At 38.7% G+C, this 71,666-nt stretch overlaps 5 protein-coding genes across 13 annotated transcripts in view; 1 reads left to right on the top strand and 4 right to left on the bottom strand.

Annotated features, from left to right (window-relative positions):
* Window positions 1-6,526: 6,526 nt before the first annotated feature.
* Window positions 6,527-8,688, bottom strand: slc25a10a (solute carrier family 25 member 10a). Its single transcript, XM_051717603.1, has 7 exons — window positions 8,655-8,688; window positions 8,077-8,221; window positions 7,773-7,894; window positions 7,644-7,692; window positions 7,129-7,170; window positions 6,980-7,023; window positions 6,527-6,591 (listed from the first exon to the last, which is right to left on the bottom strand). The coding sequence occupies exons 1-7, from the start codon at window positions 8,686-8,688 to the stop codon at window positions 6,527-6,529; spliced, it is 501 nt and encodes a 166-aa protein (XP_051573563.1).
* Window positions 8,689-10,725: 2,037 nt separating this feature from the next.
* On the bottom strand, window positions 10,726-16,173 carry mrpl12 (mitochondrial ribosomal protein L12). The gene is made up of 5 exons (XM_051716506.1): window positions 15,940-16,173; window positions 13,831-14,011; window positions 11,531-11,608; window positions 11,314-11,451; window positions 10,726-11,199 (listed from the first exon to the last, which is right to left on the bottom strand). Exons 1-5 carry the CDS (start codon window positions 15,996-15,998, stop codon window positions 11,083-11,085), a joined length of 573 nt encoding a protein of 190 aa, XP_051572466.1. The 5' UTR covers window positions 15,999-16,173; the 3' UTR covers window positions 10,726-11,082.
* Window positions 16,174-18,542: 2,369 nt separating this feature from the next.
* On the top strand, window positions 18,543-21,244 carry zgc:103625 (methyltransferase-like 26 B). 2 transcript variants are annotated; one of them, XM_051716508.1, is made up of 6 exons: window positions 18,808-19,007; window positions 19,140-19,302; window positions 20,512-20,571; window positions 20,691-20,758; window positions 20,919-20,997; window positions 21,120-21,244. In XM_051716508.1, the coding sequence occupies exons 1-6, from the start codon at window positions 18,808-18,810 to the stop codon at window positions 21,237-21,239; spliced, it is 690 nt and encodes a 229-aa protein (XP_051572468.1). In that variant the 3' UTR covers window positions 21,240-21,244. The 2 variants fall into 2 exon arrangements, with proteins under 2 accessions (XP_051572467.1, XP_051572468.1); XM_051716507.1 differs by adding an exon at window positions 18,543-18,632 and having other exon boundaries at window positions 18,827-19,007; window positions 20,691-21,244.
* A 140-nt stretch (window positions 21,245-21,384) lies between these two features.
* On the bottom strand, window positions 21,385-57,818 carry hgs (hepatocyte growth factor-regulated tyrosine kinase substrate). 8 transcript variants are annotated; one of them, XM_051716468.1, is made up of 21 exons: window positions 57,677-57,818; window positions 53,496-53,580; window positions 53,257-53,332; window positions 47,946-48,038; window positions 47,048-47,171; window positions 44,856-44,908; window positions 44,700-44,768; window positions 44,489-44,613; window positions 41,127-41,211; window positions 37,489-37,587; window positions 37,291-37,386; window positions 37,157-37,195; window positions 36,595-36,756; window positions 36,271-36,481; window positions 31,850-32,022; window positions 31,632-31,772; window positions 27,580-27,766; window positions 25,475-25,608; window positions 25,283-25,378; window positions 24,428-24,514; window positions 21,385-23,776 (listed from the first exon to the last, which is right to left on the bottom strand). In XM_051716468.1, exons 1-21 carry the CDS (start codon window positions 57,711-57,713, stop codon window positions 23,681-23,683), a joined length of 2,268 nt encoding a protein of 755 aa, XP_051572428.1. In that variant the 5' UTR covers window positions 57,714-57,818; the 3' UTR covers window positions 21,385-23,680. The 8 variants fall into 8 exon arrangements, with proteins under 8 accessions (XP_051572428.1, XP_051572427.1, XP_051572426.1 ...); XM_051716467.1 differs by having other exon boundaries at window positions 36,271-36,484; XM_051716466.1 differs by having other exon boundaries at window positions 41,109-41,211.
* A 12,232-nt stretch (window positions 57,819-70,050) lies between these two features.
* Window positions 70,051-71,666, bottom strand: part of cldnk (claudin k) — a 5,787-nt gene continuing 4,171 nt past the window's right edge. The window contains exon 2 of the mRNA XM_051717259.1: window positions 70,051-71,100. Coding sequence (XP_051573219.1) covers window positions 70,286-70,936 — 651 coding nt within the window. The 5' untranslated portion in view covers window positions 70,937-71,100 and the 3' untranslated portion in view covers window positions 70,051-70,285. The remainder of the gene's footprint in view (window positions 71,101-71,666) is intronic.

Genomic DNA, 71,666 nt, shown 5'->3' on the forward strand with positions numbered 1-71,666 from the left:
CTACTCATTTCGAAATTTGTCATGTTGATGAATACATTAACAATGACCACCTATATTTACACATCAGTGATGCCTACTCAGTGTTCAGCTAGTGGTCCTGCCCAGTCACATTGAAATTATAGATACAATTATTCCTAAGCAACAAAAGAATGTATATAGCTAATCATAAAAGTAAGATGTGGGGAAAGTCCACTAAACGTTTTTGCCAACTAGGACACGACAGCAAACCTGAGTTTATTTCACATGGTAAATCACATTTACAAATAAGTCTTAAAGGAACGGTAGCAAAAACAGCTGTTTAATTCTAAGGGTCATGGGTGGAAAATTGAAAACTAAATTATGACCTAAACAAAAAAATTTATGAACTAAATTATGTTCCCTTTCAAACTTGGTATCTTCGACACTACGTTAGTGGCTGAGGCTGTGGGAGCTCATACCAGGGGCGGTGACCTTGAAACCCTACACCGTGACCCCAATTTGATTGGCTGGTGACGCTTGGTGCTCAGTCCTTTGCATGTGTCATTGTGGGCATATAAGCTGGAGTCCAGTGCCACACTGTCATAATTATCCTCTTTCAGGGTCGCGTAGACATCTCTCGCAGCTCTGGCACCCTAAACTAACGCTTCACATTTTTAATGTGCACCTGGTCACTGTGAGTGCATGAAACGCATGACGCTTGGCATTAGCAGCTCATTTTCTTTGTGAAAGCCACTCCTCTCCTCTCCCGATTGCTCCTCTGCGGCTCCCAAGGGACCTTATGAGTGAGATGGGAGAGGATGGATTATAGAGCGCAGAGGGTTTTTGCAAGCTGAAGCATTGCGTGTGTCCTTTTTAAGCGGTTCACCTGTTCAGTACAGGTGCTGTATATAGCCTGTGCTGAGCCCTTGCTGACACAGCATTCACTGAGACTGATAAATAAGGGGGATACTATATTGCTGGTTCATTAGTGAGATGTGCTCAGGTGAGGCACTTACCATATTTTCCTTTGAGGGTAGGAAACGGGACTAGATGTTCGCCTTTGAGCTTCGCCGCCAGTTCACATTATAACTCCCTGTTCAGTGAGAGTTCAGTTCTCTGGTGCAGCTGCCTTTGCAGTGCTTGTTAAAAGCGCCATGCCACAAATTGGCACTCTAGCCACCAAGATCTCTGCCCAGGAAACTGGCAGGTCTATGGGCGGCCTTATGTCAGTGGAATGACACCCCTGGCTAAAAATTGTCAGGAATTCACTTCTTGCTTTCCCCAATGTTGTGAGCCAGAAACGAAGTGTGACATCTCCCTTGAAACACAGGACAGTTTAGCTTTGTTTTTACTGTTGTTAACAATTGCCATGTCATAGCACGGAGATTTAAGGTGCCTCCATATCGCCTAAGCAGCCCTTTCGGTTTCCGCTCTATTGCGAACAGGAAACAAATTACTCTTGTTGAAGACAAGAAGACTGCCATGTCACAACACGAACTTAACACCTCGATGCAAGGCATGCATGCTGAAGACACCCTTTGGAGCGGTTTATTCCTCATTCCCAGGACAGAGCTCTCGTGTTTCCTGCTGTTGTATGCTGGCAAAGAGAACACTATTGCAGTCTTTGCTGTTGGCGGTGTGCTAGAAGTCTGCAAAGCCCCAGCACGACTGACAGACCTCATAGTGGCTGCATGAGGCGCAAAAATGTTTACAAAGTGAGCAATAATCAAACTTAACTGACTCGGTTGCGCTGAGTGACTGCCCCCAATGGAGGGTGGCGTTCAGCCGCTGGTGGCCACACACGACTCCCTGGATCCTCCCGGAGTCTCCAGCTGGAAACTGAGCACAGTCGAACACAGCTTCGTGTTTCAGTTTGCAAAGTGACTGTCTCAAAACATCAGTGTTCTTTCCTCCACCATATGGTGCGGAACATGCCAATTTGTTAATGCTTCCTCCCCTTAGATGTGATAGAAAATAGCAGGCATGTGAGGCACAGAATGGCTTCTACAGCCACTAATTTTCTGGTCGCCAAGTAGGACGGTGGGCTGTGGCCCATACAGGAATTGAGGCACTTGAAATAGACACTTATAAGTCTCATGTCCATCTGCTGGACTGAATTGTGTCAAGTGATTTGAAAGACTCATATGTGCAGATAACCCCTTGGGTTGACCCTGGCCCCTCACGCATATACGAAATGTGTCAATGTGGTGCTCGCTCCACTGAGGCTGTGTGGTGGCCGTGTTATCTTGATGATTGGTTGCTACTAGCTCAACTGGAGGTACAAGCATGCAAGCAAAGAGACCAGTTGTTCATGCATTGGGACCTCAAGGTCAACTGGACACAGAGTGTGTTGGTGCCCAATCAACAAGTTTCCTTCTTAGGAATGAAAGTCAACTCGGTAAACATGTCGGCACCTAACCGGTGAACACATTTACTCCATTCTGAGTAAATGCGGGGAGCCCTTTGTGACAGATGTCTGGCCTTTAGCATCTGGACAGGGGCACAGTCTGTGTGGCACATAAATTGCTGGGAACTGCTGGCAGTCCTCTTGGTTCCGAAAGCCTTTTGATCAGACGTGCAAGGGTCTCACGTTCTGATTCATTCAGAAAGTTGTGCCGTATATAAAACGCAGAGGAGGAGGAGTACGGTCATGACCAATGCTGAACCTAGCAAGCTGAATTCTCCTTTGGAGTGAGTCATGTCTACTATCGATACATGCAATGCTTGTCCCCGGCCACCTAAACAGCAGAGCAGATTTACTCTCACGTCAGGATAGGGGGGATGGAGACTCCACCCTCAGTCAGTTCAGAGGATTGGGATGTATTCAGGGAAGCTAAGCTGGAACTGTTTGTCTCCTTGGAGATTATGCATTGTTGCCTCTGGTACTCCATGACAGAATCTTCACTAGGCTTTGACACCTTAGCTCACAGATGGCCAGAGAAATGCAAATATGTGTTTCCCCTTGTCCACTTACTAAATTTTGCAAGATACGGTAAAACAAGGAAACAGTGATACTCGTTGCACTGAAATGGCCCAACAGCCACTGGTTCCCAGAGGTGGTAGAGCTGTTAGATGCTCCGCCCTGGGAAATTCCTTTGAGGATGGATCTCGCAAGCACGAGGTAAGCTGGAGACTGCATTTCTGGCCTCTGACCGGGGCTCGTCTGCTAGGCACCATACTACAGGCCAGGGCCCCATCAACAAGGTGGCTGTATGCCTTAAAATTAGACTTTCTCCAGATTGGTGTTCCTCCCGTGATGAGGACCCAATGCATTGCCCTGTGCAGACGATACTCTTTTTTTTTCTACAAGAGCATTTGGATGCAAGACTCACTCCATCCACACTCAAGGTTAACGTCGCTGCCATAGTGGCCACTCGTGACCTAACCCTAAAGCCTTGTCAGTAGGCAAACACATTTTTGCGTGGTGCGAGACGGTTGAGACCCTATTGCCCTGCTACTGTCTCTGTCTGGAACTTAGCACTGTAGTTCAACTAGAAGACATATGTCTGTCTGCAGGTTGGACAATCCCTAACATCTTTTACAGATTTTATAAACTGCATACTGTATATCTTCCCTCTCTTCGCAGATTTTCACAGAAGAAGAGAGTTGATTATCTAATGATCACTGACCAGCTGGTTAGTGTTGTTGTACTGGGTGTTAGATTAAAACAAATATATTTTCTCTCTATTCCCACTAGTGGGAATGAGAGCATATGAGCAACGTTTTACTACCCTGTTTGCTAGTGTCATTGTACCAAAGCCTTTAGCCAGGCAACCGCCCAGCTCCCCTCCTTTCCCACTAAGTGAGAAGATGTGTTGAGACACTGAACCACTAACTCGTTTGGCTAGTGTCTCTGTCTTAGCATCAAACCATATGGTTTATTGTTCATCCACTTTTCTTCCTATTCTTCAATATGAAGGGGTGGTTACATTAATGCTTTTTTACTACCCTGTTGGCTAGTGGGCATTGCCCTATCAGTAGCACAGTATTATGGTATATGGCCCCCACAGCATCAGCTACTGATGCAGCGTCGAAGTTACAGATTACTGTTACTTAGTGGCGATTTCTCAGGGCCAGCAAAGCCTTCTCTGCTGGTGTAACATGCCTAATAAATAAATATTTTTCATCCTTTCATTCTCATTGACCTTTTTGCCTATGTATTTTCAAATCGCTTTCCACTCCTATTTCATCTACAAATGAATAGCAAAAAACAAAAAGTTTATCCAATTAGAATTTATTTCTCGATGCTTACAAGCAAAGTGTGACAACTGTTTCACAAATTGCATGCCTGAAGCCATGCGTCTTAGCCGAAGCAGCACGTGAGTCTGAGCTCCACCCCGTCAGGCCTTCAAAATTTCCACAGAATCCCACAACACTGCAGTGAATAGGCATCTAAAGTCAGATTGTCAGATTTATCAGCCAATCAGATTGACTTATTTGTTCTTGATGGGTGTAATCTTTAGGATATGTCCCAGTCCAGGCCTTCTAGCGGGCCTTGAGTGACACAATCACGCTTTAAGTGATGTGTGTAATTTGAAAGCGAAGAGCACGAGATCTTGCTGACAAGTCAGCTGTCACTGCCACATCACCATTGAGAAAGAGATTCTTATGGATTTAAAAACCCGAGATGTTCTGCATGATCGTGCGATTGATTAATTAAACAGGAAAGCAGGACTGATTTTCACTTCAAGCAAATTTGTAAGTGCTTTTTACATTGTTATAGCAACATCAGGAGTTTTCTAAGTGTAAATTAGGCTGCTTGAGCATTCAGTGTTGGTTCAAGTTTTGAAAAATAACCGTGTACCCTGACAAAACTATTTATTGCAAGCAAAATTTAAATCACAAATATTATTAGAGATTTTCTTGGTATTAGACCTCCTTGGTTCTGGCTTTCGTGTGTGGACGTGTTTTTAAAATGTCAATTTGTATTATTAGTTGGCTGCGACGTAATGTATAATAGGCATACGGTGTCTTATTTATTGTGAAACTGCGTTTTCTTAATGGCATGAATCGCACTGAAAGCCTAGACTTAAAATGCACAGGCCGCGGCTGCAATACAAATGACAGATTACTGATATAACCTTGGTTCCCTGAAAGCAGGGAACGAGGCGCTTCGTAGCTGTGCTGCACCACTGATTTTTTGCTGTTAAGGGACCTATATGCGTTCTCATTCCTTCAATTGGAAAATCCTGATGGTGTTGAGCTGGGCTCCTTTTATGAACGCATGCATAGTGCGGAACACCAAGTGGAACGCCAAGCGTCACCAGCCAATCAAACTGGCTTCAAGGTCATGTCCCTGGGAGGAGCTCCCACAGCATCAGCTACTGACGCAGCATCTCATTTTCTCCTTTCAGGGAACCAAAGTTTCATTATTAAGCGAGATGTTTTAGTGCAAGAAACCATGATTAACTTTATAAATAAAATAACGATGACCCCTTTATATTTATGAAATTCTCTCATCATTTACTCACCCTCATGCCTTCCCAAACTCATATGACTTTCTTTCTTCTGTGGAAGAATGTATGAGGTGTTTTTGTCCATATAATGCAAGTCAATGGGGTCCAAACTAAAATAAAGGGTGTGTAAGGTAATACATACTGTATGACTTGAGTGGTTTAATCCATGTCTACTGAAGCGATTCAATCGCTTTGGATTAGACATAGACCAAAAGTCCTTATTCACTATAAATCTTAACATCCGCAGTCTCCTTGGCATGTACATGAGAAAACACTTCATAAATTCTTCAAAATGTCTTTTTTTGCATGAGAGTGAATAAATATGAGAGAATTCATTTTTGGGTGAATTATTCCTATATGTTAGATTATAATAACTCACGGCAATGAGGCTGGCACACCAGTACCCAGAACCAGCTGCTTGGCCTGATCATAACTAGAGAGCTAGAAAGAATTGCAAAACACTATTTAGGAACTGAGAGTACACTAGTGATTATATGGGAATTATTATAATCCATTATAAGTTAAAAATGATTATTCTCATTCTCAGACAGCCCAACCACTGACCGTCTGAAGTATGCTGCTCAAAAAATGGTCAAGCACCATTTAAAATCATCAATTTCAAACTTGGCTGGCTTACACTCAGTTGTTGACAGTTGGGGTGCACAGGTTGATACAATGAGCATTCTGAGGAGGAACTAAGTTTGCCAGTTTAGTGGCATCAAATCTTTGAAAGATATTAAGAGTTTAAGTAAACTAAATATCCACATGCAGAACTGTATTATTATTTTGGTATTGTACTTACTTATCACTATTTCCAAAGTTGACACACATTTCTGCAAATTTTGTAATGTTTTCTGAACAACAGATTGTGAACCGACACTGTGCAATTAAAAGAATGTTTTCATACCAGTCTATTAATGTTATTCTAATAACTTTTTCAGATAAGCCCACCCCTAAATTGCACATAAAAACAAAAAGAAGTGTGACTGATCGCTTTGAGTTTCAGTCAGTCTCTTCCTGTGGAAGTGGGTGGTTCCTGGCCAGAATAAGCTGCATCGTGGACCAGACTTAATGCTGAAAGCCAAAAGTCTGGATATGCAAAATTAGAAAAGTTATGCAGCTATATTATCTGCCCCTCTACTAAATGCCATCGAAGCTCCAGAGAATAGCTTCCTAACTGAAAAAAGACAACAAGTCATGAGGCGGGATCTTACAAACAGTGTTCGATGAATAATTCAAATGACCCCAGCCCTTGTCTGTTCTCTCTTTTCTGATGGATGAGTAAGTAGCACAGTCCTAAAATCATTGCATACTTCTAAATGGAAGTTCTAAAGTTTTAAGTTGCAGACTTTGGAAAGCATACTTTTCAGGCACCAAAATTTTGCTGCAATTCACTCCATACCATATATGATGACGGAGCACAATATATTTTCAGACAGTACATTCATCAAGTTTCCCCTAGTCTCAGTCCAAAATATATATCTTACTTCTTTCGTATGAGTGAAGTTATTTAAAAAAATGAAAAAAAGAAAGAAAGAAAAAGAAAAACATTTGCTTATTCGTACCTTCTTTCCAGACACGGAACAATCTATCAAGAGCATGCGTATAGCTGCCAGAAATACAACATGTTGTCATGACAGATTATATATTGTTTGATAGATTAGAATTTTGTTTTGGTGTAGACAGTCTATAATTTATAATCTTTCAGACTCACTTTCTCCTAAACGCTGGTGGAAACTTAACATCATTCTGCATTCTGTAAAGGGGTAAAAATATATAAATACACAAAACAATCATTACCTCACAGTATTGCAGTGATTTTAATTAGCATCCTAAAGACAGCATCATAAGATTAGTTTCACAATGCCTCCATCGCATGTCTTTCGGGTATGAGTTTGAGACAGAGAGGTTGTAATAATGTCTCTTATTTAAAATATATTATACATATATATATATATATATATATATATATATATATATATATATATATACACACACACACACACATATATACATACACATACATATATACACACACAAATACAGCCATGTCATAATTATTCAACCCCTATTATAAGTAGCTGTTTTTAAGTATGTAAGACTACAAATGAATTGTTTTGAATCATAAGCCTTATGCCTTAACTCTATGATGACACTTTTTAAGTTTGAAAGTTTATTGCCGTAAAGCAAGTTTGATGGATCAACATACATTGTATAAATCCCACTTACCTGACATTAACCATGTCTGCTGGTGTCCCAACAAACCCACCAGTAAGACCTACAGATAAAGAAAAGATGCCAAGGAGAGTAACTCTTTAGTTCATTATATGTTTGAGAAGCAACGATTACAAGAGTCACTTTCAGCTCCAAAAGTAACCAGTAAGATCTTCTGGTAGAAGGGCATGGGCCCCTGGTTTCGACTTGATATCTTGTCTCTCACAGTTTCATAAATGGGAAAATGGGTCATTGAGTATGTCATCGGGAAAACAGCCAACATGGCACCACAGTACTGTTAAATATATCTGTGCCATTTGAACCTTTCTTGATGGAATATTGTGGATACAATGAGTTCAGAAGTATACACGTACTCAAATCAAAAACACGATCACAGACACAATGTAGTTTTCTGTAGAATGGCATAGCTCTGGTCCAGACACTAACTTGCCTGCAGAGGGAGGCAATGAGCCCACTGTATAGTGCTAACGCACCATCACTGCGCACCACCTGCATGGCCATTCTGGTAATTCTCATCCTCACCTCCTGCTGGGTTTGCAGATGAACAAGAGAAGTACTCAAGTTTTCCTTGACTAAAGCACCCCAGAATTAAAATCAAAGCAAGTTTGCTAGTCAACTAAACTCCTTTCCTCGATTTTTAACCCTTTTAAGCATACTTGTATCTAAACTAATTAAAGACTTTAATATTAAAGTGAACTGAAATCCATGCAAAGGGATTGTGAGCTCATCCAAATACCCAAAACTGCACAGGTCTTCTAGTGTAGGCCTAGAGCAAGGGTCGGGAACCTATGGCTCGTGAGCCACAAGTGGCTCTTTGTTAAAAAATCAAGTGGCTCGCCGGGTGTCTCACCATTCACCAACACATGTTGTTTAAAACTTTCTAGAGATAATTTTCCAACAGAAAGTGTGGGTGCGATTGCAAAGCATGAAGTTAATGACACTGTGCATCTCCTTCTCATGGACTGCACCAGATTTGCCAGTTCTTGCTGCGAGATGTTACCCCACCCTTCCACCAAGGTACTTGCAAGTTCCCAGACATTTCTGGGGGGAATGACCCTAGCCCTCACCCTCCAATCCAACAGGTCCCAGACGTGCTCAATGGGATTGAGATCCGGGCTCTTCGCTGGCCATGGCAGAACACTGACATTCCTGTCTTGCAGGAAATCACACAGAACGAGCAGTGTGGCTGGTGGCATTGTCATGCTGGAGGGTCATGTCAGGATGAGCCTGCAGGAAGGGTACCACATGACGGAGGAGGATGTCTTCCCTGTAACGCACAGCATTGAGCTTGTTGTCATTGCAGGCAATCTCCATCCGATGATGCTGTGACACATTGCCACAGACCGTGATGGACCCTCCACCTCCAAATCGATCCCGTTCCAGAGTACAGGCCACGGTGTAACGCTCATTCCTTCGACGATAAATGCGAGTCCGACAATCACCCCAGGTGAGACAAAACCGCCACTGGTCAGTGAAGAGCACTTTTTGCCAGTCCTGTCTGGTCCAGCGAAGGTGGGTTTGTGCCCATAGGTGACATTGTTGCCGGTAATGTCTGGTAAGGACCTGCCTTACAACAGGCCTACCAGCCCTCAGTCCAGCCTTTCTCAGCCTATTGCGGACAGTCTGAGCACTGATGGAGGGATTGTGCGTTCCTGGTTTAACTCGGGCATTTGTTGTTGCCATCCTGTACTTGTCCCACAGGTGTGATATTCAGATGTACCAATCCTGTGCAGGTGTTGTTACACGTGGTCTGCCACTGCGAGGACAATCAGCTGTCCTTCCTGTCTCCCTGTAGAGCTGTCTTAGGCGTCTCACAGTACGGATATTGTAATTTATTGCCCTGGCCACATCTGCAGTCCTCATGCCTCCATGCAGCATGCCTAAGGCACATTTACACAGATGAGCAGGGACCCTGGTGTTTTTCAGAGTCAGTAGAAAGGTCTCTTTAGTGTCCTAAGTTTTTATAACTGTGACCTTAATTGCCTACCGTCTGTAAGCTGTTAGTGTCTTAATGACCGTTCCACAGGTGCATGTTCATTAATTGTTTATGGTTCATTGAACAATCATGGAAAACATTGTTTAAACCCTTTACAATAAAGATCTGTAAAGTTATTTGGATTTTGACAAAATTATCTTTAAAATACAGTGTCCTGAAAAAGGGATGTTTCTTTTTTTTTTGCTGAGTATATGTAGAGGGTCAAATTTTGTGAGTTTCTATTTAAAGAACAAGAATGCAGGGGGATTGCCTTTTAAAGGGATAGTTCACCCAAAAATGAAAATTCTCTCATCATTTACTTACCCTCGTGACTTACTTTGGTTCTGCTGAACACAAAGATTTTTAGGATACCTCATCTCTGTAGATATAATGCAAGTGAATGGGGACCAAAACTTCAAAGCGGCATCTAATCGGTTTTGAGTGTGAACAGACCAAAATGTAACTCCTTTTTCACTGTACATCTCGTCATTGCAATCTCTAGGCACGATCATGATTTCAAGTTTGATTACACTTCCTAGTGCTTGAAGCATGCGCAGAATGGAAGATTGTGCAAGAAAGTGCAATCGAGATTGAAATCATAATCGCCAAGGAGACTGCTGATGTCAAGGTTTATTGTGAAAAATAAGTTACATTTTGGTCTCTTCTCACCCTAAACGATTGGATTGCTTCAGAGGACCTTAATTAAACCACTGGAGTCTTATGGATTAATTTTATGCTGCTTTTATGTACTTTTTGGAGCTTCAAAGTTTTGTTCACCTTTCATTTGTATTGTATGAACCTATAGAGCTGTGATATTCTTCTAGAAATCTTTGTGTTCCGCTGAAGAAATTCATACACATCTGGGATGACATGAGGGTGAGCGTGTTGTTCCAAACCCACTTGAGGTAAACCACTCCAAACTCTTAATTGTATTAAGTGTGTTTCAGCTGTTTTCTACATAACAGCAAACACTGGTAAAAACACGACTCATTTCACATTCTTAAATACAAGCTATTTTCAATCAGTATGCAGTAGTCACAAATTGTCTTCTAAAAATTATATTGATAACTGATCTCTATCATGATGCAATAAGATACACAGTACAGTATAACCCATTTATTTAACCACAAGCAATGGCAATCACGTCACTTTGTCAGGGCAACCCCAGTTTCCTGAGAGACAACTTCAGGGAGACAGACCAGCGCTGTCTGCTCGGCCCAGAACAGCACATATGTAGCTAAATGGTTAAAGTATATGACAGACAAATGGACGAGTCGATGACTGGGTGGTGTGTGTTTGCAGGCACAGAGCCTGCTAAAGAGTTCAGTCTGTGAGTCCAACCACCCAGCCAACGAACCAAGTGTAATTTTAAAGGCATTATTTGTTTTCTTTAAATTCCTCTGATCTTTGTTGGACTGACAGGGAACAACTGAACAAGTAAAGGGCCAGTGCAGATATTCACTCCAGCACTACAGTGCCCCCTGCTGCTTCAAGTGCTGCTTTCAGTTTTTCTGCCTCCTCTTTAGAAACATTAGCCCGGATCTCTTGAGGCAGGGACTCCACAAGCTTCTTTGCCTGTATTTAGGGAGGGTGGAAACATAATAAAGAACACATTGCATTATGAATTAAGACCTTTTTAGACAAGACAATGTGCAGTAACATGACTGTGAGCTCAGGTACAAATCCTACCTGTACAAGATTCAGGCCCTGAATGCAATTCTTCACTTCTTTTATCAATTTCACTTTATCTGCCGCCTTCAGTTCTGTCAGTTTGACTGTAAAATGTGTTTTCTCTTTTTTTGCAGGTACCGCCTCCTCCTCTGCAGCCTGAATATGCAGTAAGACCATTAAAGCAAAAATCCTCACAATCAAACTGTTTAAGACCTGAATGCCTAATAAGACGTACCTGAGCAGCAGGGGAAGCTATTGCTGCAGTCATTGCCCCCATGGACATCATTCCCACATCTTGAATGTTTAGAGTTTTCTGTGGGGGACAATAAAATTAAATCAGTGTCTTCAGTTGCATCATTATGAGGTCATGAATAAGATTGCACATTACTAGAGCTGGGCAATATATAGAATATACACAATACATTTGTTTTGATTTTGCTGGTGATATAAAATTAGGTAAAATTGTGAATTTTGCAATCATTTTCTTACCTTTTTTATTTGTCTATCAAGTTCCCTAAAAAAAAACATGTCTTTAGACTAATTTTGTGATCTCTTCCTGTATTACAACTTGTATGTGTGCATCAAGACAGATGTTTTAAAGGTGTAATTCTCACAAAATACTGATTTTATACAAATCACACTTGATTTTTTTTTAAAGGGATAGTTCACCCAAAAATGAAAATTCTCTCATCATTTACTCACCCTCATGACATCCCAGATGTGTATGACTTTCTTTCTTCTACTGAACACAAAGATATTTAGAAGAATATTTCAGCTATGTAGGTCCATCCAATGCAAGTCAACAGGGTCCAAAGCTTTGAAGCTCCAAAAAGCACATAAATATGATAGGTTTGGGTGAGAAACACATCAATATTTAAGTCCTTTTTTACTGCAAATCTCCACTTTCAAACAGCCCCCCTAAGCACTCTTCGTTTCTAAGAGTTCTTTTGTTTTTGGCAATTCGCATTCTTTGTGCATATCACTACCTACTGGGCAGGAGGAGAATTTATAATAAAAAAAGACTTAAATATTTATCTGTTTCTCACCCAAACCTATCATATTTATGTGCTCACTCAAACCTATCATATCACTTCTGAAGATATTAAACCACTGAAGTAATATGGATTACTTGTATGCTGCCTTTATGTGCTTTTTGGAGCTTCAAAGTTCTGGCCACCATTCAATTGCATTGAATAGACATAGAGCTGCAATATTCTTTTAAAAAATCTTTGTTTGTGTTCTGCAGAAGAAAGAAAGTCATTCACATCTGGGATGCCATGAGGGTGAGTAAATGAGAGAATTTTCATTTTTGGGTGAACTATCCCTTTAAGTCAGTGGTTCCCAACGCTAAACATTTTGGATATCTCCCTAATCAAACACACCTGATTCAACTCATCCACTCGTTAGTGGAGACTCCAAGACCTGAACTGGGTGTGTCAGAAAAGGGAGATATACAAAAGTGTTGGGGGGCCTCCCGGGACAGTGTTGGGAACCACTGCTTTAAGCTAATGGTTCCATTTCTTTTCTTTTGGAACATCACTGTAAACACTATAAATCAAGACAAATTTGTACATTTTTGGAGAAAATTTTTTTTTAAGCATGTCCAGGTATATTCTCATTACCGCAACAAAACCCTGGCCAAAAATCTCAGAAGCTGAGTGATTTGAACTTGATGTCAACATTTTGTAGAAGCTCTAAACAAATAATCATTACTTGCCAAATATGATTCAAAATACATATCTCTTATTACTGAAACACACCAATCAAATTTGCACCTTGTGTTTATTAATATTTTTTTAGATTACTCCCAAAAACAAACAAAAAACTTTTAGTAAATATTTGTCTATGGTTGATCTAAGGATAAATTAGCATTTATATTTGTAAAACTTTTCTTGTATATCTAAATTATTAAGGTATTGGTACGTTTAGTAAAGATAAGCAAGTTATGGTAATGATAATTATTTATAATTTAAACTTAAACTTGAGACTCTCTCTACTACCCCTTTCTTTCTGACTCATTATTTAAACTTCAGTAGCAAAAATGGCTTTAGAGTTGGTAAGTTAAATTGATACAACATTGTGATTCAGCGATTCATTTATATCTTCATTTAAAAATATTAAAAAGTCTCCACATTTTTATTATTTTAAATGTTTGAATAAAACTATATGTAGGTAAATACTTCTGTTTATTATTATGCAATGTAATATTGGTGCATATAAATTAACATGATTAAATATTGTGTTCACTGACTGAAAAACATGCATTGATTATTTTTAACTAGATTTTTACTGTTTTTTAATTCTCACTTTATACATTTTGAATCGAATTGTTTATAATGGCAGTTTAGTTCAAATGAATGGTTCCTCTGATTGAACTCCTTTCAGAGCAAAAATAAATTAATAAAAAATAAATAAAGATACATGTATTGTGTGTCTTCAAATTCTGATAACTGAGATATGTTTTAACTAGTCTATATCACCCAGCCCTACACACTATACTTATTTCATTGGGGTTTTGACAGTGTGCTGGTGTACCTTAAGTAATTCATTGAGGTCTGACACTTCTATGAGAGTGAGACTGGCGATGTCATTGACGAGCTGCTGGATTTTGGGTGAGTATTGCTTTGGTGCTCCATCAAGAGGTGGTGTGGCGATGGCATCGGGACTGACAGGACTGGTCTTGAGTGCTCGCACTGCCGGCTTCAGTAGATTGTGTCTGTGAAATGTGTCCATTCAGACAGCAATCATGAGAATATAAAGCAAGTAACATCACGTAGATCACAGCACAGGGTGTATTTAGCTAGATCTCTGTTGCATGTGCGGCTTCTTCAATTTGCGAGGACATGATGCATATAAGATGTAAAAGTGTTAAAGGGGTCATGAAATGGAGAATCAAATTTCCCTTGATATCTAGACATATAAGAGGTAACTGTACTATAAAAACTTACTGTAAATTTCAGAATTCAAAACTTCCTCTGCAGTCTATAAAGAGCATCTATAGTTGCCACCCTGCTGAAACATTCGTTTTGAAACCTGTCTGTTCGTAACATCACAAAACATTGCTCATTTGTATTTACACATCCCACAACATGCATCATCGCACCCTTGGCCCCGCCCACTGGCATACAGTTCAAGTCAAGATGGCAGGCCTTGCGTGGCTAACTATTCCTAACATATCACCAAAGGGGACCCATCTGGATTATTTTTAATTATTCTGTACATGAACATGAACTACACAGACTCTTTGACCGCTGCCATGCATCTCGCCACTTTTAAAAGACGCAGTGTCAAGTTACAACTCTGAAAGGGAGAAGCAACTCTTTCATTCAGCTGCTGCCTCTGTCATGGATGCGTTCTTTCGCCCATCTGCGCTATTTTTAATTGTTAGTGTGTGTAAACATAGGACATATTTGACCGCTTCAATGTGTTTCCGGCGATGTGCGCCTACAGTATGTGTAAACCCTGCAGTTTTGTTTTATACTGTTCGTCCAATTGAGTTTGCTGAATTTGAGGGGCTGCATGATGTTAGCCAATCAGAACAGTGGGCGTTTACGTTGAAGTTTTAAGGAGGTACTTAGGCCAAAACCAAGCGTTTCGGACAGAGGGCCAAAAACAGGGTGGAAAATGATCATATATTACTAAATTATGACTGCTCTGGAGCAAAATTTGTTTTTATATAAAATTATCATTGGACCTCAGGGAAGATAATAAAATTATATTAAAAAAGCACTTCATGACCCCTTTAATAATGAAGGGATGACTTTAACCAATACCAAGCTTGCACATAATCATACCTAATAACCAGCCCAAATTTTTAAAAACAATTTATTATTATTATTATTATTATTTATTTACATTTTTCTGAAGGCTGCACATTTTTCTCTCTGAATTTTTTTTATTTATTTTTTATTAGATACTTAAATACTTATTACATTTTAAGTATTTACTAAGTAGCACATAAAAAAAGGTAAGCTATATGAGCCAATTCAAGTCTGTCATTTAACAGAAAATTTCTAATATACCAACATCAAAGTCTTCAATAAAAAAAACAAAAACAAAAAAAAAAAAAAAAAATTTGTTGCACTGTTTTGCCTCATACCTGAAAGGGCCCACAGAATGGGTTAAAATGTCATATTTGTGTAGTCAGGGTGGACATTGGATATTTGTTAACGTGAAACTACAAGACATAGCAAGTAATGTAAGGGTCACCTACGGCCATGTAATGCATAAAGTCAATTATCCATTTATTAGACAATAAAACAGTAACTGTAGAAGAAATGACCTTCTATACCGGAACGCAGTCATTCATGTAAGTTAATGGTTACATTCTAATAGGTCAAATCTCTGGGAGACAACGCAATATATAACCTGTGCTATCCATACACATATTCCCTAACACTGAACTTCAAATGTTATGAGTAAACATGATGCAGAACACATTAGGATGCTCATATCATCTCACCCCATGCTAAATGAGATTTGTGCACGTTAGATTTTAATGAAACAGAACGTTGGGTTTGTTTATTGACACTGACGTTACTGGCACATCTATTGTGTGTAACGTTCACTAGATATTCACCGTCCTTGAACGCTCTTCCCTAAACTGTGTTTGACACAGACAGTCCGCTGGTATCACGCGCTTACCGGTGTGTGTTCGCCGCTATCCGCAGCGCGTTCCGGACGCAAAATCTCGTGCAGTACATGACAACCGGTGTCTAGAACAAACCGCTTCAGTATACGCGTGTGACCAGCTCTCCGGTGCTGCAGCTCAGCTCAGCTCTCTCTCAGTGAGTGAGTGAGAGAGAGAGAGAGAGAGAGAGAGAGAGAGAGAGAGAGTGTATGTGTGTGTGTGTGTGTGTCGGAAGCACATGGCGTCCTCCTGACCTACCCACAGTGCACTGCGCGCGAGGGACAAAACTTTATTTAAAATTTTTCTGAACTATGCGGTCACAAAAGCTTTTAAAATGTCTTAAAGACATTAAATAAATGTATTAGACAAATTTACAAAATTGTATTACAATAAATGTATTATATGTTCAAATTATGCACAGTAAACAGTCAGCAAGAAATATGAAATATAAATCTTTACATTGGGATTCTAAAATAAAAGTCTCAAAAATGAAGCACAATGCACAAAAGTCTCTACAACAAAATCTGAATGAGATCCTACAACAGTCCAGAGCTTTCTTTGGCTATATGTAGGGAAGAGCAGAGGTCAAATACATTCTAGCTATCACTTGATATTATGAAAATGAGTCTGTGACCGAAAGTCATTTATATGATATGGCCATACACATATGGAAAAATGTGATCCATTGGGTCAACTTGCCCCAGGTTAGGGGTAAGCTGCTCCTGGTTAGTGGGTAAAATGAGCCATTTAATTTTTCCAGTAATACACTGAATAATATTCCACAAATAACTGTTTACCTATAAATTATAATCTATAATCTATTAATTAATTATAATCCCCTACTTTTGTTTCCTTTAACACTGAGGATTGTTATTGCATGTTAGTGATGGAACGATTTGGATCAATCATTACAGTAAATACCTAAAGTCTTCTTTTAACTTCAAACGTTAGAAACAGAATAGTTATTGGAGAAAATGTGTTTTGATACAAACTTATAGCTGGACTAAAATCGTGAGTGAAAAAGTAAATTTTTTAATTATAAACATTATATACAGAACAGTTAGTTATTAGAACAAATTTGTTTCAGTAAAAACCAGTGGCTCAACTTTCCCCAGAGCCCAGACTGTTCAGTTCATTTTGCCCCTTTTTTTTTTTTTTTTTTTTTTTTGCATAATACTTCTTTTCCCATGTGGTTCTCCTCTTCACCGCCAGATCGGGGCAGTGGTAGCTCAGCGGGGGCAGTGGTAGCTCAGCGGTTAAGGCTCTGGGTTACTGATCAGAAGGTCGGGGGTTCAAGCCCCAGCACCGCCAAGATGCCACTGTTGGGCCCTTGACCCTATCTGCTCCAGGGGCGCCGTATCATGGCTGACCCTGCACTCTGACCCCAGCCTAGCTGGGATATGTGAAAAAGAAGAATTTCACTGTATATGTGCAAATGTATAATGTGTGATAAATAAAGAAAATTATTAATTATAATTATTATTAGATATAAATGATGGATACTTCCCGCTTACAAAGTCACATGACAATAAATATGTACAGTTGCCTAGATACACTGGATGGGTCAACTTACCCACAGGCTCATCTTACCCCACTCTCCACCTGAATAGAATAGCTTCCCAGATAGCACACCTACATCTCAGAAATATCTGTTTTAGATCTTTTCATCTGAAAAGCATCACAATCTAATTATCATCTGCTAAACATCTTAAAAAGATCAGATTTACAAACATTCTAAATCATAACATCTCAAAGACATCTGCTGAATGTTTTATTGACATCCGAGAGAAGTCTTGGTTTCGGAAGTATTTTTCCCATTCATTTCCTCCATTGTGATTTCATAAAAGCCTTTATAAGAGTTCTAAGTCATGAACCAAATTAATCAGCTCTGAGGTGAATAACAACATAACAAAGTTTGATTTAAAGCAAAACAGTATTTGAAAATCAGACAAAAAGACAAAGGTACAAGGCTGTGTACTTAACATCTTTAATGAGGAAGTGAACTACAGTCCCATGAAGCATTGCCTAATTGCAATAAAAACAATGGAAAAATATAAAACTATTGATTTAAGGTTGTTGATTGTGAATATTGAAACAATATACCTTGATTTTATAGCAAAATATTCAGATATTTGCAAATACACAAGTGTTTGAGAGTCCAGGGAGACCGACTCGATTGCGTCATTGCTTCAGAGCTTGTTTGGCGCGCTTTCTTCAGCGCAATTCTCTGATTGGTGGATCTTCTCTGCAGGAACATGGGTAGTGTAGTTCTTCACCAGAACTTCAGTTAATTAATGCAATTTTTACGAAATGATGATGAAATAACACAGACTGTTGGCTTCAATAGAAGCATATACCATCGATTAACAACCTCAGAGTTCATGGTATGTCTGTCCTTAAAGGTTTAGAAGTTACTGTTAAAAACTGACACCCCTATGGAGAAAATGAATGGGATTTTTACTTCTGGAACCACACTGTTACGCTCTATAGTGGTGGGTATTTTTAATTCCTCATTTTATTTTGATTTAGTTCACTGATTTGTTCACTGAGAAGCCTTCAGCTCTCCAGATTGTAAAGAGGAGGAGCACACAGAAGCTTCTTATCCAGGTAATCTCCTCTTTCATCTGCCAGCTAATAAGCAGAAATGACCGAACATTCCTGGATATACTGCACTGAATAAATTAACAGCACATGAGATTTGAAAAGCGTAAGTAACAGCAATGTGTGTCATTAATAGCTGTACTCTGTTCTATTAAAAAGAACTTAAAAAAATCAATTCAATTCTGTTATTCTTAAAGTGGTAATGGCTTTAAATGATACAGACACAAATATGTTTAAAAAGGAAGCAAATGTACATTAAATATTCCTTTCTGTTGCAAATCATGGTGCTCTCGCCTGCAGCTGAGCGGAGCCAGAACAGTTTACTTTCAGTACTTTGTGAGATACTGGAAGATCAGTCCCACCGGGAGCTGTTTGCGCTAGAGTTAGGGTCAGGCACAGGACAACATGTGGTTCACTTTGCCCAAGAAATGCCTTTTGTGACATGGCAGCCATCAGACATCAAGGAGGGATCATGGAACAGGTACTCACTGTTTGAACCTTAGCATGTTTAAACCACAGCTACCATGTTATTTTAAAAAGTCAATTATCTTACTTGAAATAGGAGACATTAATTATTGAATCATCAGGGTTAATTATGACATCTCTGCTGCAGTATCAGAGCTTACATTGGGGCCACTAAGGCAAAGACAGTGCTGGAGCCTGTGCATCTGGACGCCAGTGAGCCCTGGGAAAAATGGGCAGGACTCCCACAAAGCTCCTGTGTCATCATCATAGCAATCAACCTGCTTCAATACAGCACCTTCAGCACCGCAGAGGTATAGGTCACATATTCAGATTAGCATTATTTCTTCTTTGTGTACAGATTTAAAAGTTAGAGAAACTTGGAACTGAGTGGTATTCAAGGAGTAGTTCGTTCTAAGCACGTATGCTGTGTTCAGATTACAGTTACTGACTTTCAATTACACGCCTGGATAAGTCACATCAGGTAAACGTTTGATGTCCTTTGAGAAAAGTTGTTGCCTCCAAGTCTTATTTTAAGGATCTGGTGATGATACTCCATTGTTTATTTTCACTTTTTACATTTATCGTGTTTGTTCTGTTCAAGCTAGACTCAAAAAGTACTTGTTGGTTATAAAAATGCGCAGTAGAATTGTAATTCCTTTATTGTTTTCAGTACATCATTGAAAAGATCAATAGCACACAACTGCTTTTATGGTTTTTCTTAGTCCTTATATGGGAAAGAGCGGTGTAAAGATGCCTTAAAGTGTATCCTTTTGTTTAAAGGAATATTTCACCCAAAAATGAAAATTCTCTCATAATTTACTTCCCCTCATGACATCCCAAATGTGAATGACTTTCTTTCTTCTACTGAACACAAATAAAGATCTTTAGAAATACATTTCAACTTTATAGGTCCATACAATGGGAATGGTTGCCAAAACTTTGAAGCTCCAAAAAGCACATATAGGCATCATAAAAGTAATCCATACGACTCCAGTGGTTTAATCCGTCTTCAGATGCGATATGATTGGTTTTGGTTGAGAACTGACCAAAATGTAACTAATTTTTCACTATAAATCTTGACATTAGCAGTCTCCTCGGCAGAGTTCAAGCTAGATTACACTTTTTAGTGCACATGGGTCAAGCACTATATAAGTGTAATAGAGCTTGAAATCATGGCCGCCGAGGAGACTGCTGATGTCAAGATGTTATATTTTGGTCAGTTCTCACTCAAAACCGATTGGATCGCTTCTTTTGTCTGCTTTTCAGAACTTCAAAGTTTTCGTCACCATTCACTTGCTTTGTATGGACCAACAGAGCTTTGATATTCTTTTAAAAATCATTTGTGTTCAGTAGAAGACACACACATCAGGGATGGCATGAGGGTGAGTAAATTATGAGATAATTTTCATTTTTTGGGTGAAAGTTTCCTTGATTATGATGTACCTATTTGACTTTTATATGTACATTGGCATTTGAGGTCTGTGTAAGTTAAATGCACTCAAATAAATTTGTCTCCACAGGGTTTGTTCAAAGGATCTGGGCAGATACTGAAACAGAACGGCCTCCTAGTTACTTATGGAGTGAGTTTTGTTACTGTGATGTCTACATATTGCTTGCAAGTTTTTTGATAAACAGTATATACATTCATAGCCATGAACTAAACATGGTGAGCCATCTGGCCATAAATTCTCTCACTCAGCCATATGCTATCAATGGAACCATCACCCCCATCTGCAATGAAGAACTGGACCAGACCTTACGCGAGATGTGGGTTTCCCAACAGAGATATTTATTTTCCTTTATTTCAAGATTCAAGATAAGTATATTGGCGTTTGTTAACCATTGAAGACAATACGTAGATTCATTCTCAAGTACATTACATACAACTACTGTCTTTCTTGCCCTGTTTACACCAATTTTCTCGTAGGAATCCAGAGTGGGGTCTTCCAGACATTGATGTGCTTAGACAGCTGGCTTTTGGAAATGGAATGAGAATGGAACGAATGGTGAGAAAATATTAAGTTTTTTTTTTTAATCTTAATGTACACAAACATAATTGGGAGAGAACTATATTTACGCCCTCTGAAAACAGCCTATTCATACTTCAATTTGATGTGTTGCTCAACAGATCGAGATGCCTGAGAGTAACAAATGTCTTGTCTTCAGAAAACTCGAGGAACTCTATTTAGAGAACACGGATCCAGTTTCCAGGACAGAATCTGTTACCAAAGAAACCTGTTATTTATGACAGGATCACATTTTGCACTTCTACAGCCATTACAGTTTCATTTCTTATTAAATCAGTCAATTCTGCCAAGCACACAAATAAACAGATTCACACCGTTTTATTTTGCACGTCATCCTTTCAGAGACAAGAAAAAATTTCACTAATGTATGACCAATATAAGAACAAGATATTTATTAAATATGATCTTAAAACTAGATTATTTTATTAAGTCAGGTGTATCAGTATGTTACAAACATGCAGTGTTCACTTTCATCCAAAAGCAGTCTCTCTCTTCATTACCATCCATATTCAAAACCACATGCATTCAACACTTCTAACTCTCACACGGACTGGCTTTTGTGTGATATTGATGTGGTGCTCAATTTTCAACTGAAATTAATTAGTTAAGAAAATGCAATTTGAGATCAATTCTTTCATATAGTCCGCCAAGAGTTCTGAGCAGTCAGGCTAGGACCCCTAATTATGTTGATACTGTAAAGACAAACAGATGTGACGACTACAGAGCGTTTGACTGGCAAACTTGGATGCAAGGCCATTTAATAAAATAAAAAATTGGTGATATGATTGTAAAGTTGACATCTCGTTGGCTGATAATTATACGGCAGATGGCAGAAATCACTAGCGTGGATTCCACTAAACAGATCCTAAACGCATAACGTCAGTTCATTTGAAACATTACTATAATTGCATACAACAGATTAGTCAAATGGAAACCAGAACTGGAGTGTCAGATGAGTTTAGAATATTTTAGTGAATTGGTGCTAAAAGTCTCTTTAAGGAATAGTTCACCCAAAAATGTAATTCTCTCATTTTACTCACCCTCATGCCATCCCAGATGTGTATGACTTTCTTTCTTTTGCCGAGCACAAAGCAGATTTTTAGAAGAATATCTCAGCTCTGTAGGTCCATACAATGCAAGTGAATGGTGACCAGACATTTGAAGCTCCAACAAGCACAAAGTTAGCAGAAAAAGTATTCCATAAAACTCCAGTGGTTAAATCCATGTCTTCAGAAGTAATATGATAGGTGTGGGTGAGAAACAGATCAATATTTAAGTTCTTTTTACTATAAATATCCACTTTCACCATCGCATTCTTTTTGCATATCTTTTTGCATAGAGGAAGGAGAATTTATAGTAAAAAAGGACTTAAATATTTATCTGTTTCTACCCACACATATCAGATCTCTTCTGATGATATGGATTTAAACCAATGGAGTCGTATGGATTATTTTTATGCTGCCTTTATATGCTTTTTGGATCTTCAAAGTTTTGGTCTCCATTCACTTGCACTGTATGGACCTACAGAGCTGAAATATTCTTCTAAAAATCTTCATTTGTGTTCTGCTGAAGAAAGAAAGTCAAACACATCTGGGATGCAATGAGGGTGAGTAAATGATGAGAGAATTTTCATTTTTGGGTGAACTGTCCCTTTAAACTGAAGAAAAAACAGCTTTGTTTGATCAGCGCGCAATATCTGCCTCCTCTGAAATTAAGTTTACACCTGCAAGCATCTCTTAAAAAACTGGAGACAAAGGATGGTCTTGTCATTTTGATTCATATTGTGTTAAATTCTATGGTACGACAGACTAACTTCACATCAGCTTCGTTTTATAAGAAAAAACGACATATGCGAAAATCAAGCTCTCAAAAACATGTCCGGGCCCTTTAACCCCAAAATAGAAAGAAATAAACTAAATTTTACATAAAGAAAATTAAGCCTAGTTTCAGGACAATTACGATTTTTGTATTGTGACATTTTCATGAGTTACATTTTCACCCCACATTTTTACTACCATAATGCATCTGGACGTTTGACTTTTTAGGATTTCCATTATTATCAATGATGATTCTCATTCCTGTAAAACAGTCATTTTTATTGCATTAAAGTAAAGTACACTGCAATACAATGATTACAGTTCAACTGGAATAAAATAAAGGCAGTACAACAAATGTTACCTTGCCGTGTAAATCATTTATAATTCAAGTAATTTTTTTTCCGTATTACAGTAATGAGAATGAGCTTCTTTTTTTTTTTTGCATTACGGTAATGATAATTTGGGGGAAATGTGCTTACTAGTCGTGAAAATAATGACAAAGCAAAATAGCTTCATTCTTAAATGCAAAATAAAACTTCTATTATTTTTCTTTTGATTATCAGGAGTGAAATATAACATGGACACGATCTTGACAGGTTTTGTGAGATTCACCTGGTAGAAAGATAAAGGCTCCCCACCAGCACTGTCTGTTGCTGCTCCTTCATGAAAAGAGGCAGGAAAGGGAGAGGGGACTCAAGACAGCCAGATGCTTTTACAATGTTTCTACATTTTCAATAATTGTGAAACAATGTGAAGAGAGAGCAGGTAGAGGGTACAGGGCAATACACCCAGAAACTGCAGGGGAAGGTTGAATGTAGTGTGGGGCAAAGGCATACGATGAGCTATTAGTCAAACGAAATGAGCTGAGCCTCTGCACTGCCTGGAAGAGCCTGTGGTGGCTGCTGTTGTGATGGCTGCTGAGGACCACCAGGGGGAGCCATCTGTTCACAAACAAACATGGAAAGACAATATTAATAATGATAGTAAAACTATGGCTTTGTTTGGAAAGTTATACCAGTTATACTCACTACTGACTAATACTGTGCAGTACACGGCCTTATATATATTTTTAATCATTAAATAGTACGTGAATAGTTTTAAATGTAAGCGCTGCTGAGTTGTCCTTAAAATATGGCCATTTTGCATTTTCAATTACATTTTGTGTCCAGATATCTTAACGTTTGATAGTAGACCCAATAATGATTCCAAAAAAAGTTACAAATCACGGCTGTAACAATGGCAGGTCAAGTCAAGCACACTGTAAAATGAGATACAGTATTCCACACATTGGGCTCTGTTGTTTCCTGCATATGCATATGGAAAATGTACATACTGTGCACATTATAGATAATACAGTTGACCTAACAAGTATTTGGACCCTTATGCCACACTTCAAAATGTATGAATGTCTTATATTACATAAAATGAGTGACTTTTTTTTTTAAAGAAATATACCACATTTTTGTGACTGAATGGTCCAAATACTTTCGTGGGCTACTGTATAAACAGCCGAAATAGTGAGAGCTGCATGTTGGCATTCTCTTCTGAACATCTGTTTTGTAAACAATAAATTGTTATGGAATAAGGCTGACCTGCTGGTACATAGGCTGTTGCCCATGCATGTACTGCTGTTGGGGAGGCATGTTGGGGTCTTGTCCTGGAAGAGCTGTCATCATATTCTGTGATAGAACGTAATGGCAATCAGTGACAGCCTTCAAGCTTTACAAGTTACACCCACCTGATTTTTCTTTACACTGTGAACCCTATAGTTGTCATTACTGAAATCTTTTTTTAAATTAAAAATCTTAATTAAACATTACTTAAAATGTCACGTTTTGTGCTCATAACTCAAATATCTATGTTCCTTTAACGTATTTTTTCTTAAAAATCCATAGACGCAAAATTTTAATTGTTAACTCAAAGTGGAGTACAAAACTGAGGTTATGGGGAGTACCCATAATCCCTTGCGCTCGAATTATTTAATTAAGAATTAATTGAGGTTTTAGCTCTTATGTAGTATTATTTATGTTGTTATGAACTAGTTGTTTCGTGTGATGTCACCATTACGGTGATCTGTGTAACCTTTGGTCAATTGGACCCTTTTAACACTATTTTAGTTCTCCTTGTGCATGTGTAACTGAAGTACAGGTGTCTATGCATTTCTGTGGAGAAATACATTTATTTAATGACTGACCTAGAATAAGCTGTGTTATTGTAGGACCTACATTTGAGTCCATTCAATAAAATGTATTAAGCAGAAACAACATCATTTATGTAAATAGCAAATCTGAGTTAAGTCTATTTGCATCTAGTTACCTTAACTTAAATAGTTAAGTTCATTCCAACTCACTCCCTCAACTGAATTAAGTCAACTTATTAGGGTTTTCAGTGTATAGGAACAATAGTAGTATATTAAATGTGTGATCTACATTGACTGTATGATGTACCTGCATGTTGTATGGCTGGTAACCCATATAGGCCATGCCATTGGTAGGGGCAGCCTGGGACATAGGGGGCAAACTCTGAGCTTGAGACACCACATTCTACAGAAAGAACCAGCAATCACATAATCGTTTACTTCTACAATTAACATTTCACTCACAGCAAATTCCATGAGAAACCTCCTTATCAAAACTGACCTGGTATCCCTGTGTGGGTGTGGGCTGGTAATTAGTATAGGCAGGTGTGGTTGTAGGAGGGGCTTGTCCTGGAGCGGCAGGCTGTCCGCTGGTGCCTGCAGTCTGGTACATGTAAGCGTTCACCATGTTGGGATCTAAAAGACAGAGCAGAGAATCTACTGTATTAAATATTTTTAAAATATAAACAGTGTTAAAATCTTAGGCACAATAGATGTTTCACAAAAACATTTGTCTTAAGCAGACCAATCTTAACCAATCTTTAGTGTGTCTGTCAATAGAAAGATTTATTTTGTAAATTGAATAGACAGAAGTAGAACCAGAAGTCCTGCAACAGATGGTATTAATATTTCCCATGATAGGCAAAGGCACAAAGGAAAATCAAATTGTAATATTCGAGTAGTGTTTTCACTAGTTGAATATTTAAAGCTGAACGAGTACTAGATTAATCGATTATTTGTGCACAACCCTATCTGGAATTTTTTATTTTTTTAATGTCTAATGCACTTTAATTGTCTAAATGCTAAATAAAAAGTATTCATGGCATTACTTTTGAAAATATCCTCACTTTATGCCATTTTTCACAAGTGCCAAAAACATCTGCACAGTACAGAATGGTTTGACAGTAGGGCTGCAACTAATGATTATTTTGATAATTAATCTAACAATTATTAGAACTATTATTCGACTATTCGGCGATTATTGCAATGATTAATCATTAGCTCTTAACCGATTATTCAGCTTGTGCCCCGACTGGTTGTATTAAACGTGCTTACTAACAATAAAGAGGACAAAATCATCTTTTAAAAATACCTCTTAATGATATTCACTGAATTAAGGAAAAAAAAAAAAAAACTTATGAAGTTTAATTCAGTAAAGAAATTCACTACAAAAAATCCTACTGTTATCAAGTGTTTTTGTCTTGTTTTCCATTTAAAATTGTCTAAAAATCCTTAAAGATACATTTACTTGAAGCAACATATAAGATATTTAGACTTGCTTTAAGAGAATGTATCTTAAATATAAGTGTATTTTGTATACAAGTGTATTTTTTCACTTTTTTATACTTCTGTGAGTGCAGTAAAGACAAAATATACTTTTATTCAAGATCTATTCTCAGGTGAATGCATCTTTTTTAAAAGGATTTTTAATATTATATTCAACATTCTCAGATAAAACATTTTCTTCTGCAGTATAGCTGCTAAAGATAATGTACGTTGTTTTAAAGGAGTTTTAGATATTTATATTGGAAAACAAGCCAAAACAAAAACAAATCAAAAATGTATTTTGTTGCAGTGTAAAATTGGGTGAAGACTACCCTCTCTCGTCTTTCTGTTCAAAAAAACAAACTCTCTCTTATTAATAAAGCTGCGTATTTCCAATTTTCTTCACAATAAGAAATGCACAGTGACATATTATGATATAATAAGTCGCGAGCCATCACGTCATAATCTAGCTGCATTAAGCTCGAGGGACGAGCATCCTTGTGACAGAGTGCGCCTCAACCGGATGCAGTTTTAATCTCTCCCCCTTAGAACGGGACATTCGCACAACTCATAGAAGAGATGCTGCCCGCACAGAGAAATGCCAGTTTCAGAGTTTGTAGTTGTTTACATGATCTGCTTCTGTATTATCTGACCTTTAATAAAGCTATAACGCATTAAATATAACTGCATTTAAGATATAACACCAGGTTGTTTCCTTTAAAGAGCTCCAGCTCCACTTATTCAGCAACGAGAGTGCTTCTGTATTTACTTATTTTGTATTTTTGCATTATAATTCCCTCATACATTGCGATCTACATCACCTGAAACTGTTTGGAAAGTTTGGAGTGCGTCTGGACTGTGAGCTGTGTAATTCTTCCTCTCCTCAGTCAGGTGCGAACTGCAGTGCTGCTCTCGCACATCATCATTAGAGTTTAATGTGATCTCATGTTAAGTTAAATGACATCAAACGACTATTCGGCAATTTTTGTCAACAATTTTCTATTGTCGACGTTGTCGACTAATCGCTCCAGCCCTACCTGACAATCAACTCTACAAGCATTTAATTAAAAAAAAAAAAATCAATGGATCTTTGAAAAGATATTTAGTAAATGTTTAGTTCACCTGTAGCTGACACAGGCATTGCCTGGTATGGGCCACCAGCTCCTGTTTGTCCAGGCTGGTTCATATAGACGCCATGCATGGGCGACCCTTCCACTGAACCAGCAGGGCTGAACGTGCCTGGATAACTGGGAGGACCAGCCGGGGGATACACCACCCCTCCTGTCACATTAGGAGGCAGTGACTGCATCTAAAAGCACCAAACAGTAGCACATCATGAACAAATATAACATAAAAAGGGTGAATGCTGACAGGGAAATCTCATGAAAATGTCCAGGTGACATTTCAGACAAAAAAATAAGAAATAATTATGCATGTGGAAAATGAAGCCTATTTTAAAGGACCATTTTGGTCCTTCTTCATGAATTATGAGTAAGACAAATTTGTTTAAATCATCCATAAAAACTTTGACTATGTTTATACTTGTATTTAGCACCTGAGACTCATCTTAATAGCAGATGTACACCAGAGTCAATAAGAGCATCTTTTGAACGAAATATCTGACAGCAGAGCAAAACTACAAGTATAAATATATACACTGATCAGCCACAACATTAAAACCACTGACAGGTGAAGTGAATAACATTTATTATCTTATTGTCAGTTCTTGAATTTCATGTGTTGGAAGCAGGAAAAATGGGCAAGCGCAAGGATCTGAGCGACTTTGTCAAGGGCCAAATTGTGATGGCTAGACGACTGGGTAAGAGGATTTCTAGAACGGCAGGTCTTGTGGGGTGTTCCCGGTATGCAGTGGTTAGTAGCTACCAAAAGTGGTCCAAGGAAGAACAACCGGTGAACCGGTGACAGGGTCATGGGCACCCAAGGCTCATTTATGTGCACAGGGAGCAAAGGCTAGCCATCTGGTCCGATCCCACAGAAGAGCTACTGAAGCACAAATTGCTGAAAAACTTAATGCTAGCCATGATAGGAGGCCTGGGTAGCTCAGCCAGTAAAGATGCTGACTACCACACCTGTAGTTGCAAGATCGGTTCCAGGGCGTGCTGAGTGACTGAGTGGCCCGGTTGCTAGTGTGGGTAGAGTCACGTTGGGTTAACCTCCTCGTGGTCTCTAGAATGTGGTTCTCGCTCTCGGTGGGGCACGTGGCGAGTTGTGCGTGGATGCCACAGAGAATAGCGTGAGCCTCCACATGCTCTAGGTCTCCGCCGTAACGCGCTCAACAAGCCACGTGATAAGATGCACGGATTGGATGTCTCATACGCGGAGGCAACTGAGATTTGTCCTTCGCCACCTGGATTGAGGCGAGTCACTATGCCACCACGAGGACCTAGAGCGCATTGGGAATTGGGCATGCCAAATTGGGGAGAAAATCCCCCCCACCTAAAAAAAACAAAAAAAAAAACAATGCTGGCCATGATAGAAAGGTGTCAAAACCAAGGACGTATTAAGAACAGAGAGGCCCATGGGCCGGTACACCATGGAGGCCCCCCATGCCGTGTCACGTGACAATGTTCACCTTTATGCGCTACAGGACGCTTGCCAGATTTGGATGGATTTTTCAGATTGACAGAAGAAAAGTTTGGAGCAATGTCTTGCATGGCCAATTATATGTACTTTTTAATTATGAACCGGTCCAAAATCATGCATTATTAATAGGGATGTGCACGGTATTCAAATAGCTTACCAAAATCACTATTCTGTTATTCTGCACGTGTTTAGAGGTCTTCAACCCGATCTGAGTCCAACGGAATCCGACAAACCTAAAGGTTTTGGGCCAGGTTCTGGTCAGTTTTTCAAGAAAGCTATAGGGTGAGTTACAGGCTGTTCATACGTGTGTCGAGGCCATGTAAACACACACTGGCCGGACGTCTTTGAACGTTGCGCCATACCGCGTGGGACCGTTGCATTATCTAGACACTGTGTTAAGTTTAAAAGAACTTTAATATTTATAAACAAATCTCAAGACACCTGCGTTCTGTTTTGCAATTTGTTGTGCATGACTGTCGCATTTATTTTTTTTTGACACTTAAATTTAAATATTTATTAACGCATCTCAAGACACCTGTGTTCTGTTTCACCATTTGTTGCGCTGCATCAAGCTTTTTCAGCTCAGGTGTCACAAATCGACATTCTGTTGAAGTTCAGGTTGGAAAGAGGATTTATGTGACTGTTACACATGAATCCAGATTGTTTTTCACCTGGCAAAGATTAAGCGCTTGATAAACGGTAAGCCAATGTTTTTTCCCCCTTTTGTTCTGGTGTGCAGACAATAATTACACAAGTTAAATGCTGAATCACTTAAAAATCAAAGCATCCTGAAGAGGTTTAAAAACTGTAGTGTGCGTTGCCTCATGGAAAGTGAACCTGTCCGGGCAGAATTATGCATTTTCCATTGATTAAGAATAAGCCTACTATGTTGCAGGCAGAGAAAAAGATTATTTTTGTTTGACTTTAATGTGACTATCTTTTGAAGATCTATGTATTGTGCTATTTAGGCTCATGGCTCACTGCACTTTATTCCCTGCTAATCTGAGATTGTTTTTGATGCATCCATGCCAATAAACGTTTCTTATTCCCGTGTCCCGACTCCTGGCAAATAACAGAATAACATGAACTCTCGCGGTTAACCAAATATTACAAAAGGTTACCATGCACATATTTAGGGTATTAAGGCATCTTTTCCTTTATCATTAAACATTAAATGCATGCAGGACTTAAACATTTAAAGTCCTCCATAATGTTGCACGAATTCTGTCACTTATATGAATTTAACCCATCAGCTTGGTACACAGCAAGGGTAAACTGCATGTTATCTTTGTGTTTGAAAGCATTTTGTAAATCAGACGCTGTTCTCTGTAGTCCTTCAAATAAATGTGCTTCACTTGTGAGACACAGATTGCTTGAGCGCGCACTCGAGTGCCTGTGCTCGTGCTGCTGCAGTCCAGCACGCATTCGGCCGAACAAATAGTATTTCACTTGCTGACATTTACGTGGATTTATAATAGATTTCTCAAAATAAATAAATTATTGATTTAGAGTTCGGGGACCTTTGGGTGCAGAGGCCCCTTGGCAATGGCCCAATCGGCCCGGTGGTTAATCCGTCCCTGGTCAGAACACACAGTGCATCACAGCTTGATCTGTATGGGGCTGCATAGCCGCAGACCGGTCAGAGTGCCCATACTGACCCCAGTCCACCACCGAAAGCGCCTACAATGGGCACGTGTGTGTCAGAACTGGACCATGGAGCAATGGAAGAAGGTGGCCTGATCAGATGAATCACGTTTTTCATTAGATCATGTGGACTGCTGGGTGTGTGTGCATCCTTTACCTGGGGAAGAGATGGTAGCAGGATGCACTATGGGAAGAAGGCAGGCCGGTGGAGGCAGTGTGACGCTCTGGACAATGTTCTGCTGGGTAACCTTGGGCATTCATGTGGATCTTACTTTGACATGTACCACCTACCTAAAGATTGTTACAGACCATGTACACCCCTGCATGGCAACATAATTCCCTGATGGCAGTGGCCTCTTTCAGCAGGATAATGCACACTGCCACACAGCAAAAATTGTTCAGGAATGGTTTGAGGAACATGACAAAGTGTTCAAGGTGTTGAATTGGCCTCCAAATTCCCCAGATCTCAATCTGATTGAGTATATATGGGATGTGCTGGACCAACAAGTCCGATCCATGGAGGCCCCACCTCGCAAATTATAGGACTTATAGGATCTGCTGCTAACGTCTTGGTGCCAGATACCACAGGACACCTTCAGAGGTCTTGTGGAGTCCATGCCTCAATGGGTCAGAGCTGTTTTGGTGGCACGAGTGGGACCTACATGATATTAGGCAGGTGGTTTTAATGTTGTGGCTGAGTAGTGTGTGTGTGTGTGTGTGTGTGTGTGTGTGTGTGTGTGTGTGTATATATGTGTGTGTATATATATTTCACTATAGAATTTTCTAGGCCTGGAAATTACAGTATTCAAATTTCCTTTTATTTCCAGCTTTTCCATGACTGATTCATTCATTTAGATACTATGACAGAGTCAATCTGATATGAATTTCAGAAGCAACGTGTTAAATGTGTGTTCATCAGTGCAGACCTGGGCATAAGGCAGAGAGAATGCAGGCATCTGTGCTCTCATCTGTATGGTGTGTTTCTGCTGCTCCAGACGCATCTGTCTCTCCTTCTCCTGCTCTTGAAGACGTTGAATGGCCAGCTGCCTCTGCATCTCCAAGTATTCCTGCAGAAACCAGTCAAAGTCAGCTTCCCCTGATCACATGAGTCAACTGCACAAGATCCCACAGAAAACCAGCTCACCTGTTTCTTCTGCCTCATGATCTCCAGTTTCTGGGCGAGCTGGATTTGTCTCTGTCTTTCAGCCTCCTCCGCAGCCCTCCGCAGTTTCTCTCTGTGTTCATCTCTCAGAGCGTTCAGAGCCCCCCGCGCATCACGCACCTGCGCCAGTTTGTCCTGAAGTCCCTCATAGTACACTGACCGGGAGAGAAGAACACATTTACCATCAAAGCAGTGTTGGAGAAGCTACTCATAAAGCTATATCTCCTTCTGAAAAAGTAGTTAGCTACACTGCAAAGAAAATCTAAATTCTATGAAATCAAAATTGGAGTTTTGTTGTTTTTAGTCCATGTCTGTTAGCTTTGAGGCCATCTATGTTAAAGGATGTGCCGGTTCAATACAAGTTAAGATCAATCAACAGCATTTGTGACGTTGATTTCCAAAAAAATTCTTATGACTTGTTTATTTAAAAGAATTATTGTGAGTGAATTGTTGTGCTTGACCCCTTCCGTCCTGCCCCACTTCGCACTCACTACCCGCCCACCTTTTTACATCTTTTCACGGCCATTTTAAAATCCTGAGGTGTGAACGACTGGTGCTGAACTGGGGGGGTTTCCAGACACGAAGCATAGCTTGATATGTCATACACAGAATGTCAGTGGGCAAGCATGCACCAAGTCTAGGCACAAGTGGGTTGGTGAAATCATGTGCACAAAGCGCTAGTGGGATAGGTCAAGTGCAATTTAATTCAGAGGTGGTTCTCTGGTTGTCCTTGCCTTGTTTGACTAGTCCCCGCATAAGTTGCATTTTCATTGCAATGGGCATTAAATCTCTTAACTCTCATCCTCCACAATATTAATCAGCCATAGATTGTGGCTATCCGCTTTGTTACAGCAATTGTGAAGCCATGTTCGTAACTCGGGTCTGGACGTCAGCACCAGCGTCGCTTTGAACTCCACATGAAAAGCGCTCGCAGACAAAAATGTCTCATTCTGCATTTTGGTGATAGTTAAGACTTGGCGTGCTTCTGTGGTAATTAAAATGCACCTTACACAGGCTGAAAAATATTTTCTGTCACAAGTTCCATCAAATAGCGTCACTTTACAATAAAAATGATAATAATACATTTTATTTATCTGCGCCTTTCACAGCACTCAAGGACACCCTACAGCATAAAAAGCAACAATTAAGAAAGTTAAAATACAAAGAACAACAAATCATACAAATAGTCCCAGATAAGATCCATAAAAAATTAATACGAAGTAAACCTAAAAACACATGTACAGGTGCATCTCAATAAATTAGAATGTCGTGGAAAAGTTCATTTATTTCAGTAATTCAACACAAATTGTGAAACTCGTGTATTAAATAAATTCAGTGCACACAGACTGAAGTAGTTTAAGTCTTTGGTTCTTTTAATTGTGATGATTTTGCTCACATTTAACAAAAACCCACCAATTCACTATCTCAGAAAATTAGAATACATCATAAGACCAATAAAAAAAAACATTTTTAGTGAATTGTTGGCCTTCTGGAAAGTATGTTCATTTACTGTATATGTACTCAATACTTGGTAGGGGCTCCTTTTACTTTAATTACTGCCTCAATTCGGCGTGGCATGGAGGTGATCAGTTTGTGGCACTGCTGAGGTGGTATGGAAGCCCAGGTTTCTTTGACAGTGGCCTTCAGCTCATCTGCATTTTTTGGTCTCTTGTTTCTCATTTTCCTCTTGACAATACCCCATAGATTCTCTATGGGGTTCAGGTCTGGTGAGTTTGCTGGCCAGTCAAGCACACCAACACCATGGTCATTTAACCAACTTTTGGTGCTTTTGGCAGTGTGGGCATGTGCCAAATCCTGCTGGAAAATGAAATCAGCATCTTTAAAAAGCTGGTCAGCAGAAGGAAGCATGAAGTGCTCCAAAATTTCATGGTAAACGGGTGCAGTGACTTTGGTTTTCAAAAAACACAATGGACCAACACCAGAAGATGACATTGCACCCCAAATCATCACAGACTGTGGAAACTTAACACTGGACTTCAAGCAACTTGGGCTATGAGCTTCTCCACCCTTCCTCCAGACTCTAGGACCTTGGTTTCCAAATGAAATACAAAACTTGCTCTCATCTGAAAAGAGGACTTTGGACCACTGGGCAACAGTCCAGTTTTTCTTCTCCTTAGCCCAGGTAAGACGCCTCTGATGTTGTCTGTGGTTCAGGAGTGGCTTAACAAGAGGAATACGACAACTGTAGCCAAATTCCTTGACACGTCTGTGTGTGGTTGATGCCTTGACCCCAGCCTCAGTCCATTCCTTGTGAAGTTCACCCAAAATCTTGAATCGATTTTGCTTGACAATCCTCATAAGGCTGCGGTTCTCTCGGTTGGTTGTGCATCTTTTTCTTCCACACTTTTTCCTTCCACTCAACTTTCTGTTAACATGCTTGGATACAGCAGTGAACAGCCAGCTTCTTTGGCAATGAATGTTTGTGGCTTACCCTCCTTGTGAAGGGTGTCAATGATTGTCTTCTGGACAACTGTCAGATCAGCAGTCTTCCCCATGATTGTGTAGCCTAGTGAACCAAACTGAGAGACCATTTTGAAGGCTCAGGAAAACTTTGCAGGTGTTTTGAGTTGATTAGCTGATTGGCATGTCACCATATTCTAATTTTTTGAGATAGTGAATTGGTGGGTTTTTGTTAAATGTGAGCCAAAATCATCTCAATTAAAAGAACCAAAGACTTAAACTACTTCAGTCTGTGTGCACTGAATTTATTTAATACATGAGTTTCACAATTTGAGTTGAATTACTGAAATAAATGAACTTTTCCACGACATTCTAATTTATTGAGATGCACCTGTATATTAATTAGTTCCAAAGTTTTGGTGCAAAGCAACTAAAAGCTCTAGCACCCATAGAACTAAGTTTAAAAGATGGAACAATCAATAAATCAGCAGAGGATGATCTTAAGGAATGTGACAGAATGTATGGTTGGAGAAGGTCTGAAAGATTATCACTGACACTGAATCACTGCTGTGCGTGTTTGTGATGTGTCCGTCGGTGTAATGACCCCGGGCGGACACGTCGCAAAGGTTCTGCCCTTTTACCAGTGTTTATGCTGGTTTATGCTGTATTTACGGTAAATGCGTTAATTGAGATTAAGAAAAATTAACGCGTTAACTTTAATTAATCACAAGTGTTAACGCGTTAATTTTGACACCTCTAATTTAAAGTGATCGCATCTTAGTGCAATGACCTATTTCTACGGAAAGTAGCAAATTGCAATTTGCGCAACTTCATTAACATTCAATACACCCCCAGTTTGTGCGCATACAACCACACGTAGCGTAAACACTCGCACCCACGCCCACTTGCGCTTGCACGTAAACTGCGTTTAGAATTAGCGCTCATGAAATTTTGATAAGACGCAGCACGCAGTTGTTGCGCATAGCGCTGCACCTAGTACGGTCACAAAAATAGAGCCTTGTGGCCATACTTTTGAAACGGTATATATTTTAACATTAATGGACTGGCCCCATTCACTTCCATTATACGTGCCTTACTGTAACCACCATTTTGATTTTTCCCCTTTTTCTCCCGATTTGGAATGCCCAATTCCCAATGCGCTTTTAAGTCCTCGTGGTCGCGTAGTGATTTGCCTCAATCCGGGTGGCGGAGGACGAATCCCAGCTGCCTCCGCATCTGAGACCATCAACCCATGCATCTTATCATGTGGCTTGTTGAGCTACGGAGCTACGTTGCTACGGAGACATAGTGCGTGTGGAGGCTTCTTGCCATCCACCGCGGCATCCATGCTCAACTCACCACGCGCCCCACCGAGAACGAACCACATTATAGTGACCACGAGGAGGTTACCCCATGTGACTCTACCCTCCCTAGCAACCAGGCCAATTTGGTTGCTTAGGAGACCTAGCTGGAGTCACTCAGCACGCCCTGGGATACAAACTAGCGAACTCCAGGGGTGGTAGCCAGCGCGTTTTACCACTGAGCTACCCAGGCCCCTCCATTTTTGCTTTTTTAAATAAACAAGCGATGAGGCTAAATAATTTTTTTGTGGAAATCAACATTGTCACAAATACTGTTAATCAAGCTTAACTTGTACTGAACCTGGAACATTCCTTTAACATACTTGTAAAAGTTGTCAAAAGATCATGACCGAAAATGTTAATGATCTTGCACTCAGAGGTGTAAAATTTTGTCCAATTAAAAGTACTCTCAAGGATAATGATGTCCCTACCCCTAATACCACCTACCTCAAACTAGCAAGCAGCAAATCATAATTCATGGCTTAAAATAAAGCCTAATGTCTATTTAAAACAATGGACAAGCCCTTCCACAAGTATGTTACTGCATGTTGATAAAGCGCAAAAAGGGTCAAAATAAAAATCACAATCCTAAATCACAAGGTGCACACATGTCTGACTCACATCTCTTCTCATCCAGCTGGTTGAGAATCTCGAGCAGCTGCGGGTGCATGTTGTTGATGGACTGGAAGAAAGAGAGCACCGCACTGTCATTGGTGATGCTGCGCCCACGCATGTGGTTGCTCTTCATGCGGTTGAGGAAGGTGGTGACGGCATTCTGCAAGACCTTCAGGAACTGCTCGTGGTTCTCCTCCGATTCGCCATTCTGATACTGCTGCTGAGGAGTCACACAAGAATCTCAGCAGGGAAAGTAGCAAAAAAAAAAAAAAAAAATGGACCATTTTCAGGAAGACATGTACACATCCATTTTTCTAGTGCTCCATGTACCTCCACTATGTTGATGGGTTGGACTGGGGTGTGGCTCTCCACTGGTTGGCTGATTGGCACAGGCTCAGCCAATGAAACGGGGGCAGGAGCAGAGGGGGTGGGACTCTTCCGAGCCTCTTCCTGTTTCTTCTCCCAGTAAGTTCTGTTCAGGTAACGAGCCAGCTAAAAAAATGCAAATGTAATTTAAATATACAGATAGCACTTTTCCAAAATAACTTGATTATAACATGACATTAAAATTTACTTAATACATATTACAGCACTATTTGTGCATGACCTGTGTATGTTATTTCAAATGCAAATAATTGTTGTCAAAATGTTGTCAATATATCAATTGTAAACTCTCTGTGCCTCTGAAACGACTTTTCTTTACGGTCAACGTCACAAATTCCTGTTACTTTTCAACCGTATGACTCCATTCTGGTATGTTACACAATCCAATTTTCACAAATCAATCAAGATAAAATCAAGTCCCACCTTACTGTGGATAAAGTGCCTGCAAAGTGGTTAAAAGTAGATGTAAAACAAAGAATAAAAAAAAAATATAGGAACATTTGTTCACCTCTGGATCCACTTCTTCAGCAGATGGAGCTGATGAGTTCTGAAATGCAGAGAAACATTTTACCCACTGTAGACAGATAAAAATGAGGGTCTTAAACGAATTGCTTAAATTACTGTATACATGTAGTCTCTTACCATGGGTGAGGTGTAGAGAGTGCTGACAGGTGGGGCAGAGGAGGTCACAGGTGTGGGGTCAGCTTTAGGGTATGCAGAGTATGTGTTCTTATGTTTCTGTAAACAAACAAATCGAAGGATTATACAACCACATCACCTCAGGCTTCATGTGGTACAGCAGCGTTTGCTTGTAGACTGATGTATATGCAGATGTCTCACCATCCTCTCCTTCTCTTCAGCTTCACTCTGAGACAGAGCGATGGCCAGCTGCAGCTCCTCTTCTTCCTGAAGTGCCGCCTCGTCTCTCTTAGGAGGCATCTGAGAAGCAGAGCAGCAACAGGTGGTCAGGGAGAAAACACAGGAAGGACAGAAGGGGAGTTAAGCTGAACATTTATGTATTTTCAATTAAATCAGTTTTATTTGAAATAATATAGATTCACCAATCTATAAAGTCTGCCCAATACTCATAATTATATACTTGTTATTTCCTATAACCAATACAATGGCCAATATTATACAAATCTAAATTTTCTCTTTTAAAAAAAACAAAAACAAATGAAAACATCAGAAGTATAAGGGTTGAATTTGAATAATTAATAGCTATTATAATAATAAGTAGTAGAGACGCACCGATACTACTCGGTAAATACTTGCATTTGGTAACAGTGTCATTTCATATTTCCAAGTACGAGTACATTAACATGCATGGCACTTCTAAACTTTGAGCCATTTCGTTCTTCCGGTTTCAAAACGAAAATTGAAGCAACGTCATCAAATATGAGGTAAATGCGTTAACTCCGAGTTATGATTGGAAGTAGAGTACACTAATACGTCATTCAGTTACGAGTGTTTCTCCACATTATTCGTGAGAAGGAGTGCTTCCATCCAATCACAGTGCTGCCTTGTGCATGAGCTCGCATTACAGCGGAGAATTCGAAACCACACGGACGTGACAGCGGACTTTTACACAGAACACTGTGGTGAGATCAGAATCACTCGTCAGAATGGACCTCAGTTGATAACAGGACCGGAGCGAGGTTCTGCTGCTCATGCTAAATATGAACCAGCTGTTTGTTTGCGTCTTCGCCGTACGTCTGATCATGGAAAGAATAACATGACGGCTTGTTCAAAAACAGAGTGATCCCAAACCTTAAAGTCATGTCAACACTCTTTTCCTTTACATTGTGTGAAAAAGAATTTGAAATACTGGATAACTTTTCAAAGACAAGGTTAGTAAGCAATTTTTATCACACTAGAGTCATGTTAACACGTATTATGTTTAAGTATTGCGGCTGTACTTTTGAAACAGTGTGTTAATGAGTGAACTGTTAAGCTTGACCCTCTCCTGTCCTCCTCCCTTCACAACCACTACCTGCCCACCTTTTTACATCTTTTCACGGCCCTTTCATTAACCTTTTTATTTTTTACATCTAAGGTGTGAACGACTGGTGCTGAACTAGTGGGATTTCATGACACTTTAATAAAGAGTGTTTCAGTGCTCCGATATTGTGTGATATAGTGTGTCACGGTTGTTACTGTAAAGCTCCAATATGACATTGAAGAAGCACAGAAGCACCATTACAGTAGTCCATGACTCGTGCATTATATTCAAAGTCTCTCGATGCCACACAATAGCTTTGTGAATTGCAAAGGATGCGTTTAATAAGTAAATATACATTCTGCATGCGCAGCACGCTTAAGTGAATGAGTGCCGCTCTGTTGTTGACACACTCATAGCATGCACATGGTTATTCCTGGTGTTCCGCCCAACAACAAAAAAAGCCAGAGGGTTTAAAAGTTAAGAAATTACGACTGAATGTGTATTATTTTGTAATATTATCATAGAATTTTTATTATTAATAATATTAACAATGATAATAATAATAATAATAATAATAATAATAATAATAATATTACATTACAAATTACAATCATATTTAAATGACTGAATCACATCTAAAGTGAACACAACTAGCTTCATTTTCACTGGAATTATTCTTAAATTTGTTGCTGTATTATCCAATAGAGTAGTTAACAATAAGCGTTTTCTTACTAGGCTACACATTACGTAAATTTTCTTTCTACTCTATTTTATAATGAAATGTGTAGTTATAGAAAAAGTGGTTTCATCCCTGATAATAACATTTGGAAGGCGTTTAATTACAGAGAACAAAGTCTAATTTAAATTAATAATTTCGGTTTTCGCACCAGTGTCCAGAATTTTTGGTTTTCAGCCAAGAATTTTTATTTCGGTGCATCACTAGTACATCGGCTGACACCTAAAACTAGGCACTTGTATCTGTCTTCACAAATTGGTATCGATGCAACTCTAGTAAGAAGTCTAATCACTGACTTCAACTGATTCAGACAATGCCAACATTTCTTTCTTTCTTTTTTAAAACACACAAAACAATATTGTAATTTCTGTGCCACTAGCAACACCAACTGGCCATGACATAACAACATTGGCTCAACAAATGACAGTTTGGGGCAAGACTACATGGTAGACAGAGGGAGTGTTTAAGAAACCCATTTGGAAAGTAGCTATGTTCAGAATGGAATACTAGCTTTCTTCTTACTGAATACTGTGCAGTACAGACAGTATGCTTACCATTCTTTAAACAAATATTAAGTGAAACAGTAGGCATTATGCAATGATTGCATTATCCAACGGTTCAAAATGTAGTATGCTACATTGTTGTCACATGACCTCGTCACATTACACGCAATTGGCGTCCAGTTATCATCTTAGTAACAGACACAGTTCTTTTGTATTTTTAATACATTTTGTACAAAAAGGTCTGAACTTTCAGCAGTTCAACGAAACAATGAGTTAAAATAAAATGTTACAAATCATGGCAGTAAATACTGGGCCATTCATCACACCGGTAATGGAAGTAGATGTGCTACTTGACTCAAGTCCGACAGGAACCAGCGAACAATCAGGTCTCACGTCGGGTTTGGGTCAGGTTTGTAATTAATGAAAATAAATAAAAAGATAAAATTACAATTTATTTTTACTATAAACATTATGAAATATACAGTGCATCTGGAAATTATTCACAGCGCTTCACTTTTTCCACATTTTGTTATGCAATTTTGGAATAAGGCTGTAACATAACAAAATGTGGAAAAAGTGACGCGCTGTGAATACTTTCCGGATGCAGAGTACATTATACATACACTGATACACTATACATTAGAAGCTGTTTGCACCAAATGTGTTTTTGGGCTCAAGCCCGAACAAAAATATTTTGACCGTACCGGTAACCCAAGCTTGACAGTAACGGTAGGGTCACACGGTCTTGGGTATGGGCCAGGTTCGGGCTTCAACTCAGACCTCTAAATGGAAGATCAAGTCAAGCGCGTTGCATTGTGGAGTACAGTATAGTGTGTTCTGTTTGTATACTGCACATTTTGTAGTAGATCAACTGGGTATTCCATGCATAGAGAAAACCTGAATATTGTGCAGGGTATACATCTTATATACTGAAGAAATATAAAGAGTATTATTTTTATGTTAGGACTCAAATATTTCATTCCAAACATAGCCAGTTATAATTTTAGAAATTCCACTTGGTGACGCAAATGGCACAACAATTTCAAACTACCCTTTAAATACTGCATTGATTACTGATTTAGGTGTAATTTACAGTTAGCACACAAATTAGAAAGTAGTATGTGCCCTTACTCATGAGCCTCAAAATTGCTTGGCATTTCAGTTCCAAATACACTGGTGCACAAATTCGGTTTAACTGCTTGTGTCAAATAATTTGGTGTTATGCTTCATAATTTTGATGCCCATGAGTGTGAGCTCTCTATGAAATGCAACTACTTACTGATTCGGTGGGCACTACCTGAGACTGCTGGGACAGAGGACTGGTCAGGTACTCAGGGGGGAGCTCAGACTGCCCAGCACTGGCACTCTTCCCTTCAGCTTTCCTAGGAGGGGGAGAGAGGGAGGGGTGGCTGTTGAGAAGGAGGGGTTAAACAGCAGGATTATAAACAAGTGAAACCCAAGGGACAACTCAAGGAAGATAATACACTGATATAGAGTAAAAACTTATAGGGACAGTTCATGGAAAAAAGAAAATTCTGTCATCATTTACTCACCCTCATGTTGTTTCAAACTTATACAACTTTTTTTGTTTGTTTGTTTTATTGAATTTATATTTTACAATTTTGACAACTGATATTTTACTGAATACAATTTTTTCCTTCAGTGAATTTTACTGCAAAACTCAAAGAAAATAAAAAAGCACCATAAAAGTATCATTAAAGCAACTAAAGCTTTATATTCCAAGGTTTCTGATGCCACGTGGCAGAAACAACCTGTCTTTCAACATTCAACAGTTTTTACCCCCAGCCTCAGGGAGACTCCCCTACCCTTTACCTACCTGCAACTCAACTTAAACTGGACTACTTTGAGAAAGACTCACATGCACTACATAAACTCAAGGACGCTACCTCTTTTACACAAAACACACTGCTCAAGCACTTATCCAATTACATTAACAACACGTCCCTTGCAATTTATGCTTTAGACTGTGAGATGTACGTACACACATCCATGTGTCCTGCATTTTGACACCTACCACTTTATATTCTGCTTGAGTTTAAATATATTTAACTGCATATCGAGTCATTGTACTCCACTGTCACAGCATAATCCGACACCAGACATATTGCACTTTGTCTTTCGAACATACTATTATGCACATTGCACTTATGATGTCTATGTATAGTATTTAGATTGTATTATGTGTATATGTATACATATTTCTCATACGTCTCTTCCTAGTTTTTGATTGCATTTTTATTTTTTTCTTATGCTGTTTTTTTTTATGTCTTCACATGATTGAATGGAGAGGACTGCAGTACAAATGTCATTGCATGGTGTAACCTGTCTCCTGCACGTATGATAAAGTCTTAAACTTGAAATAACACAACTGATATGGTGGTCTGTTCCTCAGACAATGCTAGTGTATAACTTCACATGACTCAATATATTCCTTAAGAGTCATATGGACTACTTTCACGGCTCTTGTTTGCCTTTCTGGAGCTTGTCAGCCATTGGTCACAACCTGCTTTAATTGTATCAATATTCTTCAAAATATCTCCTTTTGTGTTCCATGGAAGACAAATCACACTGCTTTGAAAAGGCATAAGGGTGAGTAAATAATGTCAGAAATATAATTTTTCTTTTAAGGAATGTTCTGGGTACAATATAAATTAAAATCAACCACCAGCATTTGTAACATTATTTTGATTACCACAAAAAAATTCTCGCCCATCATTAGTTACTTACAATGGAAGTGAATGGGGCCAGTCCATAAATGTTAAAATACATGATTTTAGTGCAATTAACTTATCAAATCTTATCTGTGTAAAGTTATATAAAATTATTGCAACTTCGTTGTCATGGCGACATCACGTTGGTAAACCTGCAATCTGGTAAAATGTTGTAAAGCTGGAAAATCCCTGCTTTTAATCACACTAAAATGAAGTTAACATGTATAATATTCATTTCTTGTGGATACTTTTGAAACTACGCTTTTTTATACTTTTGTAATTTATAGAGCTGTTGAAATTAATGCGTTACCGCATGCGATTCAATTAAAATGTTTAAACTGTCATTGCCCATATCAATGAAGCTGCAACCAGTGGGGAATAGCTCTTTCAATTACTCAACCTCCCACTTATATTTTGGGAAACGTTTAATGTTACTTCAACTGGTGCTATTTTAGTGCATTTCTATCTTTATACTGTGGAAGGCTTTGTTTGGAAAACGTTAATAAGCCATTATGATTACATACTGTTTTGTTTTCTTTTCTAAAAAGGAAATAAATACATTTTGACAGGAAAAAAAGTATAGTCATATTTCAGCCCTTTTAAAATCTGCAATTAACAGCGATCACCTATGAAAAAAGCATAGGATTAATTGCAATTAACTATGAAAATCATGCGATTAATCGCAATTAAATATTTTAATCGACTGACAGCACTAGTATTTTAAAAATGTAATATAGTTTTGTAGGACCCTATGATTTCCGCATTGCGGAAAACACGGATGGAATCGCGCAATCCAGACAAAAAATAATAATAATGGAATTAACTATAAAAACGCAGAAACTCACGAAAATTGACATATCTGAGATTAAATTAATGTATAAATGCACAATTAATCAAGTATAAAAATTGTGATATGTCCTAGTGTGATGATTAAACCACAAAAGGCTGAGAATTAGTAAATGAATGTGAGAAGCTACTGATGATTATAAACTAATCACATCATTAACATCAATTAAATTGTGTGTGTATTTATGACAAAGAGCAGAGCCCTTTATTACTGTGAAGCACATGCAGTCTATATTTTTTTATAATTAAATCATAGCCTTTTGCAATTTAATAAACACATTATCCCATTTACCGGAGGTGAGAAGCTGTCAAAAACATCCGGCAACATCCGTTTTCTGCCAGAACCCCAAAATAAAAGCTCCATTTAACTAGAAGTGTGACACTGGAAAAAATGAGTTTCGTCATTGCTTTCATTAATACTGTAATGCTCTACTGTGCAGTACTGTTTTTGACCATCATAATAATAATAATAAAAATTAAAAATAAACTCAAATTTTGGATTGTGCTGTGAGGAACAGTATAGATGCTCTACATTTAATAAAAAATAATGCAATGGTATGTTGAAAAGTAATTGTTCTGTTTTCATTTGATAAAAATTCCATGAATTAATCTGATTAGACAGTAAATAATAATATGTAATTAAACTTTAAAACCCAGAGTTAAGAAAAAATAAAACAGAAAACACGGAATTTGGAAAAAAAATAAAATTTCAAAGGGCCCTACTTTTTTATTTTAATGTTTATGGACTGGCCCCATACACTTCCATTCTAAGTGCCTTAATGTAACCATTTTTTTTTTTTTTAATAACCTTTGAAGTCTTTTTGAAGTTTTTTGAGGTAAATCAACATTTTGCCACAAATGCTATGGCTTGATCTCAAATTGTTTTGAACCCGGAACATTCCTTGCAAGTGACAACAAAACTAATCAAAATCACATGTATGATGTATGATGGGTAAATGGAAGCAAGGGACATAAAGAACCTTTAAATTTTAAAAAGAAATCATGTTGCAATTGCTATTCATTACAGGCAAATACAGAAAAATAACCACAGAGAAGAATTTTCATCTTCGTGTATACTCACTTGTTGAGAAGTTCGAAGCAGGGCTCACACACACGCACCTCCTTCTCAATGCCAAATTTAGGAATGGTAGAGTACTTAGAAGAGCACTTCCCACAAAAAATCTGCCCACAAGCCCTGCAGTGATGCTGAACGAAGAGCCACCAGCAGTTACACACTACTCATGAAAAATTAAAAAATCAGTATGGCAGATTATGCAAGGACTGATATATACCTTGCGGGTCATTACTCCAAACAGAACCCTACATCTGTGGCATTCCTCTGCATCAACCCAATCAGGGGCCTGGAAGAGAGGCACAAAACAAACAGATGACAACCCAAACATCAACGTCTGCATAACTCATTGCCTTTTTTAAATAGATATTCTCACCCTCTCTGCTGCAAACATGGCATCGCTCTCCTTGAATTCTGGGAAGACGTGACCTGAGGGAGCAGAAGAGATTGTTTCTCATTAAAAGGTGTCTGCAGTCACTTGTTTAGGCAACTGAGATTACTGTGAAGCCCTGTCATCACTGGATATTGCTATATTGTTGGTTGTAGTGCCGTTCCTTTGGTCAAATCGCTAACGATACTCGGGGGCTTCACATCTGGCCATAGCTTTTGTATAAAGTGCATTCAGGACATTTTGTTGTTGCAGCCTTATGCTAAAATGCTTTACATTATTTTTTTATCAATCTACACTACATACCCCATAATTTTTGATAACTTTGAAAATGTATTAAAAAGAAAAAACTGAAATATCACATTGCCATAAGTATTCGGACCCTTTGCTATGACACTTGAAATTGAGCTCACGTGCATACCATTTCTCTCGATCATCTTTGAGATGTTTCTATACTTTGATTGGAGTCCACCTGTGGCAAATTCAATTGATTGGACATGATTTGGAAAGGCACAAACCTGTCTATATAAGGTCTCACAGCTGAAAATGCATAACAGAGCAAAACCCAAGCCATAAGGTCAAATGAACTGCCTGTAGAGCTCAGAGACAGGATTGTGTCAAGACACAGATCTGGGGAAGGCTACAAAAAATTCGGCTGCATTGAAGGTTCCCAAGAGCACAGTTGCCTCAATTATTCTTAAAAGGAAGAAGTTTGGAACAATCAGGACTCTTCCTAGAGCTGGCCGCCTGGCCAAACTGAGCAATCGGGGGAGAAGGGCCATGGAAAGAGAGGTGACCAAGAACCCGATGGTCACTCTGGTTGAGCTCCAGAGATCATGTGTGGAGATGGGAGAAACATGCAGAAGGACAACCATCACTGCAACACTCCACCGATCTGGGCTTTATGGCAGAGTGGCAAGACAGAAGCCTCTCCTCAGTGCAAGAAAGCAAAAAAGCACCTAAAGGACTCTCAGACTGTGAGAAACAAGATTCTCTGGTCTGATGAAACGAAGATTGAACCGTTTGGCCTCAATTCCAAGCGTCATGTTTGGAAGAAACCAGGCACCACTCATCACCTACGCAATACCGTCGCAACGGTGAAGTAAGGTGGTGGTAGCATCATGCTGTGGGGGTGTTTTTCAGCGGCAGGGACTGGGGGACTGGTCAGGGTTGAAGGAAAGCTGGACGCAGCAAAATACAGAGATATCCTTAATATAACCTGGTCTAGGGTGCTCAGGACCTCAGACTGGGCTGAAGGTTCACCTTCCAACAGGACAATGACACTAAGCACACAGCCAAGACAACACAAGTGTGGCTTAGGGACAACTCTGTGAATGTTCTTGAGTGGCCCAGCCAGAGCCCAGACTTGAACCCAATTGACCATCTCTGGAGAGACCTGAAAATGGCTGTCCACCGACGGTCCCCATCCAAACTGATAGAGCTTCAGAGGATCTGCAGAGAAGAATGGCAGAAATCCCCAAATCCAGGTGTTCAAAGCTTGTCGCATCATACCCAAAAAGACTTGAGGCTGTAATCGCTGCCAAAGGTGCTTCAACCAAGTACAGAGTTAAGGGTCTGAATACTTATGTCAATGTGATATTTCAGATTTTTCTATTTAATATTTTTTCAAAGTTCTAAAAAAATCAGGTTTTTGCTTTGTCATTATGGGGTATGGAGTGTAAATTGATGTGAAAAAAAAAAAAAATAAAGCATTTTGGCATAAGGCTGTAATATAACAAAATGTGAAAAAAATGGCCTGAATACTTTCTGAATGCACTGTATCCAAACAAATGTGATGTAATGCAGGCAAAATATCATGTCATTCTAATTTGACAAAGAGATTTCTCACCCCAAAAGTTTTTTACGGAAAAGCATTTATGAAGGAAAAGCATTTAAATTGATTATATATATATATATAAAATCAATTGCAGCTGTGCATAATACATCATATCATTAATAAGATTAACTATCTATCATTGCATGAATTAAACTCACCTAGATGGCCAAATATTTGACAGATTTCAAAGAATCCATTTTTATAATATCATATAGAACAAACCCATAAACTTTTTAACTTGGGCTGGAACTTGTCCACTCACATTAAAAATTAATGATTTCCAGACACTTTATTTTCCCCTTTAGAAAAATATTTATGTTCACGAATCTGCATGAAGCCTTACCTTCTACCTTCATGATCTGATAGGTGTCCTGGACGACTTTGTACTTGGGCTCGTTGCGGAAGGCGTGGGACCAGGCCTGGATCAGATAAAGAATCTTGTTCTTCACGTTCGGTTCAGGTTGTTTCTAAGGACAGAAGTGACACATTCACTCAGTGACAATGTCTGAGCTGTGAGGTCAAACTCAGAAGTCACCTAACCAGTTCACAAAGAACATGAGAATAACAAAATATCATCCAGTATTTTCAGGCTCTAAGCACCCATTAGCTTATATTAGTTCACTTTAAATCCTTTTCTAGGATTTTCAATTTCACAGAAAATACAGCATAACAAATACAGTACAGTGTGTATTGTTTCCAATATGAAACCTTGCAGGAACTCCCCTCAGCAGCCACATGAACTGGGAGAGCATGTGATGTGTTGACTAAATCAGGAAGTAAAGTGCAGCATGAGTCATCGAGCCTGACCCATTTGGAAGGCAAAGAGGAAGATCATAACATAGAAGGCAGGGCCAAACTCTTAAAGCAACAGTCTACTTAAAGGGAGAGTTGACCCAAAAATGAAAATCCTGAGTTTTAACAGAAGTATTAATGCATGTGCTTTTATAAAATTAGAAGCTTCACATTTCTGCTTTTAAACCCTCCAAAAACTGGCCCCATTCACTTCCACTTCCAACGAAATGAAGGGATGAGTCGAAAATATGTTTTGTGGTAATCAACATTATGCCACAAATGCTGTCAATTGAGCTTAACTTGTATTGAACCTCAAAAATTCCTTAAACATCTCCATTGGTTTCCCATAGAAGAAAGTAAGTCATATGAGTTTGGATGATGACAGAACTTTTTTTTGTGGATTTTACAGATTATCAGTGGATAGACAGGTTGAGTTTGGCAAGCATTACCTTAAACAGCTCTTTCAGCTCTTCCATTGTCTGCTTACAAGCCACTTCATCATGAATTGTCTGGCCACAGTTCTTCACCACTGACTCCAGAACCTGTTGATAGGCAAATGCTGACTTACACACATGACCTTGACAGATCAGGGCAAAATCCAGGTCTGTGCCTTATTTTTCAGACATTATGTATTAATCCATTATATTCAATGTAAAGTTATGTGTGTATGCCTTTACATACATTGTATCCATTTCTTATACTTCTGAGTATGGATTTCAACATCACAAGTCGATACTGCAAAAATAATGTCACAATACCAATCTTTCTACAGTATCTGTAGTACCAAGTACAGACTCAAGTCTGTACTCGAGAGCTGTGATAGGTCATGCCAATGCTAACCGCGGTTTGAATATTGAGCCAACTGTGAGAAACATTGGTATGTGGGCCTACTGTGATAATTAGTCATCTTTGGGAAAAGCAGACAAACAGTTGGTTTCTGGCTGTTTCTTTTTTCATTCTTTTTTTAAATAAGTTGGACAGCGAGTCTTGTTGGCTAGTCTATAAGCTGTAAATATTTGTATTGCTTATTTTCAACAGTCATAAGTGCAGACTGTTGAAGATAATGATGATAGACTAATAAATATGTGAATGTCCTACATACAGAATTGCAGTTTTTGTGTACTTCGTGAAGTAACACAAATTTGAGTATCGTATTTTCCAGAAATAAAGCACCTGAATACAAGTCGCACCTGGTCAAAATTGCATTGTTTAGAGAGAAAAAACAAAACGGATAAGTCGCATCTCTTTAAAAATTGAACTGACAGAGGTTGCACATGGCAGTCACTGGGACCCGGGAGCAGCCGCCCGACTTCCCTACATCCGCTCAAAATGTCAAAACGCGCTTCATGAAGATTACCTCAGGATCTATGTATCATGAAGTATTTAGCCTGGTTTTAATCGGGTGCACCTGCTTTTAAGTCATCGTGTTTGTAATGTTTCATGAAAAAAACAAAAAAAACATGACAAATAAGCCACATCTGTTTATGTAACTCTCTGCTGTACAAAAAAAAAAAAAAAAAAAAGCTTTTAGTCTGTAAGTAAAGCAATATGCCTTGGGCTCGACAATAAGGACTACCCGATGGTCTGGGGCCAGTGTGAAAGAGATTCGGGCCAGTTAATAGAACTGTCACTTGCCCAATCGGGCCAGTGCTGCATTTATAACATTAGTGCAAGCAGACAACATGTGTGAGAGCACAAAAATTACACGGCACGAACAAAGTCATCTAACCGAGCACTCAGAGACGAGCGAGCGCGATTATATTTAGCTTGCAAAGACACACGAGCGCATAATATATTGGACGTGCTAGCGCACAAGAACGTGCAGACACTGAGCGCGGTCTCCTAGAACTGTCCTTGCTCTTTTCCGAGTGCTTTAGCAGCAGCAATTACCAATGTGTAGAAAACAGCAGGAAAAAAAGGCTGCAGGGTGAAGATGACTATTTAAAACAGTCTACTTTATATAATCCTCATTACACTCCTGTTACATCTCTCATTTCTGGATTGTACAGATATTTTCTTTGTGCTTCGTGTATCAGTCAGTGTTGGTCTTGTTTGGGTTGTCTAATTTCATGTTTATATCCACATTCTTAATTCACAGATTAGGCCTAATGTCTACCTAGGGCTAGGCGATAAAACATTATCGATATTTATCGTGGTAAAAAAAAAATTCACAATATCGATAAGCTTTTGAGTAATTTTCGATATTTAGCCTGTGTTCTACATCAAGACGATCAGGTGCGTGTCGCTAAAAACAGAAGCAGTTTGACTTTCTCAGACTGTATGAAGTTGCTAACGTTAGCTGCCTTGCTAACGATCAGGCTATGTCAGTCACAGCGGTCCAGGTCCAAGACATCATTATTAATCAGTTACGAGCTTTTGAAAAAAATAAAATAGATTTCTATTGTTCTAGAGTTCTAATTTTGTGAAATTAATCAGATGTCATCATCTCTGGCATGGATGACGAGGAAAGACAATAAAATGACTAGTTTGTAGCCTAGTCTCTCACTTTAAAGAAAATATAAAAATGGTCCATTCAGAGTTTTTCTAAATTTTCTCTCAGGGGATACACCTGAACCCCCATACAGTATCATTCCTTAGTCACAAGGGCTTCTACGCCCCCACACTTTGGTATCTAAATGTAACAAAATGTAAAAATAATCTGAATGTAAAAATGATACGCGGTCATTATGCTTCAAAATGAACGGATGATCTTTTAACATTCATATCCAACTTCACTCGATTGATAAACTCTATAAAATATTTTAATATTTTGGTAGAAGATCCCTCAGGCACCACAGGTTTGGCTGTCTCTGAACCCCCAATGCAGTTTTGTATAGAGTGTTTTGACTGTTTAGGATTTTTTCTTGTGCCAACTTGGAAATTCAAAACAATGTGCAAATGTGAATGTATATCGTGATAAATATCGATATAAAAAAGTAATATTTAAGTAATATTATATTTTTGGCCATATCACCCAGCCCTAGGTCTACCTACTATACATTAGACGTCACCACTGATTTAGTAGCAAGGTATCCTCTCTCAGGGATTTTTAAGTTTATTACATTCAGCCAATAATCAAATCTTTAACTCGGTGACTAAATCTTTGGTTGTGAAAACACTACACAGGGCCTAAAAGTTGACAGATTGACTAAATGGGTGACTAAAACCCCATAATTTCTCCACAGAACTCTTCGCTTCAAAACGTATATGTGTAAATGGCAGGACTGCTGAGGTTAATGTGATGAATTAATAACTGTAAAGCGCTTATATGGGGTTACATAAGGCATCAATCAGATCTTGTAAATTACAAACGTGATACAATTTTGGGGGAATAATACGTCTTAAAAACTTTATATACAGGATATAAAATATAATTTGCTTCGGACAATTGTTTTTTTTAAAGCCATGATGGTAAAAACAGCTATTTTTCATTTTTGTGTTGGGACCAGTGAAAATTTTGGCAGGGGAGGTACAAATCTGAAGCACTGGCACAACTGGGCCAGTAGAAAAAATCCTTAGTATTGAGTCCTGGTATGCCTATTGTATTCTATTAATTTATTAACGTTAGTGACTATATATCTGTGGATATTTCTGATATTTGCAACCATCTTTGCTCTGCACTAATTATTCGGTTCACTGACTGAATGTTTTTACTACGAGTGTGATGAAACTTCATTTTGTGGGCATGTGAGGAGTTGTGTTTGACAGTGGTCTAGAGCGGGGTTTCTCAACTGGTGGGTCGCGACCCAAAAGTGGGTCACAGGTCTATTCGTACTGGGTCGCTGACATCAGGGAAAGAACGCCGCCATTTTTCGGCAGCCGCACAAGTGATAGCCCATTTAAGACTGCCGAGGCAAATTTAATGATAATCTCTCATTCAGCTAAAGGCTTCTCATCTGCACTGCGATATTTTCACGGCACGATTAAAGCTTTTGCACGAGTGTAACGGAACCAGCTCACGCTAATGATCTGCTCTTCTCTCTAGGCGTGCAACAACCGGGCTTCCCTCGATATTGCGGTGCACAGACCTCAAAACTGATGTGACCCATTTCACTTTTAGTGAGACTATTCTAGTTTAAAGCATTACGGAGGAAGTCAAGTCAAACCTCTCAAACAGTAGGCAGCCCTGACATGCCAAACAGCACTGAGGAAAAGAGCAACAATGTGTTATGCACTAATTTGTTTTGTTTTTTTTTCATTATACATCACCTTTACAAAATTGTTTAACGATTTTACGTGAGTAAAAGTAACTGATATATTTTGACAAAATGTTATAGTTTCATATGAAATAATCTATAGGTAGAATCTATTAGACCTCATATTTATATCAACAGAGGCAGTTGTAGTTAAAGTTTCAAAATGCGTTTCAGCTATTTTCTTTTTCATAAATACTGCAATTTATTATTATTATTAATGAGGCGCTTTTCCTCCTGTGTAATATGCATGTTCTGTTTGAATAATGCTTGAAATTAGGAAACAAATGGGATAATAATGGGCTCATATAAATAAATATTCTCTTAAATTGTTAAAAGGGGGGAGAGAAAACTTCGCTTTTTTTGTTGACATCAACAACAAAAATAATGTCAATTGATGCATGTCCTTGTACTTGAAAACCATGAACAAGGATACATTAAATACAGGTTACGTTTTTATTATGGTGGGTCGCCACTTGATTTACAACGTAAAAACTGGGTCCTGAAGCAAAACCAGTTGAGAACCACTGGTCTACAATTTGTATTCAGAATATTTAAACTGATTGCATAAAGTACTTGTAAAGGCAAAATACTCTCAATCTGTGTGTAAACATATGCATCTGATGTGCAGCATGTTAGATTGTCAGACATTATTTACGCATAAATTATGTTAATAAGCCGCTCATTTTCGCCAAAAGTCGCAGAACCTTTCAAATGATAAAAAAAATAAAAAGTGCCTTATATTCTCAAAAATACGGTAGTTATATTTTACATTTGATAACATTTGCAATTTTTCGTTTTTGTCTTACGTGAATACTTGACAGCTCAGTTAAACACTTGAAAAATATCAAGCCCTGTTTATGTAGCTAATATGTATCTTTGATCTATCGTTTTTATTTGTTTTTATTTCATCCGCCAGAAAAGCAGTGCTGAAACACGACTCATATTTAGGGCGTTTTCCAAACGGCATTTATGCGCCCTTGAAGGGCCCTTCAGGAAGGGGACTCCACTCGAAAGGTTGTTCCAAACAAAAGAAAGTGAATTATTTCACAAAGGGCCCTTTCACAAGACTTTTAGTGAAGGCTACATTTAAACTGTGATGCCATGCTCCCTTCAGAGTGCCCACATCAAGAGCTCTGTCTTTCGTAGTGAGTAGGGCACAGGGATGATCACTTTCAATTGGAATTCGCCCTTAGTGTGGTTCCGCAAATTGCTTGCAATTTTAAGTTTCAACCACAGATGTCGCAAGAGAGCATAAAGTTACGTAGTGCAGCTTTAAAGGGCCATGCCATTGTTTTAATTTAATGTGATAGTATTTACTTTTTTTTAATTAAGCAGTGTGTTCTTCAGCATTTTGGTTTTTGCTCAAAATTGGTATTGAGAAGTGTGAAATTTCACAGATATTGATATCAACTATTAAAATTTTAGTATTGTGAAAACCCTACTTCTGAGCATCTTTATGGTAATTTCTGTTGAGCTGAATTATGTGCAGTAGCAACTAGAATAAAGTATCAATATGTTTCATAGCCTAAAATAACTATACTGTATGTAGATAAACTACACTTACCTCAAGAGCATAAAGTGCTACGTGTGGATTTTTATCATTGAGTTTCTTCTTGATGGCACCGATTGCATATTTTGCCCTAGAGGGGGTCAAAAAAACAGAACAGGAATAAGGAAGTCAGGCCAATATTTATCATAAACGCATGATTCCTGCTCCTTGATTGACATTCACTTGCCTAATACCTTTAGTATTAGTAAGTGCAAAATCATAAGGTTAAAAATTGAAGAGTTTTATGCGCTTACTGTGTATCGCCTTGGCGAATGAGGTCACAAATCTGCAAAATGGACTCCCAGTCTGTTTCCAGCAGCAGCTGACTGGTAGCTTTATCTGTGGAGGATTGGATGAAAACATAGGTCAGATCATCTATAGTGTTATTAGAAAGAATCAATTCACTAATGGTCCGTTTAATGACAACACAAGAAAAGGGGAAAAGCCATGTTCAGCTTTGACAGAACTTCCATTTCAACATCTCTCTTCACTGATACACAACTGATATGATTTTAATAATCAAATAATTAAAATGTAGACAGTTCAGCCAGATGAATGATTAAACAAATAGTTCTCCTTAAAGTGAAAATTCTGTCATCATTTACTCAAACTTATACTGTTTCCAAACTGAATGCTGTAATTTTTTTGTTTTGTTTCATACAGCAGTGCTGAATACTGTACATTTCCTCTGAATTTCTCACCAAATCTCGCAGTTACAATTGAGTCGACTGTGGATGTGTGTCGTTGAGGTGTTGGATGAGAGAAGATTTCATGGCATCTGAATTGAATTCTACTCTACTGATATTCGGTTCTTGTTGGAGTCATGCAAACCAATGGACAAGTATCTTCTTTTATACTTTTATGCGAAGCGGTACGAGAAACTCAGAAGCTTATCAGACTTGTATTAGCGTTAAATCTCTGAACACGGGTATAGCGCGTTGTCTAAAAAGCCAAATTTAACCACTTGTTTTTCTGAACAACAACAACAACATGTGAAATTATAAAAATGTGATAGCCTTTACAGTATGTAGACTCAGAGTTTGCATATTAGAGGTCGACCGGTATATCGGTTTTGCCGATTAACAGGCACCGATAACAGTTTTCTGGAACTATCGGTTATCGGCAAAAATCCACACCGATAGTTTTTTCCCATTGTGTCCGGTGCTGGAGCGGCTGGGAAGGGTCCGATGTTGTTACAGTATGAAAGCAGCCTCTAGAGGCGAAATAAAAACGATCACTTCACTGATGCCTTGTGGTGTTTGTTTTGACACGTGAGACTACACTCTGCATGGAGCGGAACACTTCAGATGCGAATTTAAAACATCAACAACGAAAAAGTATACAGTACACGTTGTCATATCATTCTAAAGTAATTAACTTGTTGACTAGATGCTGCATTAGTAGAGAACAGCAGTATGTTTGCCGACAAGGCTGAGAGGATGCTAAAATTAAAGCTAACCTCAAGCGGTTAGAACAATGTGACAAAAATACACGCAAATCCATCCCAAATGTTTAAATGTCATGATTGTTACCATCTATTACCATCTATTTGCATTAGTTTATATCCAGCTGGTCACTTTATGCATTCGTTAGCCAGCTAAGTTGCATATTTAAAGCTAGTGACGTGAGAAAGCAAATTCATGTCTTCATGCAGCTGAGAGAAATGTGTAAACGTATTCTGATCTTATCATTATTTCCATGCACATTTTCCAACTCCAAACCATATAAACTTGAATGCTTATTGGATTCAATCATTTTCAGGTGGTATGTATTTGTGTAATGAGGGAGGGTGTGGCAAAAGTGACTAACGCCTTATATCAAGGTGTGCATAATTATTAGGCAGCTTCATTACCTCAGGTAAAATGGGCCAAAAAAGAGATTTAACTGACGCTGAAAAGTCAAATATTGTAAAATGCCTTTCAGACGGATGCAACACTCTTGAAATAGCTAAACTATTGAGGCGTGACCACCGGACAATCAAACGTTTGTTGCGAATAGTCAACTGGGTGCAAAAACCCATGGAGAAGAAAAGGCGCAAATTAACTGCCAAAGACTTAATAAGAATTAAACGTGAAGCTACCAGGAACCCATTATCCTCCAATGCTACCATATTCCAGAACTGCAACCTACCTGGAGTGTCCAGAAGTACAAGGTGCCAAGTGCTCAGAGACATGGCCAAGGTCAAGAAGGCTGAAACACGACCACCACTGAATAAGATTCACAAGTTGAAGTGTCAAGATTGGGCAAAGAAATACCTGAAGACAGATTTTTCAAAGGTTTTATGAAAGATGAAATGAGCGTGAATCTTGATGGACCAGATGGATGGGCACGTGGCTGGATCACTAATGGACACAAGGCACCACTTCGAGTCAGGTGCCAGCAAGTTGGAGGAGGGGTACTGGTATGGGCTGCTATCATTAAGGATGAGATAGTTGGACCTTTTCGAGTTGAAGATGGACTGAAACTCAACTCCCAAACTTACTGCCAGTTTCTGGAAAGTACTGTCTTCAAGCAGTGGTACAGGAAGAAGTCCTCAGCATTCAAGAAGGCCATGATCTTTATGCAGGACAATGCTCCATCACAAGCATCCAAGTACTCCACTGCTTGGCTAGCCAGCAAGGGCCTCAAAGATGCCCAAATAATGATTTGGCCCCCTTCCTCACCTGACTTAAATCCTACTGAGAACTTGTGGGCCCTTCTCAGACGTGAGATTTACAGTGAGGGAAGACAATACACCTCTTTGAACAGCATTTGGAGGCTGTGGTTGCTGCTTCAGCAAAAGTTGATCGTGAACAGATCAAGAAACTGACAGACTCCATGGATGGAAGTCTCATGGCAGTTACTGAAAAGAAGGGTGGCTATATTGGTCACTGAATATTTCTGAAAGGCCAAACATTTTATTTATTGTCATTTTTTTTAATTGTTACTTATTTGTTGCACTTACTCTAAAAATTGAGAATAAACAATTGAGTTGGTAGAAATTCTTTTTGTAATTTAGTTGCCTAATAATTGTGCACACTAATATATTCCTCTGAAAAAGACAAAACTCACTTTTTCTTTGTTAAACATTCAGGTTTGAAGTTCAATTACATTTTGGATTGACTGAGAGCATTGTGTTTGTTCAACAATAAAATTAATCCTGGAGGAATACATTTTGCCTAATAATTGGGCACGCAGTGTGTGTGTATATATATATATATATATATATATATATATATATATATATATATATATATATATATAGCATGAGCCATATCGACTTCTATTATAGTAGGCCTACATTGTTTTTGTCCTTTTTGCATCTTAACAGACATGGTCGATATGAATTTTCATTTTATGGAAAAGCTGAATAAAGGTTTCTCTGAATTCTCCTTCTGTGTTCCACGGAAAAATTCATCAGCATGTGTTTTGCAACGACATGAGTGTGGGTATATGATGACAGAATTTTCATTCCTGGGTCAACAATTCCTTTAACATTATATCACCAGCAAAATCATCAACTTTCTTCAAAAAACACTTCTCACACATACCCCATTTCACAATAACCCATGTGATCCCAATATTCACGCAAAATGCACAAAAATTCAATAAATCTGATCAAATCAAAACGGTCAAAAGATCTTTGGAAACTCTTCTGGAAATGGAGCCGAGGCATGCACCAGGAAGTTGTGGAATTGTTATATGGTGATCCTCAATGCAAATAGGCTTACGTAAAACAAAACAACATCCTCTCTCCAGTAATGGTCAGCACTCCATTACAAGATCAAAAGCTTCTACCTTAACAAAAAATCATCAGAAATCACACTAAAGAAGAGTTTCAACACAATTGGACAAAAACCAAACTCAGTCAAACTGGATCAACTGCATGCTCTTTTATTACCCAATACTGTAAATCAGATGTTATATGGTTTGAAATACACTATTCCAAAAGGTGTAAGCCATAATAAACATACAATCCAGGGTTTACACACCTTTTGACCAATTAATGTCCATGCATTTTCCAGTTGTTTGTGGTTACTGGACAAGAACATTATGACAACCGTGATCTTTGGCAAAGAGTAACACATTTCACTGTCAACGACTTCATATACACTAAAGACAAAGTACACAAAGGGAGAAACACAACACATACGGATCTGCTCGTTTTAATGGACTAATAAGACATTTATTGTTCCTGAAAAAGAGGCCTGAGAGTATCGTTAGCTCACATGCGCTGCTATCTAACTAATTTGATCAGCATAATCGATCTGCTGAAGACTATAATGAGACCACATGGTTTAATCGAGACGAATAATAAGAGTGTGATGTTAAAGATGTCATCGGTGTGTTGAGACAATAGATACTCGAGCTCCGCTAGCATTAGGATTAGCATTAGCACACATACAGCGGCCTGTCACTCTGAATTAACACTGAAAACTGGAAATGTCCAACATACCCAACAGTCTCTCAAATGTACCACCGCCTTTGCCCATGTCTGATATCTCACAGTGGATTACTGAGTGTCCTGCTTTTGCTGTGTTTCACTTGTGAATAAGAGACAGTTTCACTGCCGGGTGACACGCGTCAGCGTAAATAAAATGGTGCAAACGTCTGATAAAAGTCCTTGTGAGAAGACGTTTAATTTCATTTATAACATGTTTTTGACGAAAGTTTTCGTCTGTTTACTTATTTATATTTTAGACTTATAGTTTTTGTGTTTCACAATTATTTTACTGTTTAAATTCGGCTAAAAACCTGTTAGGAATGAATTTGCTCATTTGGCTAAAAATCTATCAGAAATATTATAAACAAAATATATGCACAGTATGAAATAAACAGTGTGTTGCATTTTTATATAAAAATATATGTTTTTATACAGTTAAATTTGTGTGAACTAGGACAAACTCACAATATTTTTTAATTTATTTATTAAGTTGTATTGGATCAGTTCAACAAAAAGCATGTTAAAGTCTTTTTGTGTAATGTAGCCTACTTATTTATATTTTATACTTGACTTATACTTTTTTTTTTTAACATTATGCTTTACATTGTTTTATGAATATTTTTATTTCAGTAAAACAGTAAAAAAAAATATTTTAGTGACAAGCCCACTATTGTTATTAAATCTCTCATTTTGCATATACACCAATCAGCCACAACATTAAAACCACCTGCCTAATATCATGTAGGTCCCCCTTGTGCCGTCCAGACATGGACTCCACAAGACCTCTGAACAGGGGCGGACTGGCCATGGTGAGAACCGGGACTTTTCCTTGTGGGCCGGCTGCGAAACGGGGCCGAACAGGCTAGTGATTTTGAATGAATCTTTTATGTGACTCAGAAGAACGAGTAGTCTCAGAGAGTGATTCGTTCATTTTGTGTTGGCACCTCTCGAGTCTTCTGGTCGGAGTCGTTCGTTCTTTTGTCACGTGACAGCCATATACGCTATGCATTGCTCACACAGGAAACCAAAATGATTAGTTCACCTCTCGAGTCATCTGGTCCGAGTCGTTCGTTCTTTTGTCATGTGACAGCTGTATTCAGAATCATCATACCCCCTGTTTAAACTGCACATCCAGGGGGCTCATGCTTGCTTTCATAGCGTATATGGCTGTCACATGACAAAAGAATGAATGACTCAGACAAGAAGATTCCAGAGGTGAACTAATCATTCTGTTTCTCATAATTTGTCCTTGGCTGCATTATCAATTTTTCCTTATTGGGGCTATAATCAAATTTTGCGTAAGTAGACGTGTTGGGGGGGATTTGGCTATTGAAAATGTAACATTTTAATTTAATTCTGCTCAAATGAACGAAATTAACTAAATGACTTAAATAAAGATTTGTTCATTTTGCTTAATGAGACTCAGAGATCCAAGTCTTTAAAATGATCCGATCTTCCCATCACTAGAACAGGCCGCAAAACTGTGCCGCGAGGTATCTGGCACCAAGATGTTAGCAGCAGATCCTTCAAGTCCTGTAAGTTGCGAGGTGGGGCCTCCATGGATCGGACTTGTTGGTCCAGCACATCCCATAGATGCTCAGTCAGATTGAGATCTGGGGAATTTGGAGGCTAGGGCAACACCTTGAACACTTTGTCATGTTCCTCAATCCATTCCTGAACATTTTTTGCTGTGTGGCAGAGCGCATTATCCTGCTGAAAGAGGCCATTGCCATCAGGGAATACCGTTGCCATGAAGGTGTACGTAGTCTGCAGCAGTCTTTAGGTAGGTGGTACTTGTCAAAGTAACATCCACATAAATGCCCAAGGTTTCCCAGCAGAACATTGCCCAGAGCAACACACTGTCTCCACTGGCCTGCCTACTTCCCATAGTGCATCCTGCTGTCATCTCTTCCCTAGGTAAAGGACGCACACGCACCCAGCATTCCACATGATCTAAAGGAAAATGTGATTCATCAGACCAGGCCACCTTCTTCCATTGCTCCATGGTCCAGTTCTGACGCTCACATGCCCATTGTAGGCGCTTTCGGCAGTGGATAGGGGTCAGCATGGACACTCTTACTGGTCTGCAGCTACGCAGCCCCATACACAGCAAGCTGTGATGCACTTTGTGTTCTGACACCTTTCTATCATGGCCAACATGAAGTTTTTCAGCAATTTGTGCTACAGTAGCTCTTCTGTGGGATCGGACCAGATGGCTAGCCTTCACTCCCCATGTGCATAAATGAGCCTTGGGTGCCCATGACCCTGTCACCGGTTCACTGGTTGTCCTTCCTTGGACCACTTTTGGTAGGTACTAACCACTATTTACTGGGAACACCCCACAAGACCTGCCATTTTGGAGATGCTCTGACCCAGTCATCTAGCCATCACAATTTGGCCCTTGTCAAAGTCTCTCAGATCCTTACACTTACACTTGAAATTCAAGAACTGACTGTTCACTTGCTGCCTAATATATCTCACCCCTTGACAGGTGCCATTCTAAGGAGATAATAAATGTTATTCACTTCACCTGTCAGTGGTTTTAATGTTGTGGTTGTGGCTGATCAGTGGTATTATCTGCATTATATATTTTTGTAAACTTTTTTAGAAATTATGACAGGTTTTGTAATTCTTTTTTGAATATTTTTAATATATATATATATATATATATATATATATATATATATATATATATATATATATATATATATATATTATTGATAGAAGGATTCACTGAACTGAGTTTATACTGGGCTAGTGGGAGGCACTACCTGCAGAAAAAATAAATAAAAATTGATCTTAACAAAATAGGTGTAATTTTAAAGCTTAAACTTTACAATGCATTTAACTGATCCTACCAAATTTGTTATCACAACAATTATATTTAGAGTTATTAAAAACATAAAAAGATGAGATAGCTATGTGTTAAATGCTGTTGAAAAGGTCTCAATTAGTAAAATGCAATGAGCAAATTTGTTTCACTCAGAAGTCAAACTGCAGTGAGTATTAGTTAAATCAAGTCAAGATTTATTTCTAGAGCACATTTAAAAGCAACAGAGTTGCACCAAAGTGCTGTACAGTAAAATATAAAACATATCAAGAAAAAAATCCAGGAGCAAATACACAAGTGACAACATTAATAAACAACATTATTTTAGAGTATTAGTGTATGAAATTCCCACTGACACATAAATATAATAAACAGTAGTGTCTTTTGTCACATTTTTCCTTATTACTTCTTGAAACATACATATAACATAGACCATGACATATTGTAACTTACAGCAGACTATCCCAATTCAAATGAGCCCAAACACAACATAATATGATCAATAGATCTTGAAATATTCCTCAAAGGAAAGACGATGCACAAAAGGGTGCTCAACACATGTTGTGTGTGTGTGTGCTCGCATGTCCGTGGACTTTATGTGTGCAAACACTCATCCACATATGTGCCTATCTGTAGGATTGGGATGCTCCTGAACAATTTTTCTGCATATTTCTGCATTTTGTTGTCTAATCCATTCATTTCCAATAGCCGGTCACTTTAGACCAGAACAACACAGATGTAACAAAGTGAAATAAAAACCAATTTTATGAAAATAAATACAATTTTATGAAAATTATCTAAATTTTGTGTTCAGATGCCCTGTGTGAACAAAGTCATTGAATTTAATTCCAACTAAATGAAATAAACTACAGTTTTTAGAAGAAAAAAAAGTGAATCGGTCAGTTTGGACCGGAACACAATATAAGGGTTAAATTGACCTAAAAAGACTAACTCATAAAATAATGACTGTGCATCCTAGACGACAGAAAAACCCTGTCCTAAATATTATTATTATGTACAATATGATATATTAAATGTGTTGCATGTGTTGCATTTCAAAAAATAGGCTTATGTTATAGAAAATGTACAACACCAGCAAGAATATCATTTTCTAATATCAAAATGTTTTTATACATTTAAATATCTGTGTGACTAAGAAACTCACTATGTGTATTCATGGAATTTTTTTATTTTATTTTTTACTTATTTATTAAGCTGTATTGGTGTATCTGGTCTTACTCAACCTGCTCCGAGCGGGATTTGAACCGGCGTCTCCAGCATATGAAGCAGATGTACTAACGAGGAGGCTAAAGGCTACAACGTCTAGCATCAATCGCTAGTGCGCCTCTTGAGGCCAGGGGAGTGAGGTTTACACGTATTGCACAGCTGCCTACCAGCTGGCTACCGTTACACTCACCCCACTAATGCTCACTCCCATCCAGGTCACAGCACCGCTGTAACTGGTCCTGCTCAACCCGCACCAAGTGGGATTTGAACCGGCATCTCCAGCAAGTGAGGTGGGCGCGCTAATGAGGAGGCTAAAGGCTACAGCCCCTAGCATCAATCGCTAGTGCGCCTCTTGAGGCCAGGGGAGTGAGGTTTACACATACCGCACAGCTACCTACCAGCTGGCTACCGTTACATTGGCTTAGTTCAACAAAATCCATTTTAAAGTTATGATCTGTCTTTTTGTGTAATGTAGCCTACACATTTATATTTTATATTTAGACCTACATATGTGATATGTGATTTTCTTTTTTACATTGTTGCTGTTACATGAATATGGAAAAACAGTTTGACTAGTTTAAATGTAACTAAAATGCCTGTACTAGTTAAATAATGACTGTTCATCCTAGATGTCAGGAAAAAAATCTGTCCAAAATATTATTATTATGTACAATATAATATATAAAAATTAGACTGCATGTGTAAATGTGTTGCATTTCAAAATAGGCCTACATTATAGAAGATGTACAACACCAGCAAGAATATCATTTTCTAATATAAAAATATATATTTTTATACATTTAAATATGTGCGTGACTAGAAGAAACTCACAATTTGAATTTATGTATGTATTTATTTATCATTTACTCACAGCATTCAAAATGATTTTCCTGTTAGTGAGAATGCCCTGTACCCTGTGTGGGCCTTGTGACATCACAATTAAGAATCTTCAAGAGTTCTATGTGAGAGTATATGTGGTCGTGTAACTTTCCCTACTCATTCCGAAGCTTATGTATTATGATTTCCACATACAGTAAAAATGGGACAGCGAAATGCACTTCGAGTGAAACCAGAGATAGACTGCGAGCAGATGTACGGTTGTCATCAAGGTACACCTCCAAAATCCATCACCAATACCGCGGAAAATCTTCATCTGCTCGATGAAAAGCCCATTAGTGTTGGTGAAGAGTTGAGGGGCAGCTGGAGAAAAAGGAGACAGGAAGAAAAGATGAGAATAAGAAGAAGAAAAAGAAAAAGAGGACCTGGCGGTGGGTTTCTTTCCTTTTTCTCATCACAGTGCTCGAAAAATACACACCATGAGCAGCTCAATGGACGAGGATACAGAGCCGATACCATCTGCCACAGGTATGGTAAATTATCTGCATGACAATATTATGAAAATTTGTAACTTTTTACTTTTGGAGTTTGCTTTGTACATCAAAAAGTTACTTCATCATTTACAGATATAGGCCTATGACTATCCGCTTATGAATGACTCGTCAATTGGTGTAACATTCTGTCATCTAGGATGAAAATGATATTCCTTTTGTCAATCTGCTTTTATAGGATAGATTATACTACCTTTAAAATTTTATTGTGTCCCTAATAAAGCTCTTTGTGCATGTAAAAGGTCTGCAAAGTTACAAAGAACAAAGTCACGCAAAAGGGAGATATTCTCTCCCACAGACAACACTGCTCAAGAGCTACAGGAAATTGTAGTCCAGCCATTTCTTCCGTAAAGTATCTACGTCACTATGCAACACATTTGCATAATGCCCACCTAAGGGCTACTTTGGCCCGCCCTCAAACAAACGTAGTTATAGCCGAGGCCAGGATGAGTTGGGTTAATGTTGTCCTGAAGACAGAAAACAACATGAAATATACAACCATTGTAAGTAGGCTGCTCTCTCTGTTTTCTTCTCTTAGTCACTGTTATCAGTTTAAAGCAGCTTTTTTATTATTAATAATTTTATTTCAGACATCAAATTATTTTTTTAGTTGACAAACTGCCATTGACATTAAATATATATTTTTTTCCTTCAGCCTGTCTACCACAAACCCCTTCCTTTAGAGGTGTCGCTAACCATCGTGGCCAATAAAGGCCCAAGGATTCCCCAGATAGTTTAGCTACTTGACTGGCAGGAGCAGCCTGACCAGGTCATCATGGTGCTTGAGCGTCCCCTGCCCTGCGAGAACCTGTTAATTTTTGTGAAGCGCCATGTAGGCAGCCTCCATGAAGAGCTAGCTTGGCCTGTCATGAGCATTCTAGCGCTAGCTGCTCACACGTGCTGCCAACGTGGAGTACTTCACAGAGATATAAATCTGGAAAACCAACTGGTCAACATAGACACTCAGGAGGTTAAATTGATCGACTTTGGGTGCGGCGACCTCCCGAAGAGATCAGCCTACAAGAGATTCCATGGTATGTATCATCCCTCAAGGCTGAAGTTTGGGACTTAAATTCTAGTGACAAGTTACACCATGTCTTAACCATGTGTGACACAAATGCTAAATCCTATTTCTTCCTTATGAATTTTTGTCGTTTAAACAGTAAAATAACATTACATCATTTATTGCATGCTAATAAATACATAGAGAACATGCTGTGGTAATGTAAATCTTACACACCTGACAAAATCCCTTTCTTCCAAGCACAAAAATGTACTGTTTGTTTTGATAATCATACTATGAACAAGTTTTGGATTTATACCTCATGAACAGTGTTGGGTGTAAAGTGATTTTTAGTCAAAAAGTAGATTAAATTACATTACAATTACATTACTTGGGTTGCACATATTTCTAAAATAATTTGCATGGAATACTTTTAAAACATGAACTGCATTCATGCATATGTCTGTTTGCATTTCTGTGCACCCCCTAACAAGTTATTGGCCCCATTTACACCTGATATTAAATGTACAACATTTTCATATCACGGTTTACATTATGATCACTGTATTGTATTGCAATACAAAACAGCCTGAAAGATAAATAAACTGTATTGTTGTTCTTAATGACAAGTTTTAGTTGACTTTTTCTACTTTTTCTAAATGAAAAGATTACAAAGAAAGTGACTTTGAAAAGAACATACCATACAACATGCATACATAAATACATACATATGGTGGATGTCAAAATCTGAGTTCAGTGCTTCTATTTTGCATTTTTCTAGTTTATTACAGTTCATTTTCATTACAAATTATATTATTAGTTTAACAGTAACAACAGTGGTAACATTTTGAGTGAAAAGTTTAATTGAAAATTTAACATGAGTTTCTTTTTTTCCAATTTGGAATGTCATCCTTTTGCTTTAATGACAGCATGCACTCTAGCTGACATGAACAAAACCTGATTATTATGCTATCTAGCATGATTTGAGAATGTTTCAAAGAGCATCTTGTGTGACTTAATGGAAGCAAGGAAATCTGATGTTTGATTTTTGTTCCAAAAATCAAACTAGAAAATGTAGGCTGTCATTCGTTCAAACAAATTCTGCCAAAAGTTATAATGAGTATTTTAAAGTGTTCAGGGGATGTCATAGCAACTGGAAGCAGAGCGGGGAGTTTTTAAAACAAGATCCTACCTTCATGCTGTGGGACACACTGATATGCCTCTGTGGTCATGAAACACCAAGAGACAACACAAAGTCATTTAAAATATCTCTGTATGACACCTCTGGCCATCTTCTCATGTCATTCATCGATCGCCTTAAAGTTAAGGTGAGTAGATTTTTTTGAGCATTAACCTGGGACGGGGGAAGAGGTGCTACTATATTTATTACACACACACACACACACACACACACACATGAAAGTGAACGTTTTATTTTATATTCCGTTTACAACAATTTTAATCACATTCAAGCCTTTTAAAAATGTGGGGTGACAAGTTAATTTTAAAAAGTACAAATGTAATTTCCTTCAATGTCATGAATTGCATGTGATTTCCCTGCTGGAAAATAAGCTTAAGTTGTTAGCTGTGTTTTGGAACATGGTAGCTGGTCTAAACTGGTCCTTTGCTGGCCCAAGCTGGTCATTAGCAGGTCCAAGCTGGTCTTTAGCTGGTCCAAACTGGTCATTAGCTGGTCCAAGCTGGTCCAAACTGGTCCTTAGCTGGTCCAAGCTGGTCTTTAACTGGTCCAAAATGGTCCTAAGCTGGTCCAAGCTGGTTATGAGCTGGTCCAAGCTGGTCTTTAGCTGGTCGACCAGCTACCATCTACCAAAAACCAGCTTGACCACCTTGAGCTGGTATGACAAGCTGGTAGCTTGGACCAGCTAATGACCAGCTTGGACCAGCTAGAAACCAGCTACCATGTTCCTAAACACAGCTACCAGCTTAAGCTGGATTTTCCATTAGGGAAATAATTTGAACTATTTAAAATTTCACGTCAACTACATATTTTAACACAAATTATTAAGTTGAAACCTGAAAAATGAAGCAGAATTAGACGTAGGCTATAACAGTTTAATGCTTGTATCATGAAAAAGTACAGTGTGTCATAGCTTTCTGAAAGTGATCTGCCAAGTCGAATTTACCTTGGGTGTCGGAAAAACTAACATTTAAAGTGACAGAAAACACATTTTCACATAGTAAAGGGTTGGTTTAGACTCACCATCAACTATTGGTGAAAAATACTTCCTGTGCTCTACACGTAAATCATTTTGATTGACTCTTCTCAGTAGCTTCATTGCAGACCTTAGACAAAACATGAAAGTGCGGTGCACCGGAATGGGCGGGGCTGAATAAGGTGAATAGTATCTCAGATAACCCCATAAACGACATGTAATGACTAAACCGACTGTGATAGATCGCAGATGGCTCTTCCTGTCTAAGTAGGCGGTTCTTGGCCATATTAAGCTGCAATAGAGCCCAGATCTTTTGCCGTTTTAGTATTCCTCTGGCACAAGCACTCTTGTGTAGGTGGTGTACAAACGTTGTCAGGGTGTTAAGCTTCTTGTCAGTTCTTCTCAAAGTGCTGATCCAATGGCTACTCAAAAGAGAAATGATCATAGAGATAAACCAAACTAAAAAAAAACATTATGTCTTTTGCAATACTTCTTTAAAGACATAAGTACACAGTGTTGTACCTTCGTTTTTTTGTCCACTTTTCAAACCCTTTTTTGCTTCAAATCAAAGTTTATAATGTTGTGATTCCCCTCGAAGCTGGCTGGTTTGGAATTAAAATTTTATGTGAAATCCCTATGGGAAAAAATTATAGGAAAAGTACTTCTGGAACCAAGAGGGCTAAAAAATTGGGCAGGCACTGTAGCGCTCTATTCCATTTGTGGTTGGTGGTGCCACAGAAATTACACTTTATATTTCCATTGAAAGGATGTGTGTGAAAAAGTTTTCAGAATCTTTGTCATTATGCTTGTTTATGTTTTATGACAGTGACAGTTTTTTGTTGTAACATTATCTGTGCAGATGGAACTATGGTAGCCATTTGGCGGAAACTCCTAACAAGGAAAAAATGTGGTTGCACCAGTCATTGCACTATTTGTATGTTTATTTCATGAAAGCAAAACGTAATCCCATGTGTAACAGCTGTGCAAAAGCATAAGCCAAAACACTACCTGAATGTATCAATTATGTCACCCTGATAGAAACTTTGTCCAGTAGAGGCAAACATAAGCTTTCTGTCCTGATGCCAACCACACATTATATACCCCAGTAGTCAAGACAATAGCTTCTTTTCTCTATTTTACTACCCTGAATTTTCACACAATGCATTAGGTCATACATGAGTCACTACCTGGCTCAGTAAACAATGCAGGCTTTTGTAGATGCTGTGCTGGTGGTACAGCATACAGTGGTATTGTACTGCTGTCTATAGGAGCAGCCCCCATAACAACAGTTAGAGATGCTCAGAGAGTCAAGACAACATGAGCCAAGAATGTCTTCATCGACTGTTTACATGAGGCATCTCACAGCAGACAGAGTAGATTTGCGTGGAATTACCTGTTCATTGATATACTGAAAATTCCACACTTTGGATGGCAATTATCTTGAGACCTTAAAGCCCTATGTTAGATCTATGTATTGCAATTGTATGTTATCCACAAATGCCTACAATAAACATATGTTTAATACGGATGTATGATTAGATTAAAAGAAAATCTGTATTCTGTATATCAGTTTGTAATTCACTTAAGGAACAAAATGGAAAGTTGATTTGGTACTTCCATCTGTTAACATTGCCTTCTATAATCAAAAGGAACTTCTGCTGGGATGCTGACTTCAGCACTATAATGGCTAAAGAAAGCCAATTTCTTGCAGGCCGATTAATCTGCTAATATTTGGCTTTGGATTTCAATATTATTGGCATCGACTGATAACTATCCAAACCTGGCCAGTTAATAGAAGTGTTTCTGCAAACTTTCCACCTAGTGTCACGTCAAAAATTATCAGCAAAATTATCACAATTACCAGCAGAATTCACAATTTCCTATGAGTAGAGTTTGCTCCATGTAAACTGCCTCTTTCTGGGATACTCGCATGTATCAAGCAAAAATTACCAGGTTTACCAGTATTTTTCCAACCAGTGGTCATGACAGTGACGTTGAAAGATTGGATAACTTTACACAGACAAGATCAGTAAGCGATTTTATCACACTAGTTTTAGATATATACACTGATCAGCCAAAACATTATGACCACCTTCCTAATATGCTGTTGGTCCTCTGTGTCGCCCCATACGCAGAAGGGTGCTATGTACTGTGTGTTGTGACACATTCCTCCCGTAACAATCATAAAAATGTTCTGTGACCACAGTAGACCTTCTGTCAGTTCAGACCAGATGGGATAGCCTTCGTTGCTCTCTCGCATCGATGAGCCTTGGGCGCCCAACACCCTGTCGCCGGTTTGTGGTTTGTCCCTCCTTGGACCACTGTTGGTAGGTACTCACCACTGCTGACTGGGAGCACCCCACAAGCCTTGTCGTTTCAGAGATGGTCTGATTCAGTCATCTGGCCATAACAATTTGGCCCTTGTCAAAGTTGATCAGGTCTTTATTCCTGCCCATTTCTCCTGCATTCAACACATTGACTACGAGAACTAATTGTTCCTTTACCATCTAATCTTCCCAGACCTTGACATGTGGCCTTGTTAGGAGATGATCAATGTTATTTGCTTCACCTGTGAGTGGTCATAGTGTTTTGGCTCATTAGTGTTGTATATCGTAATTATATCAGCGATCGCCCAAAAAAACAATATCAGTCGACCACCAGTGCTGGGTAGTTACGGATTACATGTAATCTGGATTACGTAATAAGGTTATAACAATCAAGTACTTGAAATTAGATTCAATTACATTTTAAAATATTCATTATCAGATTACAGTTACTTTTTTATGGATTACATGATTACATTTTATTTAGGCAAAAGCAGTTAATTGTTCATTATTAATTGATCCCTCTTATTCTTCTTTTAAATATTTTAAATTTTTAATTCTAAAACAGCCTACAGCAGATTTACATTCAGTCTTAAAATGTTTTTGAATGGAAGGGGGCTGGGGGAGTTGGGGGTGGAATTGCACACAGAGACCTATAACTAATACCAGTCTTAATTACACTGAAGATGGAGCGGTAATCCAGACATAAATGCCAAGAGTTTGGCAAGAATTAGGTCAGAAGTAATCCAAAGCAATCAGATTACTTTAAAATACAGTATAATCCAAGAGATTACATTACTGATGACAATTTCAGTCATGTAATTTGCAATCAGTACCAGATTACAATTCAGAAGTAATCTATCCAGCACTGTTGACTTTTAATTATATGGGTGCACAGAGGCTTATATATTTCAGCATGTATATACTTTTGCACTAAGAAATAATATAATTTTGCATTCGTTATTTGCTGATGCTATCCTATCTTTGCAATAATGAAGGATATAAATTATAAAATGCTAAAGGTGCTGTAAACGATTTCATTCAAATCAACTTCTGCCAACTTCAGTCATTCGCCCTCTCTAGAATCCCACTCTCCAAAGACATGCCAGCCAATCTGAAGTCAGCAAACCTGAAGACGGTATCAGAGGCAGAGAGTTTTTCAGATTGGCTAAAAAAGCATGGGCCACTCCCCTGACACTGTTTTGCTGTGTACAATGTCACAGAGACAGGTATGATTTCTCTGACCACCTATTTCAGTGATACCCATCAGGTAATTTGGACATTTAATAAAAAATTGCTTACAGCACTTTTAAGTATCTCTTCTACCTAACCTAATTGTGCACATGTTTTTGCGCTACACAAAATGTCATATATAAGAGGAATCTTTAGCCTTATAAACAGAGAAATAAAAATAAATGTTGCAAAAGAGTCTTTAAAAGGACTTAGGTTTTTTATTATTTAATGACACAATAGACAAATACAGAGAAAGACAGACTTATAAGTGGACATTAGAGGTGGGAAGGAAACTTGATTTCACATGTCTATTCTCTACCTCCATCACACAACCACAGAAATGTTCTGAATCATAAAAATAGATTAAAATTAACTCGAATCTATCACAATGGGAAACACTAGCAGAGAGGACTTTCGGGGACTGCCGTGTAGCTGTTGGTCATTAAACATAACCTTTGACTTGGGCAGGTCCACCCGCTCGGCGTGGGCTGCTCTCCCCACTGCTAAACGTGGGAGAGGAAGGAATCCCGGGGGGATTTGACCCTGCATAGAGGAGCGATCCACCGATCAACAGCAGAGCCGAACCACCCCAGCCCAGGTAGAGAGCAGGGCCGAGTTCACGTTTGTGAGGGGCCGCCACATATGGGTCATAGAAATCCTTGATGATGGAATGGGCCGTCCAGCAGACAGGCACAAGGACTAGGAACCCCGCAATGACAAAGAGCACGCCCGACACTCGGGCCAAGCGTGCCTTCAGGCTTTGGTGGCCCACACACTCTGTGCACTTGATACCCAAAACACCGAGTGTAAGTGACAGGGTGCAGATGAGCAATGCCAGCACGGTAAGACCCCGGGCGGCCTTCATGTCACTTGGAAGAGCCAATAAGCTGTCGTACACCTTGCACTGAATCTCCCCTGTGCTCTGCCAGATACAATTCATCCACAGTCCCTCCCATGTGATCTGCGCTGTTACGATGTTGTTCCCAATAAAGGCGGTGACCCTCCACATGGGCAGGATACACACCAGGAACCCACCCACCCAGCCGATGATGGACAGGACTAAGCCTAGCAGTTGCATGCCAGTTGTTGCCATCTTTTCCAAGAATGATCACTAGGAAGAGTCCAAGAGATAGTGCAGATAGAAAACTTTGATAAACTTAAACGTCAGCAAGAATTGTGAAGTCCTTTTCCTTTTGTTGCAGCTGTGGTCCACAAAAAGAAACAGCAGGTAAGCTGAATGTGAATTGACAAGTGGACCTACAGGACAAAACAAATTAAACCATGTAAGTTATACAAGCTCTCAAAATACAGACCAATAAATCACAGTCATTTGACTTTCAGTATTGAATTGAATTACTGAAGTTTAGGAATGTAATAAAATATCGATATATTGATCAGTATGTTATTTTATTGTTAAATTTTTGAGGCATCGATATATTAACATCAGTCGACGTTTAAATTAGAAGCCTAAATTGTGTGCTTTCAATTCACTGCCAGTTGCATTCAATTTAATGTAGTCTGACCTTATAGCTTTGGGAGACCTCAAGGGGGCGACATAACATTTACTGAAGCTGGTTGCGACATAGACAAGGCAGATATTACACACACATTACTAGCTGATGGCAGTCCATAGCTATAAAGGTTTTTGTACTTCTTGAAGAATGAACAAAGTGATGTTGACGAGTTTGCATGTTAGTGTATAAAACTGGTAACTGCGCAAACTGAACGATTAGAAATGGTGAAGTTTATTATGCAATTTTCCTGTATGTAGCATTGAACAGGTCTTTCCTTCAAGCTGTCAAACCACAAACTGACATACTTGT

The sequence above is a fragment of the Myxocyprinus asiaticus genome, chromosome 14, assembly GCF_019703515.2.
Source record: "Myxocyprinus asiaticus isolate MX2 ecotype Aquarium Trade chromosome 14, UBuf_Myxa_2, whole genome shotgun sequence".
NCBI lineage: Eukaryota > Metazoa > Chordata > Actinopteri > Cypriniformes > Catostomidae > Myxocyprinus > Myxocyprinus asiaticus.

What these genes read in the sequence shown, in the direction of transcription:
- slc25a10a (XM_051717603.1), bottom strand. Translation starts at nt 8,688, where the DNA reads ATGTCTGGGAACTTGCAAGTACCTTGGTGGAAGG. An exon ending in CCACCAGCGTTTAGGAGAAA is followed by an intron (nt 7,024 to 7,128) that starts GTGAGTCTGAAA and finishes TATTTCTGGCAG; the next exon opens with CTATACGCATGCTCTTGATA. An exon ending in GTTCCGTGTCTGGAAAGAAG is followed by an intron (nt 6,592 to 6,979) that starts GTACGAATAAGC and finishes GTCTTTTTTCAG; the next exon opens with TTAGGAAGCTATTCTCTGGA.
- mrpl12 (XM_051716506.1), bottom strand. Translation starts at nt 15,998, where the DNA reads ATGTACTGCACGAGATTTTGCGTCCGGAACGCGCTGCGGATAGCGGCG. An exon ending in ACCTCAATGAATTACTTAAG is followed by an intron (nt 11,609 to 13,830) that starts GTACACCAGCAC and finishes TGTCCCCCACAG; the next exon opens with AAAACTCTAAACATTCAAGA. An exon ending in AGGGCCTGAATCTTGTACAG is followed by an intron (nt 11,200 to 11,313) that starts GTAGGATTTGTA and finishes CCCTAAATACAG; the next exon opens with GCAAAGAAGCTTGTGGAGTC.
- zgc:103625 (XM_051716508.1), top strand. Translation starts at nt 18,808, where the DNA reads ATGGTGCTCTCGCCTGCAGCTGAGCGGAGCCAGAACAGTTTACTTTCA. An exon ending in GCACCTTCAGCACCGCAGAG is followed by an intron (nt 19,303 to 20,511) that starts GTATAGGTCACA and finishes TTGTCTCCACAG; the next exon opens with GGTTTGTTCAAAGGATCTGG. An exon ending in GACCAGACCTTACGCGAGAT is followed by an intron (nt 20,759 to 20,918) that starts GTGGGTTTCCCA and finishes ATTTTCTCGTAG; the next exon opens with GAATCCAGAGTGGGGTCTTC.
- hgs (XM_051716462.1), bottom strand. Translation starts at nt 57,713, where the DNA reads ATGGGCAAAGGCGGTGGTACATTTGAGAGACTGTTGG. An exon ending in CTGAAGAAGTGGATCCAGAG is followed by an intron (nt 36,757 to 37,156) that starts GTGAACAAATGT and finishes GCATTTTTTTAG; the next exon opens with CTGGCTCGTTACCTGAACAG. An exon ending in AATGCCTGTGTCAGCTACAG is followed by an intron (nt 25,609 to 27,579) that starts GTGAACTAAACA and finishes TCTGTCTTTTAG; the next exon opens with ATCCCAACATGGTGAACGCT.